Here is a 72,089-nt window from a genome sequence, read left to right on the forward strand (position 1 = left end):
CAACTGTAGTTTGTAAAGCTCTTCAGGTGATGCCAAGGTTCAACCAATGGGAAACAATTGAAAAAATGCTTTTCTCTAAGGTTCATATATTTGCAATTGAGAATCACTGCTTGGTAAGCAAGCCATGGCTAATAAGGAAGTTTGTTACCACACAGAGCAGAAAAGATTTTGTGAATCAATGTTATCAGTCTGTAAAACAGTCATTCATCATAAACCTCATTAAGTAATCTACTGTTTATAACCTAGAAATAGCTACACTAAAATAATATTTTGAAGAATAAAATATAACCTGTCTCTACATTGTGACATTTTAGAAGAAGAATTAAGTACTAATATTTAAACCACTTATTCAAGATCAAATAAAACCCTAGGAATAATATTCAGTTTGCCCAAGGAATTTGATTAGTGTAGCATTCATAATAGTTACCCTCCAAATCTATTTGGACTCTGATATTCCACTTTATAGAGTTTTACTTTTATCTACATACAAACTTCTTTAGTGGAAATTGCCCATATGCCATACAATTCATGGTTGACTTATTTTACATTTGCTTAACAGCCTTATTCCATGATTTAAGGGGACATTTGTAAGGGCAAAACAGTCAAAAATATCTTAATAACATGATGGTTTTCAAAGGGCACTCAAAGGCAAAATGTGAGTATGACATTTCAACATTGATTAGTAACATGAGTATAATGCAGATACTACATCTAAGACTAAATTCAGCACATCAGTTTTGTTTATGACATACACAGATTATTCCTAAGTGAATGGTTAGATTTTATTTTTTATAAGGAAAGTGATTTTTTTTTGACATATGAAGAATAAGGTAACATTTGTTTATATTTGTATGTGTGTTAAGAGTTTGAAAATTCAGGTTGCTTTCAATTCCCATCATGAAAATATTAAAATTAGTATACTTTTAATTTGTAAGAGGTAATAACAGCTGCTTCATTATGCAGCATTGTATTTGCCTGGGGATTTAACTCATATGCCTGGGAGCATATGCTTTTTAGAAAATATTTTTAGTAAACATGTGGATGTTGTCAGACGTAACACTGGAGAGAATGTGCACCCTATTATTTTAATTTTATTTTAGCATGTGGCTGTACGTCACTATATTTCATTTAAGGGCTATATTGATATATGACTACTATATATAAGTAAATATTGAAAGTATATGTGTATATATATATATATATCTACATGCATACATATCATATATATATATATATATACATATCAGAATACCTAGAGGAAATATGGCAATCACTAATGCGATTCACAAATATAAGACACCATTTGTTACATATGAAGATCTAATTGTGTTAATAATATATATGCTGGTGTTATTTTTAGCAATATTCCATACTATAGACTTGGACAATACTTGAAATAGAATTTAAGTACTAGTTGGCATATGTTCAGTTTCTATGAAGTTCACATTTTCTGCAATACATTAACAAGCAGAAATATTGCTAAAATTTCTTTTATCAGGGACATAGGCAAGCTTGACAAGTGAGGATGAATTAAATATATGACAGCACAAGGCTGTAAACAAAACCTCTTACTGGAGCTGAACAAACACCGGGAGTCTCATCCAGAGCACTGAATGAAGATTCAGTGTAGTGGGCAGAACGTCAGAGTATCTGGCAGCAAACTACAAACTGTCACTCGCTGAGCACTTGGCGGCACAGCATGAGATCACTGGTCCTCTCACAGGTGGGTGTTGCAAACAATGAGGATTCCAGGTGAGATTCCCAAGGGAATATCAGCATCACAAAATTTCACCAGCTGATAAAAGGCAACAGCCAGAAATGTTTGGAGCAGGGTTAAGTAATGTGGATTTGGAATGGCAGGAGAATAAAACTAACAAAACCAAAAAAGATCTGAAGGTTAACTATTATAATTGGAACAGTAGGTGAGAATGACATGTCAGGTATAAGAAGTTTAATTAGAGACACGGCCCAGGCTTGGGGTCAGACTCAGTGAAGCATCAATTACTGGTTAGCACCAATGTTCATACATCCTTCCTGACTCAAGACAAGATTGGTTCCTGATACTCTGGGATAGAACTCTGCAGGGTACAAAGGGTGGGATTCAAGTGGTCTGGGATGAAAAAGACTAGAAATACAAAAGTTGTGAACCAGATAGCATTTCATGTGGGTAGCAGAATTCAGGACACAAATGTGATTCCCATGGGATGCAACTTTTAAAATCAGCAAGCATGCTTCTGTGAAGTAAACAGCAGTCAGGATTTGGGTCTGTAGCCTTTCTGAGAGAGCCTATTGTATGATCCAGAGATGTTTATATCAGACCCCTGCCTACAGAAGTAACTTCAAGTGTTTTACTCCAAGCTGTCAAGAAATTCTAGATGCACCAAGTTTCTTAATGGTGTGTTATCACTTACATCTAGATAAGATATAAGGAACTCAAATACTTTCATTTTGTGCAAACAGTCTGGGGATGATGCATTTTCTGCAACTCTACTACACATTACCTATTTTCCAAACATGAATTATCACAAACAATAAGCATTAGAATACATAAAGTTTTTTTCTTCCATTCACATGATGGTGACTTTGAGTTATATCACATCCCCAAAATTTATTTTATTTTCTCCTGTTTTTTACTTCTGAAAATGTGCATTTTGAAGGGCAGTATAGAATGGCACAAACAACTAGGTAACTTATATTTATAACAATAAATTTATACTTTTAAAAAGGATCTTTATTGTTAATACCAAATTTTAAATATATATGTTAATGAAATTGTATGTCTAACCTTCTAGAATTCAAAGAAAAAGCAGTATAATTATGATCAATAAGATTGTTTCCCACATCTAAAAAAATATAAAGCTCAATCATCACAAAATTTTTCAATAGTGATATCACAAATATTATTTTTTTTCCTCAACTGTAGTCATTGGAGTAAAGTTTTATTTATTGCAGAAAAATAGTTTTGCAAACTTTCTCTTTCACAATGTAATTTTTAAATGAAAGTACAAATAAGACTTCATCGCTTTCACCACATACCACAGTTTTCCCAGATTTTAACAGCCTTATCATTCTGTTGTTGTTGTTTCACACAAGGAAGCTTTATTCCATTTGAGCCAGAATGTTTTAAATGCTTGTTTTTCAAAATTAAGTTTTATCTTTAAGAAAAGGTGTGTAGTTTTTATATCATTTAATAACAAGAAAGGAGGTTTTCTTGTAACCTCTTTGTAGTCTACATGTCAACAAATGACAGACTTCTGCTATTTAAACTAGAAAAAAGCTATACATTATCACCTCAATCTGGCCCAAGATAAACTTGTTAATAACTGGGGTTTATGAATATTTATCATGCGACAAGTGGTTAAAGAGACGGTACAGCTTTAATTTTCAGGTAGCATTACTGACAGGCATGCAACTTAGCACTGATTAATCAGACTGACTGAGGTTTTAGAAACACAGTCTTGTCTGAATTTGTCATATATCTTCCGTGAATCAGAGTATTCAAAATACTCTGAGTATTTCAAAATACTCTGATCTCCACTGAAAATTACTCAAAACCCTTTTTGGAGACAGAGATTCAGTCTTGACCAAAGCTTTTGCAGAATGCAAAATTGGAGCTGGAATCAATGAGAACATTTGAAATAACAACTAACTCATCATAATTCTTTAACGGAAAGCACTAGGAGACCCAGAACAGAGACCTTTGAAACATGATACTGTCTTGAAAGATGTGGCAAGCTATTATAAAGCAAAATAAAATTCCACATTCCAGAACCTCAAGTTCCTTCCAGGTTTTGATTTTTCTGCTCCTTCTTTCTCATTCCTAGTGCTTTCCAGTGTGTGATCTATTGATATATTCCTGAGAAAACTTTCCACTGAGTTGAAAGCCTGAGAACTTTAGTTTGGATGAATGATAATGAGCACTGTCAAAGAGGCAGTAAAATTGAGTCCTTGGTCCTGGCTGCTGAGCTGAGAGCTGCAGGAGTTAATTGTGTGAATGGTAATGAGACCAGGGAGGCAGCAGATGCTCGCGTGCCTTTACAATCCAAATCCCACCAACAAATTCCTCCCACAGAAACTTTGAGGGACATCTTGGCACCCTGGAGATGGAGCTAGACCCAGCCACTGCCACATGCCACCTGCTAAACCTATTGTTTAAAAAAAAAAAAAAGAGGCCCATTAAAATAACAAAGTTGTTTGACTTCTTTTGGAATGACTTTATGACATCAGTTTTGCCATAGTAGAGGAATGGAAGGGAAAGGAACATCTGATTCTTTAGAGAGAAACATTTGCGCCCCAAACAGTTGACTTACATGGAAAGATTGATGTTTTGTGTATGATGCATACTCCTCTGATAAACCATGCCTGCCTTCTCGTCTTGTAACTCCCCACAGGCTGTTTATAGAAGATTTACAAGGCCATGTGGTTTTTAATGACATGAAGAGAAAGGGCCATGTCTGTACCTACAGAAAAATCAAAAAAGAAAAAGGTTAGAATGTAGACTTCTTACCAAAAATATTCATTTCTGAATTTAAAAAACAAAACTCTAAATGAAAATAAAAATTCTTGACCTTTTAAACCATCTTAGCCAAATGTTCTGTGAATGATCTATCTTTAACAAATTAGAATTTTACTGAGGATTCAGTAGTTGTATCTTTTTTTAAATATCTGAGATTGGGAAGTCCAGAATGTCCTGTCTTAGAAAAATGAATGGTCAGAGTGGAAGCAAGCAAAATTAGAAGAAACCCTCCGATATTGGGTGTTTAGGCTTGTGGGACAATGTTTTCCATATGGTAGTTTAGGGCTCTCCATGAGGACAGTAAAATGGTATGATGCTGTGGGAAATTCTATTATATACTACTTTTACTTTTGAGGATGTATACACCTGCTTTTCAGAAATGTTGGTGTTATATTCCTTGTATGAAAAAAAAAGTGGCCTATTTCTAGTATTGGAGAAATAGGGTTAGTTTCAATGGCGACTGCAGACATGGTAGATTAGTCACGTTAATCCTCTGTTAGAAGAGAGGCTCAGTGTCTCTGTCCAGGTTAAATAAAAGCTGCCTCATGCCTCAATTTTTGTTCAGATGGTTGACCCTCATTATTATAAAAGCAATTAGTGAGGCTGGAATTTCTGAATTCATTGGACAAATCTTTGATGATAATGCATTAGCAATACAAGTTTGAATTAGAAATATTTGCATGCTTTCTAAATTGCTATCACTATCATCACTGCAGGTTTGGGACTGTATGAACTCTATGGTGCTAGATTATTCTGTCTGTAAAGACCCAAGTTTCTATAGTAAATAAAGAAAAACTGTGTTCTTTTCATAATAATAAAATATGTGCTTCTGACTTACTGAGAAGTCAGATATGGAAGCATGTGGGAGCAATATGTAAATGCCAAGCAAGCTGTTTATACTGGGATCTGCTCCTGCATAATAATCATAATCCAATGCCAGCAGAAACCTTTTGAATTTAAAACACTGTAGAGTTCCAGCAAAACAGAAAGAACCACAGCAAATGTTGTAGATGCTGATTATTTCTGAAAAATCTCAAATGTTTACTTTTTTCTTTTTTTGCATGTCAGGGATTTCTATAACCTTAATACTATTCAGTAAAATCATTTTAAAACAGCTTGATCCCACTTTGGTGAACTGCTCTGCATAAAAATGGGGGGAGGGTGTTGAGATTTGCTTTGCTTTCTGTATTTCTAGTATGAGAATAACACATTAAAACAGAAATGCATAGCCATTTTGTTTAAGAAAAGTTTTATTGGCAACTGTGGAGACGGTGAATTTTATTTTATTATTTCGTTAAATTAATGAGAAATTCAGACCTCTGTGAGACTTAATGTGCAGGCTATATATGCTTCTTAAAATTTAAAGAAATTGTTTTTATTTACTTAGATGGTTAAATTCCATACTTTTGGCTGAGAAAGATGAAACATATTTGCTTGCCTTAAATGATGTTACTTTCTTTGCCAGGAATGTTAGTTTCTTTCATCTAGCCTTGCAACAAAGGGCAGAGTTTCTAGAAAAGTTTGTCAAAATAAATAATATACTCTTGAGTACTCAATGTAAGCAGGATATCCAGGTGCACTTTTATGTCTTCCTTCTGAATTTAGGATTCTATCCTTTGCACAAGAAAATACTTGTGGAGAGTAACTTATCACTGGGAAGACTGGTGATGGTATGAACAATGATGCAACATAAAAGAGTTCTTGAGTGGGAAGTAGGTTCCTTTGATCTCAGGTCAGTTTCTCTTGTACCACATTATGCTACTCCCTTGTGTCAGTCCCCTGGTTGGCTTTTGCTCAAACACTGGAATGTTTCTGATTATAACATAAATAGAAATATGAATGGGTACTCTCCTTTTCTCAGTTTCCCAGACTTTCTAGCTGCATCTTTTAAGCCACAAATGATTGATTTGTGTTTTCTTCTAGATGAACCTGGTCTCAGAGAAACTAGGATACCTGGGAGACTGGGAGATTTAGAATCAGGAGAATATTATCTCTATCTTTCTTTACCTCTTCTATTTTTCCCATCTCTGCCTAAGAATCACTTCAATTACTCTTGCAGCATTGATAATTTTTAAGAATACCATCCAAAGCACAAATCAGTGATAATTTTTTGTTGTTACAAGGCCCGTAATATTTTTCCACGAGATAATGCACTTCAGTGGGTACTGATATCTTTCCCTATAGCTTCATTGTTTTGAAAAAAAAAGGAAGAATTCAAAACTGGGACAGCCTTTTTCATTTAATAACTAAGAAACAAGTAAATATTACTATATCAGAAGTAGATTTTGGATGCCAATACAAATACACAAATCCAATATCAACTATATAACAGCTGTGTAAAAAAAATTACTTAAACTTTGTGAATCTTAGTTTCTTTATAATAAAATGGTTCTAGGATTTATGTGGCAGACAACAGTTGTTCTCCACTCAACAACCACTTTCCTCTACTCTGTTAATTGAATCCCAATATTTTAGCATTTTATATGGACTGAAAGATCTCTTCCTGGACCCCAGGGCTAAAACGCATTCAGTTCATTTCAGTTCAGTTCAGTCACTCAGTCGTGTCCGACTCTTTGCGACCCCATGAATCGCAGCACGCCAAGCCTCCCTGTCCATCACCAACTCCCAGAGTTTACTCAAACTCATGTCCATCGAGTCGGTGATGCCATCCAGCCATCTTATCCTCTGTCGTCCCCTTCTCCTCCTGCCCCCAATCCCTCCCAGCATCAGGGTCTTTTCCAATGAGTCAACTCTTCTCATGAGGTGGCCAAGGTATTAGAGTTTCAGCTTCAGCATCAGTCCTTCCATCAGTTTAGGCCAATTATGACAATCCCCCTCTTCTTGCAAGAGGTTGAAGGATCATCACAAGACATAAATCTGAAAAGAGGTTTCAGAGGATATCAGTGGAAGGCTCCTAGAAGGAAAAACTCTATAAGGGAAATACTACCTTTTTGAACTCTATATTCAGCTGAGTGGGAAGACATTTCCTAGAATTGTAATAGCCATCTTGGGAAGGAGAAAGAACCCATGTTAAGAAGGATACAGCAGCACATTCAAGATGAACAAATAGAACGATGGAGGAAATGTGGTTCATGATGGCATTACTAAGCCACTTAATTACTGAATGTTAGAAGCATCCTATCTCTGTGTATCTTGTGTTTTGACACAATAAACTCCTTTTTGCTGACACTTTGGCTGGGTTTTATACTTTTATCCCACATATTTCTAGCAATTATGAACATCTCATTATTAAGATTACAGTAATAATTAAATGAGGAAATATATACAAAAGCCACTTGGTACATAACAGTGATTAATAAATATTACTTTTATTTTCATTGTGTTTTAAAACCTTGACATTAAACTGCTATGTGAGGTATGACTATTTTAGATAGCACTTTCTATGAGTTGCTGCTGCTGCCAAGAGACTTCAGTCGTGTCCGACTCTGTGCAACACCATAGGCAGCCCACCAGGCTCCCCCGTCCCTGGGATTCTCCAGGCAAGAACACTGGAGTGGGTTGCCATTTCCTTCTCCAGCGCACGAAAGTGAAAAAGTGAAAGTGAAGTCGCTCAGTCATGTCCAACTCTTAGCGACCCCATGGACTGCAGCCTACCAGGCTCCTCCGTCCATGGGATTTTCCAGGCAAGAGTACTGGAGTGGGGTGCCATTGCCTTCTCCACTTTCTATTAGTAAGTCATTATAAATGTAAACTCTTAAATTTGTCCTCTTAATTATTAATACATTTTAGAGTAGATATTTTCTAAAATGGTTTACTGCTTTTAGGCAGATTTTTTTAATGCTTTACTAGTTAAATGAGAATCTTCTTTGGAAATTAAATTCCTGAAGATAAAGAATATTGAGTACAATTGGCTAATTTATTATAATTAACCTATCCAAATTCAAAATAAATACTAATGATAATCAAAAGGCACCATGTTGCCACAGATGATAGCTTGCTATGTACCTTATAGGAAACAGGCATTATTTTCAATGAAGGCCTATCAAATTTCCTCAGTTTTGTTCCAACTGAAACATTTTCTATATAACTAACACACATTCATACTTAAGTAAAAGTATGTACAAATTGTTCATTTCTTTTATAGGTTGAAAAAGGAATAGAACTTACACTTTCAGAGAGCAGCTATATAGCCAAGTATTTGCTGCATGTTCTAAATATATTAATCATTGATTTTCTTTATTATATGAAATTTTAATTATTCTTGACAAAGTTGCTATTTGACAATACCCTGAACTTTTCTCTTTCCCTTATGGAATTCAACATCCCTTAATTTGATAAAAAGATCTTACTGCACTACAAATCCTACATTGCTCCTCTTAAAAATGGTTCAACTGGTGGATGGTAACTGTGAAATAAATAATTTCCCTCAAATTCTAAGTAAATAAGCAATTGGATACTGAAGTTGCAACTAAGTTAGCCATATTTACTAATAGTGGGTTTTCTGTATAATTTTGATGGTAATAGACATTACTTAAGCTTAACATACTATATTTTAAAATGGGCTTCTCTGATAGCTCAGTGATAAAGAATCTGCCTGCCAATGCAGCAGACACAGGTTCGATCCCTGGATCAGAAAGATCCCCTGGAGAAGGAAATGCAACCCACTCTAGTATTCTTGTCTGGGAAATCCCTTGGACAGAGGAACCTAGCAGGCTACAGTCCATGAGTTCACAAACAGTCAGACACGACTTAGCAACTAAACAACAACAACAATATATTAAAGCCTTTCAAAAAGCTTTAACCCAATCTAATATATCCTAAAATATCACTGATTTGATTTTTACTATTTAAGTGAATGCCAGTACTTATAACTGATATTAGTTTTCCTTTATACTTTTAGAAGTGTTTTCTAAAGAGTAGACACTAATATATGTATAGTAGGATGCTCTCAGTTGGAAAAAAAAATGGTTAGATGAATTAGATGAATTTATTGGGAACACTCACAGGTACTACATGTGAAAAGGATTTTAATATGAACACAAAAGATTTAAGCATTGACAATAAATTTTTGTCACACTTCAATTTCTATTTCTTTTTAATTTTGAGCTAGAAATAGTTAAGGATAAATAGTGTACTCAAGATCTGCTTTCCCACACCACTGAGTAAAGAAGGACTATTTGCATGAAGAAAACAATGCAAATGTGCCATTTATATATATTTGAGAAATACAAAACACACAATCAGGAATTCCTAAGCATACACATATGTACAAATAAACATATATGTAATGACACTGGAAATATTTTTGCCTTCAGAAATAGCTCCTCGAAAAGAATTAGATTTCTTTTTTTGAAAAGGATTCCCCTCCCAGATGAAAAGTGTACTTTCTAAATAGATGAGGACAGGGAGAAAACCGGCATAAATCACTGAATCCAGAGGGGAGCTCAATTCCCTTTTCTTTCTATGAATTTAACTAAATAGAGAAGTTTTCTAATATTACTTCTACTTACATTCAGGAATTAATGGAATCTAAGCCTCGGCCCTTCTGTGGTAATCTTCACCATATGCCAATTGTCCCAATTGTCTAAACTCCCTGGAGGAGCAAAATCTCACAGCACATAGGATGTGAGTACCATTATGTTAGGGTTTCAACCACTCCAGACAATAGATTACTCTTTGTAGCATTGTGTCTCAATCTTTAATGTGCATAGGAATCAGCCTAGGATCTTATTAAAATGCAGAATCTGTTTGAGTAGGTCTGGGGTACTGTCTGAAATTCTGCATTTCTAACAAGCTTCCACATAATGCCCAGGCTGCTGCTCTCTGGACCGTACACTGTACAGAGATGCTGTAAACTGAGAACTCAGACTCAACTCACTGAAGGACTTGAGGTCCCCTAGATTTCCTCGAATCTTCTCAGCAGTAACTTTTGGAACGCAGTGTGTAGGATTAGTTTCTGCCTCAGGATATCATCTTGATGAGAAAGAAGTTTAAGAGCCTCTGTGATAGTCCCGATGATTAATCCTAAAACCAACCCTGCTGCCATATAGTTTAAGTTTGTGATCTTTCTCAAATTTTGACTAGGCTCCTGGTAAATGACCATTTCTAGAATACTGGATCTTAGGTCCCCGTACCCATCTTGTTCTCTCCATGTTAAAAACTAATTTCATAACCTGTCTGGCTCAGAAGGCCTGAAATCCTAAAATGAAAAGCTTACCTGTGTGCCTGGTATTCTGGACTCAGTTGATTGCCTGCTGCCAGCCCTTAAGTCATCTGCTGGAGCTTGGCACTCTACCACTGGCAGGACATCCCAAATCCTGATTGCCCACTCAGATAAAACTGGCCTAGCACCTGTCACTGCATCTCAGGGACTCCATTTCTTCCAGGCCATCCACGGATGCTGCCTCCTGGCACCTGCACAGCCCTGCCTGCAGGGGTGTGGTCCTCAAGTGGGCAGTTTTCCCATTGTTTTGATCAGAATTCTCATAAAATCTTATTCTGCATGTCTCAGGATAATTTAGGATCCATTCTCATGTCTCAGTCCTAGATCTTATGCTGATAACTAGGTTCCAATAAAGAGTTCATACTCTTTAGTGATTTTATATTGTTATCTTCTTGCATAGGTTAGAAAATGGAATACAGGGAGAACAACATTAACTTCTTTTACCTCTATTGTGGTATTAAATACATTCCTATGTTTTAGGATCCATGAAGATCTTGAAAACTTGGTGGTTCACTGAAGAAAATTCCACAAAATCCATAAACATATTTAAACTTTAGGGTCTAGGTATACTTAAATATGTTTATGGATTTTGTGGAATTTTCTTCAGTGAACCACCAAGCTTTCAAGATCTTCATGGATCACTACTGTTAGCTTTGTCAATTATGGCTCACAAGTGACCTTCATAAATCAAAAATGGGGAGAGATTCATCTTTCCAGCATAAAATTAAATAAGTATCTAAACCAAAAGCTTGAAAAGCAAGCAGGACTGTGGTTATAATTCACACTCCTTCCTCCACCTCTCCAATGGAATTAGGAAGAAAACAGACACACAGAGGCTAAGAAGAGGAAACCAACCTTTGTTTAACCTGTTCACTCTGTCTGCTGTATGTTTCTTCTACACAATTTTTTTAAATTCTTATAAGAATTCTTTATACCACACAATGCTGAGTCCCACAGGATTAGCCAGATTGGGAGAAGATAAATAAACTGTTCAAGATTATACAACTACCACCTGGGGGTACCTGCATTGGTACATGAGTTGAGCTCATATAAAAAGTCAAGCTTTTTATTTTAAATAGTTCCAGAGTACTGAGATTACTTAACTTTAACAACTTCTGGCTGGTAAAGCTTTTGCTCTTACCTCATTTCCCAAGATATATAATAGAGTAACTATTAGGTTTGTTACAAGCAAGAATATAAGTTCCTCCTACAAGGCATTTCACAACAAATGGTATGAGAAAGGTTATCATAGTATGCCAATTTGCAAAAAGATTGTGAGATCCCATAGAAAGACAAATTAATAACTAAAAAATTTAAACAAAATTGACGTCTGTTTGTAAGAAATTTTAGTGACTATAATTTTGTATTCCGGGACCAAAAATGTCAGTATCGTTGATGTAATGGAGAAGTATACGAGCTTTACAACTGAGTCTTACCCTTCCTCTCTTCTTCAGTAGGAAAAAAGAAAAGTGAAAGTGTTAGTCATTCAGTCATGTCTGACTCTTTGTGACCCCACGGACTATAGCCCATCAGACTCCTCTGTCCATGGAATTCTCCAGGCAGGAATACTAGAGTGGTCTGCCATTTCCTTCCCTTGGGGTCTTCCCAAGCCAGGGGCAACACAGCTCTCCCGCACTCCAGGCAGACTCTTTATCCATTGAGCCATTTATCCTACTGAAGCACCTTCAGTAGGAAAGAAACCATTAAAGATTTAGAATTATAAAGCTTTGTTTTCGCTGGGCTTCCCTGCTGGCTCAGACAGTAAAGAATCTTCCTGCAACGCAGGAGACCCTGGTTTGATCCCTGGATCAGGAAGATCTAGAGGAAGAAATGACTACCCACTCCAGTATTCTTGCCTGGAGAATCCCACGAACAGAAGAGCCAAAAGTTATCACAAGAAATGACGTGGTAAAAGTGACTGGATATATAGCCTATGCCAGCTGGTATCTTTTCTCTAGGTTTAGCAATTTTCAGCCAACTTAGGCTGATGAGGTAAAAGGAGATTTGTGAATAAAATATGCACAACAGGATGGAAGTAGCTGAGATTCTCCTCCAGGAGCTGCAGTGGTATCATCACTCAGAATGCCACCGTCCTCAAGAGAAGAAGCCCTCTTCTTTCTTGTCAACAAAGGCCTCCATGTCAAACGAGTTTGGACACTAAGGAACATTCTATCACTACTTCATCACTAGGATATCTAGGAAGCTGTTTCACGGTCTATCACTTTTCCATGACTTTGTAAAATTCAAGAAGAAGAAAGTTAAATCCAATCATCATTAGACAACAACTAACAGAAGTTTATCAGTTTTCTTCCCCGACACAAATCCTTTCATAAACAGCAAGGAATATGAGGGACAGATTTTTTTTTTAGGATTTTTTATTCAGGGCTACCAAATAAGGACATTTTGAATTGCTGGAACTAACCGAAAGTTCGAAGGAAAGATTTAGTTTCTATTTTGTACTTTTTGAAAACAAGTTTGAAAAAGCAGAGTAATATACACTAAGGAGAAATCAAAAGCAAAATACTATCATGTAGGTATATATAATTCCTCAGGGAGAGACTGATCAGCTGAAAATGAAGCAGTATTTGGTAAGGATGATACAACAAGAGAAAAAAGCCCTCCTGCATGAAAGATTCAACGTTCTTTAACAATTTACTCATGGAAATACATTTCTTATGAGTTTATATTAATTTATAATTGATTTCAAATATTTCAGTAAGTTACCTCTGAAGCTCTTTTTCACAACAGTTAATTCTGTTCAAGCTCACTGTCAGAAATAAGTGAAAGATTTTAAAGATATTTTTACTTTTTAAGCATAGGAAAAATGTCTTTTACATTAAGATAATCAAAACCATTGCTCTTGGGGTATTGGGAGGTGGACTTACCAAATCCAAAAAGAAAACTCTCCTAGAACTAATAGAATTAGATTACCTTTGAATTTTCACCCCAACTTTGAATAGTCACTAATTCCTTTCTTTGCTCTTTTGGTGTCTGCAAAGCGGTTCACTAAAGCCTGAATTGATATAATTATTGGCTCAGATTGTTAGAGATCTAGGACAGATGGCTATGGGTTTCTAAAGTCCCAGTTGCTTGTGGTAGTTTTCCTAGTTTTGCTATAGGGTTTGAGGATCAGCAATTTGAAAAGGCTACAAACTTGTAAAACAGTATTATTCATGGGGGCAGAATGTTCATCAGCGTGACCCAGTACTAAATACATTCATTATAGGCATTTCTATTCTGCACAATTTGCCACACAGCACTGGTTTCTCGAGGGGGGAGAAAAAGACAATGGCTTATAAAATGCTTTTGAATGCCTAAAAAGAAGGAGAATTCATGCTGAGACTCCTCTGCTTTCTTTTTTGGAAAGAATCTTCTTAGTTACTTTAGCTGAGCTCTGCTGAGAGTAAGCAAAGTGGAAAAATCAGAAAATTACTTTTTTTATATGTTTCTGGGGGGCAAAATAGAGAGTGGGAGAAAATAAATGGGAAAAAGTGACAGTGAGATTATGTGAAACAGCAAATATGCAAGTGGATGAAGACAGCTGAGGAATAATGCAAGAGGTATGAAAAAAAAAAAGCATTAAGAATAGAGCCATGATGATAAACTTAAAAGGAATTGCAGAGCAGAAAGAACATCATAAATAATCATATTTTCAAATAAGAATACCATATCAGTTTCTGTGACCTGGATAGGGCACAAACCTCCCATGATATTTCCTTAGCATTTTGATGCACACAAAATACAATTTTCAGCTCAGGCACTTTATTTTTCAATGTAAACAAGCTTTGGGTTTTTAAAATACAAATCCTAAAAGTGTTTTCATAAATAATACATATATTATAAAAATTTGACTTGTAAATTTCTAAGTCCATGTCCCCCCAGTATTCATTGTGAAGATTCACCATGTATAGATAGTCTAGTACCTTTTCGGTAGAAATTGACATGCTAAAGCATGAAATGTCTTTTACCAAAGGTAAATAGGATTTTTTGAAGTACAGGGCAAAGAAATATCATAGCCAATTTTGGCCAAACTCCAGGCAAGAAGTGTTATAAGGTAGAACTATATTGTTAATTAGTTTCAAATCTTAAGGTGTTCCTTTAAATCTTGCTAATTAAGAGAAATCAAGAGTGGAAAACAGCCCTTTTCTTATCTTCAAAGAATAAAGATGAAAGAAAAACAGAAAATGAAACCTCTTTACTAGTTCTGTTCTTTAAAACAGAGAACAAGAAAATCTGCGTGTGCTCACAGGAGAAAGACCCAAGTATTTACAGAGGGGGAGGGGAAGGAGGCGGGCAAACAGGCATAATTAGAAGCAAGTTTTCAAATTTTATTAAATTCCTCCACCAACAAAATGCACTTAGAGGTATTTTAAGTTAAACCAGTACTTAAGGACTATGAAAAGCAAGATGATTACATGTTTGCGGAAGAAGAAAGGGCAATTAAGAAAACCAGGCCAATCTAAAATACCAAATAAATAAAGGCGACCAGAAGTTGATTTAAAGTTTTTCTTCTGTAATTTGTCTCTCCTTTGTCGTGGCACGCTCAGAGAAAGTGAATGCAGTTGATGCAGAGAAGGAAGGGAGAGGGATGGAGGAAGGCGGGAGCAGTCGCGGAGCCTCGCGCCTCCCGCTCCCCCTGCCCCCACCGGCCCTGCTCTCCCAGGCTCGCTCTCTCCCGCGCCCCCAGCCCCCGGCCCCACCCCTCCCCGTCTCCCTCCTCCTCCCACCCTCCTCTCCAGTCTGCCCAGCCCTCGCTTTGGGGACTCCATCAGCGTTTGATTTGGAAGGACGCTGATTGGCTGGAAGCGATTCAACACACGCCGGGCAAGAGAGCTTTGTCTGAGTTGAAGTGAAGTTGTACAGATTTTAGACTGGAGTCAGCAATCACGGGCGTTTAGTCTGCAGCCGAGCCGAGAAAGGAAGAGAGAATCGCTCGGGAAAGATCCATTGCGGACTCCGCCGGCACCCTGCAATAGATGGATTCCGACTACACAAGGGGGAAAACGCGGAGGTGACACTCTCTTTGCCTGCCGAGAGGACGAACGGCCAAACAAATGCAAGGACTGGACTCCATGCCGGTAATATCTGGACGGCGTGACACGGTGTGTATAAAGCAAAAGTTTGCGAGCTGTTAATTGCTGTGCTGTGTTTTTAAGAGACGCTTTCAAGTTTCCGGTACCAAATGTAGCTTAGCTTTAAGTTGCCAAAGGAAGTTGAGGGAATTGGCTTGCTGTTTTAACTTGCTCTGTGAGCGGAATCTCATAAACTGACCTATGTACCAAATGAATGCTAAAATGCACTTTACGTTTGTTTTTGCACTCCTGGTGATGTCTTTCAACTCGGATGTGCTGGGCAAGAATTTGAAATACAGGATTTATGAGGAGCAGAGGGTTGGATCGGTAATTGCAAGACTATCAGAGGATGTGGCTGATGTGTTAGTTAAGCTACCTAATCCTTCTACTGTTCGCTTCCGAGCCATGCAACGAGGAAATTCTCCTCTGCTCGTGGTCAACGAGGATAACGGGGAAATCAGCATAGGAGCAAAAATTGCACCGCGAACAACTATGCCAGAAAAACTTGAACTGTTCCATAGAGTTTGATGTGATCACTCTGCCCACTGAGCATCTGCAGCTTTTCCATATTGAAGTTGAAGTGCTGGATATTAATGACAATTCGCCTCAGTTTTCAAGATCTCTCATACCTATTGAGATTTCAGAAAGCGCGGCAGTGGGAACCCGTATCCCTCTGGACAGTGCATTTGATCCAGATGTTGGGGAAAATTCCCTCCACACGTACTCTCTCTCTGCCAATGATTTTTTTAATATCGAGGTTCGAACCAGGACTGATGGAGCAAAGTATGCAGAACTCATAGTGGTCAGAGAGCTGGATCGGGAGCTGAAATCAAGCTATGAGCTTCAGCTCACCGCCTCAGACATGGGGGTGCCTCAGAGGTCTGGCTCATCCATATTAAAAATCAGCATTTCAGACTCTAATGACAACAGCCCTGCTTTTGAGCAGCAGTCTTACATAATACAACTCTTAGAAAACTCCCCCGTTGGCACTTTGCTCCTCGATCTGAATGCCACTGATCCAGATGAGGGCGCTAATGGGAAAATTGTCTATTCCTTCAGCAGTCATGTGTCTCCCAAAATTATAGAGACTTTTAAGATTGATTCAGAAAGAGGACATTTGACTCTCTTCAAGCAGGTGGATTATGAAATCACCAAATCCTATGAGATTGATGTTCAGGCTCAAGATTTGGGTCCAAATTCAATCCCAGCTCATTGCAAAATTATAATTAAGGTTGTGGATGTTAATGACAATAAACCTGAAATTAGCATAAACCTCATGTCCCCTGGAAAAGAAGAAATTTCTTATATTTTTGAAGGTGATCCTATTGACACATTTGTTGCCTTGGTCAGGGTTCAGGATAAGGATTCTGGGCTGAATGGAGAAATAGTTTGTAAGCTTCATGGGCATGGTCACTTTAAACTTCAGAAGACTTATGAAAACAATTATTTAATCTTGACGAATGCCACGCTGGATAGAGAAAAGAGATCTGAATACAGTTTGACTGTAATCGCTGAGGACAAGGGGACACCCAGTCTCTCTACAGTAAAACATTTTACTGTTCAAATCAATGATATAAATGACAATCCACCCCACTTCCAGAGAAGTCGATATGAATTTGCAATCTCAGAGAATAACTCACCCGGGGCATATATCACCACCGTTATAGCCACAGATCCTGATCTTGGAGAAAATGGGCAAGTGACATATACCATTTTGGAGAGTTTTATCCTGGGAAGTTCCATAACTACATATGTAACCATTGACCCATCTAATGGAGCCATCTACGCCCTCAGAATCTTTGACCATGAGGAGGTGAGTCAGATCACTTTTGTGGTTGAAGCAAGAGATGGTGGAAGTCCAAAGCAACTTGTAAGCAATACCACAGTTGTGCTCACCATCATTGATGAAAATGACAATGTCCCTGTGGTTATAGGGCCTGCACTGCGCAACAACACTGCAGAAATCTCCATCCCCAAAGGGGCTGAAAGTGGCTTTCATGTCACAAGAATTAGGGCAATTGACAGAGACTCTGGTGTGAATGCAGAACTCAGCTGCTCCATAGTAGCAGGTAATGAGGAGAATATCTTTGTAATTGATCCACGATCATGTGACATCCATACCAACATAAGCATGGACTCTGTTCCCTACACAGAATGGGAGCTCTCAGTTGTCATCCAGGACAAAGGCAATCCTCAGCTGCATACCAAAGTCCTTCTGAAGTGTGTGATCTTTGAATATGCAGAGTCGGTGACAAGTACAGCAATGACCTCAGTAAGCCAGGCACCCTTGGATGTCTCCATGATTATAATCATTTCCTTAGGAGCAATTTGTGCAGTGTTGTTGGTTATTATGGTGCTGTTTGCAACTAGGTGTAACCGAGAAAAAAAAGACACTAGATCCTACAACTGCAGGGTAGCAGAATCGACGTACCAGCATCACCCCAAGAGACCCTCCAGGCAGATCCACAAAGGAGACATCACGTTGGTGCCTACTGTTAATGGCACCCTGCCCATCAGATCCCATCACAGGTCATCTCCGTCTTCATCGCCTACCCTAGAAAGAGGGCAGATGGGCAGCCGGCAGAGTCACAACAGTCACCAGTCCCTCAACAGTTTGGTGACCATCTCATCAAACCACGTGCCAGAGAATTTCTCATTAGAACTCACCCATGCCACCCCTGCTGTTGAGGTAAGATCACACCCTGCACCTATTCACTGACATACTCAGTTCTTAGTAGTCAGAAGTTGCCTATGCCTTAGTTCTTAAATGTCTCCATTACTAAGTAACAGTGCTAACAAAATGGAAATTAAATAGGATGCATGTTACATTATGTATATAAAGCAAATATACACACCTCAGCATGCTGGTCTTAAGTTGTTCATAAAGAATCTGCTTGCAAGTACTATGTGTAATGTTGAAAAGTAAATGTGAAGCTAGCAAAGGACTATCTAATTAGAGTCCCCCTATCCTCAGATTACGATACTTCAAGCCAGAAACAAAGGGGCTTGCTCTAATTCTCATAGTTATGGTCTCTAAGAAAAATTTTAAAATGGAGGCATCCAGAATCCCATACATGCATGTATATTTGTTCAACTTTTGAAATTTTTCTGACATTATTTTGACTGCATGTGTTTTACAGCATTTTCCATGTATTTTTACAGCATTTTCCATGTATTTTTATAACTGATCACTTTAACCTGAACAATAAAATAGAGGTAATCAGTCATTTTTAAATAAAGGAATCCTCTTTCAAAAAGAAAATGTCTGCTGTATGATAACATCTAAATCTCTCTGGGACTTATTTCAGTTCTGTTTGGTGGCTTGGCTGCATGGTCTATCAGAGTCTAGCATGTGTAGGTCTTTAAAATGAAGATTACATGTTCAATTAATTAGGATGAAATAATGAGTAGTAACTGTAGTTGCTTGCTTAAAGCTTTTGAGTATTGGGGGATTTGTTTCCAGGAATCAATACAGTCTGTTTGGTTTCCAGCAGGTCTCCCAGCTTCTTTCAATGCTTCACCAGGGACAATATCAGCCAAGGCCAAGTTTTAGAGGAAACAAATATTCCAGGAGCTATAGGTATGAATGACCCTCCTGTTACCTATTATATCTGCAATAACCTAATGCTGAAGAGTAAAATCTATACTTTCCCTGACTTCTCTTTCTAGATATGCCCTTCAGGACATGGACAAATTTAGCTTGAAAGACAGTGGCCGTGGTGACAGTGAAGCAGGAGACAGTGATTATGATCTGGGGCGAGATTCTCCAATAGACAGGCTGCTGGGTGAAGGATTCAGTGATCTGTTTCTTACAGATGGAAGAATTCCAGCAGGTAAGAGTGTGGTGACAGAGAAACCCTTTTCAGGTCTAATGCACCAGTGGAGTGCGTGGTTTCTCCCATGTTTTTATTTTTTCTGTGTACTCAAGTAGCTATATGCACACTATCAACAGTGAACATAAATTGAGACAGGTTTATATTGTTTAATTAAAATCCATAGTAATCAGTTGGTAGAGAAAGGGAATAAACAGGCAAGCTTAAGAGGACAAGAAGGAAGGAGTGGGGAGAGGAGGATAGAAAACCACACCACTTCCCTCCTCTTTCTCCCCCATCCACTACTGCCACAGGGCACTCTTGAGCAATTCTGTCAAATTACTGGGTGGTTGTTTTTTATTCAGGCAGCCTGTTTTGGTGCCTAGTGGTAAGCAGGACTATAATTTGGAGGACACATTTCCTGTGATGGGAACCAACTCACATAATCAGAGATGAAAATACACTAGGGAATGGTACACTTCAATCACTAAAAATAGGCAAAAGAATGCATCTTTGTAGGTGGCAAGCATGGAATATTTTTTGCCACCTTTCATTTTATGTCTCCACTGCAATGAAGGAGGGGCAGGAGTCCAGGAGGGGAATTTATAAGTACACAGCTAGATGGAGGAGACCCTATTAAGTTGTGAGCCACGTTTTCCTTAGAGTCCCTTCTCTCTAATCCTGCAGTAGAAACTCTCAGATCCAGCTGAGTAAATACTGACTGCCTCACTGTAGCAACCCTGTTACTAAAGACTATAATATTAAATCAACCCTTCAGAACCTATTCCTTTGGCTACTTATATTTCTAAATCCCACTGAATGTTGATCAAATATCTGCCACTTGATAAATGAATAAACGAAGTGATAAATGAAAGAAAAGGAGAACAAAATGGTATTACCTATGTGAGTCCATGAACAACTGTTTCCTAAATACAGATAAATAAGACAGTTTAGGAACTAGACCTGAGGGAGCTTCAGAGAGCCACAGAAACTCGGTGGAAATCAGTAACCAGAAACGCTAGCTCTCCTAAACTGCAGTCGTAATGGTGGCAGTAGCCGCAGCAGTGTTAATGTTAATCCAGGCAGTCACAGGCACTGTTACCCAGCGCTTCCTCTGGGCTCATGAGTTCTGTGCCTGCACTGCCTCTCCCAACACTCTGGCATAGCAATTAGTGGTGGTGGTAATAACAGTAGTGTTCTTTTTTTTTTTTTTTAAGATTTAAAAACAGAAACTTATAAAGGTTAAAAAAAAAAGTATCAAAATCAAGCAATTTGTATATTTTAGAGGTGAGATTTGAACCCATGCCTCTACTCACAAACACAAATCTATCAAGAATAATATAAAGTAACAGTTTTTTTTTTTTTTTTTAGTACTTTGAGTGACATATTTGTTTTGCCTTTCTAAAGTCTTACTACCTGTCTGAGAAGCAATGAAATGCTCCCTATTTAATTATGCTATTACTGTGATAGATACTGCATTTCTGACAGGATGATGTATGGGAAGGACTTCTAGTGGCATTAAGGGCTACAATCAATGTACATTGAGCTGATACTTACACAGTCACTCATGGTGGGGATTTTGTTTGCTTTAGTTAAATTCATAAATTCTCTAGACCAATTTAAAGAGAAATTCTTGAAAAATCTAGTGGAATATACATGGCCTCAGACAATTTGCTCATAGAGAAACAGTTTTGTTATTCTTACCCATGAAATGAAAAAGTTGGCTGAATTTCTATGATTCTATAATCCTGGTGGAACTCAAATTTTGAATATTGATCTCTAATTTTCAATAATATAATTTTCTGACTTAAATTATTTCATAAAATGGAAACATATCATGGGTATAGTACCAATATTTCCTAAGTTACTTTTTCAGTTGTAGAAAGTTGACTCATTGACACAATTTTCTTTTCTTTTCTTTTTTAAAAAATTTTTTTTTCCATTTATTTTTATTAGTTGGAGGCTAATTACTTTACATCATTGCAGTGGTTTTTGTCATACATTGAAATGAATTAGCCATGGATTTACATGTATTCCCCATCCCGGTCCCCCCTCCCACCTCCCTCTCTACCCGACCCCTCTGGGTCTTCCCAGTGCACCAGGCCCAAGCACTTGTCTCATGCATGCAACCTGGGCTGGTGATCTGTTTCACCCTAGATAATATACATGTTTCGATGTTGTTCTCTTGAAACATCCCACCCTCGCCTTCTCCCACAAGTCCTCAAGTCTGTTCTATACATCTGAGTCTCTTTTTCTGTTCTGCATATAGGGTTATCATTACCATCTTTCTAAATTCCATATATATGTGTTAGTATACTGTAATGGTCTTTATCTTTCTGGCTTACTTCACTCTGTATAATGGGCTCCAGTTTCATCCATCTCATTAGAACTGATTCAAATGAATTCTTTTTAATGGCTGAGTAATATTCCATGGTGTATATGTCCCACAGCTTCCTCATCCATTCATCTGCTGATGGGCATCTAGGTTGCTTCCATGTCCTGGCTATTATAAACAGTGCTGCGATGAACATTGGGGTGCACGTGTCTCTTTCAGATCTGGTTTCCTCGGTGTGTATGCCCAGAGTGGGATTGCTGGGTCATATGGCAGTTCTATTTCCAGCTTTTTAAGAAATCTCCACACTGTTTTCCATAGTGGCTGTACTAATTTGCATTCCCACCAACAGTGTAAGAGGGTTCCCTTTTCTCCACACCCTCTCCAGCATTTATTGCTTGTAGACTTTTGGATAGCAGCCATCCTGACTGGCGTGTAATGGTACCTCATTGTGGCTCTGATTTGCATTTCTCTGATAATGAGTGATTCTGAGCATCTTTTCATGTGTTTGTTAGCCATCTGTATGTCTTCCTTGGAGAAATGTCTGTTTAGTTCTTTGGCCCATTTTTTGATTGGGTCATTTATTTTTCTGGAGTTGAGCTGCAGGAGTTGCTTATATATTTTTGAGAGTAATCCTTTGTCTGTTGCTTCGTTTGCTATTATTTTCTCCCAATCTGAGGGCTGTCTTTTCACCTTGCTTATAGTTTCCTTTGTTGTGCAAAAGCTTTTAAGTTTCATTAGGTCCCATTATTGACACAATTTTCATTTATCACTATAGTTAAAAGAATAACTGCCACTGCTTAGATAACCTTGCCAGGCCCAAATGATGCCTAAAGTCCTTTTTAACTCTGAAATTCTCTAATTCAATAGCTAATCATGGTCTAATTTTTTTTTAAAAAGGTCACAACTCCTCTTTCATTCTAGCCTGTATTTTCAAAGTTACCACTGCTAGGTATGTTCATGGCAGGAGAGTTGTCTAATGCTTGAATTAAAGTAATTAAAATAAGTGTTAAAGAATAAAGAATAATTGGGGAAATAGTAGGTGGATATTGATAAACTCTAGATACTGGAGTCTTATTTAGTGAGCGACTTTAGACTCCTCCTAAGTCACATTTCTTCTGAAAGTTAGAGGCTCATTTTTATATTACCATTAATAACACCAGTTAATATGTAGACAACTCTTTAAAAGGCAATTCCACAAAATTATACTTAATCCAGGTGTGTGGTGGGAGAGCTCTTTTGCTAGGGCATGTAACTGTATTATAATAGATTGTATTACAATACATACACTTCTGCCTTATTAACTTCTTGTCTCTATGTGGGGTATTGAAGAAACTATTCTAGAGGCACAGAGAACCAGGAAATCACTAATGACCCATAAAATATCTTAAGCTTTTTGTATGCTTGGCTAGTATAGAAATGTGCATAATCAAATATCTATACTTAATTACCACCATCATTCTGATGATACATTACCCATATTCTGGATTATTCTTCACACTAGTAGTTTCTTTCAACACATTAGTGTGTAAAAGTTTTGCTTTGTAAACTTTATATTCCCAGGAAATATTCCAAGTAGAAAAAAAATGTTAAGTCCACATCTGAATGCCATTAACAGAAATCAGCACAATTTTTTTAAAGCATGGATATTTTTAGGATTTCAGTGTCTTATTCCAACTGTTTTTTCTGCATTAGACTGTGATCAAATATAGATTATGTTATGTTGCCTTGCCTGCCAACAGGGTCATTTCTGGTCATTCATTCTGTTAATTCCCACAGGGGGACACTGCATTCTGAACAGTAAAGTCAGCACACATTTTTGTCTGTTGGCTCATGTTAGTCAACATACTTTCTTCCTTACTCATTCAACTTTGAATTACAACTCTACACAAATGCTTGCAAAATCTCCCTTTTCCCAAAGTGTTAGCTACACTAGGATGTCCTTGCGATACTCCTTGACTGAGCTCATTTCATTGTTTTTTATCATTGTAACATCTATGATTAATAAATTCAAACATTCCTCTTTAATTCCACGTCCTCTCCATTCTCATGGCTGGTGTCCTACTTCTGGTTGCTTTTCTGTATCAGCACATGAAGTGATATTCACTTTCCAATAGCTTCTTCCTTTGTCAACCCTTTCTTTCATACAGCTTGAACAACTTTTTCAGAACATTTTTTATTTTTTTAGTTCAAAAACAGTAATTGACTTTTGTTGCCCGGCAACACCTAATTCAGCTGTTTGTCTTGACATTTCAAGGCCAGTGAAATCCAGTCCTAGCTTATTAAATTTATTATTTTTTTTTTATCTTTTGCAATAGGCAGGGTCATTTCTACATAACACAGCAATCCTTTGCTCATGTTCACCTTTCTACCTGAAAAACTAGCTTCTTTTTACTTTGTCTATCTAAATCCTATTCATCTCTCAAAGTTTGTTTCAAGTTGCTCTTTAACTGCTTCAGCATCCACCTATACTCTATTTTTTTATTTTTATTGAAGTATAGTTGCTCTACAGTATTATATATTATAGGTATATAATACAGTGATTCACAATTTTTAAAGGTTATACTTCACTTATAGTTATTATAGAATATTGGCTATGTTCCCTGCGCTGTATATATCCTTGTAGGTTATTTATTTTATACCTAATAGTTTGTACCTCTTAATCCCTTATCCCTATCTTGCCACTCCCCTCTTCCCTCTCTTCACTGGTAACCATTGGTTCTTTCTCTCTATCTGTGAGCCTGTTTCTTTTTTGTTATATTCACCAGTTACAGCTTTTAGATTCCACATGTAAGTGACATCCTACATTTTTTTTTTTACATATTGTCTCAGCATCATATAGTTTGACACTTTAGACATCTATGACCTCATTTGTCACACTTGATAATTATTCCAGTACTGGAAACTATTTGAGGGACGGGAGCTATAACACCATTTTACATATGGCAGGTTCTTAATAGATTGATCACTCAATGACTAATGGTTTGATTATACTCAATGCCTTCTTCCTGTCCTGCCTATAAGGTCTAGTACAGAGACAAAACTCACCATCATGCTGTGAGAAAACAGAGTTTTCTGTTTCCCCATGACCCCCTCCTCAGAGAAAGTTTAATCACCTGACAAGAGCTTTCAAGGAACAAAGGGAGATGAGCCACTTGCACCACTAGCCAACAAGTCCTGATTCATTGGATATGGTGTAGAACATCTGTGACACGAAGCTGTATGTACACTGAGAATGATTTCACACAGTTGAGTCTTGGGGTAAAGGTTGAAATATCAATGAAAAAAGAAATGCCCTCTTCTGTGCCACTGTTCCTCCGTCTCTGTTATTTTAGCCCTCCTTATCTCCATTAATCTTTATTCATTAATTTTTCATATTTTTGAGTTTTAAAAGTTTATGTTAATTTATTATTTTATAACTAAAGCCCAATTTATTTATTGTGAAGTTATAAAATAGTATTTCCTGCCTAAAAATCCCTATGACCAAATTTATTTTTCATATGAACTGTTGTTTTAATTACTCAGATGCTATTGTTTGTGATTTTCATTACATTCAGTTCTCTAGAAAGCTGATCATGCTCAGGATTCTTAGAAGCTTGTGTAATTTTTCCTTTTCTCCCCCATCATTAAATATTAAAACAAAACAAGTTCAATCAAACAATTAAGACCTTCCCACAGAATTAAAGGCCAGAAAACAACTGAAGAGCTGTCATTAGGTCTGTTATTCTTCCTTCTAAAAGGATGTAAGACAATACAGACAGGTCTCCTTTCCACTTTCAGAGACTCAAGGAATTAAGGAAAAAATTAATTACCATTTGACAGTTATTGCAGTGCTTAGAAAACCTCATTGCTATGGAGGTATTCCAGTTACTTTCAACACCTTTTGATTTTGTCCATGTATGATAAACAACAATAGTTGATAAATATCCCCAAATAATAATAATGCTTGAAGTCAGCACATCTAAATATTTTTTATTCTTGCTGATTTAAATGTCACTTTTCTTCATAGCAAAATGACACAAGGATTCTCACTATTGCTCTCACCCCATTGTGATTCCCATGGGATTGGCATTCACACTATCCATCATTTTCCGTACTTTGAATTTCTAGCCTTCCTATCAGACATTTTTTCTCACAGTTCTTGCTCTCATTTTTATTCTTCAGCTGACTCCTTCTCTATTATTAAGAATTGAGGCCCAGAATGGATGAGGTATAAGAACAGAATTATCTTCGAGATGCACATGATGAAGAGCAGTGACTTCCACACCTTTGAACAAAGTCCTTTACATCTCCTTTTCTGAAAGGCGACATTTACTCTTCACTTTCTTGTGCATAAATCTTTTCCAAAATTTTATTTTATTGTATAAGAACACTTAATGTGGGATCTACTCTATTAACAAAATTTTAGCTGTGTGAGATTGTTTACAGTAGGTACAGTGTTCTACAGCACATCTCTTGAACTTAATCTTGCTTAACTGAAAATTTATGTCTGTTAATTAGCAATTTCCCTGTCTGCCTGATGCTTGTTAACCACCATTTCATTCCTGGATTCTCTGAATTGGACTATTTTAGATGCCTCAAATACAGGGAATCATGCAGTATGTGTTTCCCTGTGACTAGCTTATTTCACAAAGCTTAATGTCCTCAAGGTTCATCCACATCAGCACATTTTAGAGAGTTTCCTTCATGTTTAAGGCTGAAAAATATTCCATTGTATGCATATACTACATTTTCTTTATCCATTCAACAGTTGATAGACATTTAGGTTGTTTTCACATCTTGGTTATTGTGAGTAGTGCTTTCATAAACAGGGGGAGTGCTGTATCTCTTTGAGATCTTGATTTCAATTCTTATGGGTAAATCCGAAAGATGGGATTGCTGGATCATATGGTGGTTCTTTCTTAATTTTTTGAGTAACCTCCATATTATTTTCCATAGTACCTGCAACCACTTTACATTCCCAACACCAGTGTACAAAGGTCCAATTTTCCACACTCCCCTCACATGTTATCCTTTGGGTTTTTGTGTTCATGTTTTATTAGTCATTCTGATAGGTTGGAGGTGATTTCTCATCATGTGTTTTGATTTGCATTTCCCTGATGATTAGAAAATATGCAGCGAATGCCTAGTCTATGCAGACACTTCAGACACTTTACCTAGTGCTGGGGATACAGCAAAAAGCACACTTGACAACTTGCTTCCCTTGACAGGGGATTTGGCATTGTTCAAGAGTCATCCTTTTTAGCAATAATTTGGAAGAGAAATCATTCTCAAGCAGCCAAATCTACAGAATTACCTCTGAATGTATAAGTATGGCTGATATCAATCCAGTTTTAATTCAAATCTAAGATAATTAGTTTGCATTTTCTGCATTCTGTCATTTGAGCTAAAATGAAATCATAATATTGAAAGGACCTAACAATCACTGAAAGAGATGGATGGTTTGTGGAGTGTATTTTAGATCTTCACATTTCTTGGTAGTTATGTAGTTAATATACTTGCCAAATTTGGAGATTTTTTTCCCCCTCTTCTTCATTTTTCTGGTTTTCTCATATCACTGATTATTTTCTGAGTGTAGCAACTCACATTCCAATGGGGCATCATAACATCTGGAAGAACTAACCAGTGTTTGGTTTTTTTTTGTTTTTTTCATAGTCTTCATCTTTTGATAACTTTTCCAACTGTTTGAATTTCAAATCTCTACAAGATTTCTTCTTAACAGAGTAACTGCAAGTGGCTGATAGTTGAGGATAATTTGCACTACTGTTTTAAGTAACAAGTCAATAAATAATCCAGTATATTTTTATGAGAGATTGATAAGTATAATTACTTACTAGTTTATTATATTCTCAGTGCCTCCACTAAAGTAGGTCAGATAGATTACATTATAGAAAGTACTCAAAGATGTTACTCAAGGCTTATCTGGTAGCATTCTAAAGTTATGGATTTCACCGTACACCTCTGGGTTTTCATAGAGTTTATGTTTAGCAGACATTTCATCACTCACACCTTAGTTCTCTTCCAGACATTTTCATTCGTAAGTTATCCATCCATTTTCTTATTGCTTGAGGAGCAGATGATATTCCTGAGAAGTACATGAGTCATAATCCTCCCTTCTTATTTGATGGACAAGAAAAATTATATATACCAGGTGAAGGAGACCTGGGTTTGATCCCTGGGTTGGGAAGATCCCCTGGAGAAAGGAAAGGCTACCCACTCCAGTATTCTGGCCTGGAGAATTCCATGGACTGTATAGTCCATGGGGTCACAAAGGGTCGGACACGACTGAGAGACTTTCACACACACACCAGGTCCATAAAATCAGTAGTCAAATTAAAGTCGTAATTATAGTCTATCTAATGTGTAAAGTAATAGGTTAGTATCATGATGATGGTTTAAAATTGTGTGTTTGAAAAAATAAAATTATGATTTTTTCTCTTTTGTTTGAGTCACGCGACATGTAACACTGAATCCTTGTTGCTTTTGTTGCTTTCCTTGAGAGCAGCTATGAGGCTATGCACGGAAGAATGCAGGGTCCTGGGACACTCCGACCAGTGCTGGATGCCGCCGCTGCCCTCACCCTCCTCGGATTACAGAAGCAACATGTTCATCCCCGGGGAGGAGTTCCCAGCACAGCCCCAGCAGCAGCATCCGCATCAGAGTCTCGAGGATGACGTGCAGCCTGTAGACTCTGGCGAGAAGAAGAAGAGTTTTTCCACGTTCGGGAAGGACTCCCCGAGTGAGGAGGACTCTGGGGACACCAGCACGTCCTCTCTGCTCTCGGAGATGAGCAGCGTGTTCCAGCGCCTCTTGCCCCCTTCTCTGGACGCCTATTCTGAGTGCAGTGAGATGGACCGGTCCAACTCGCTGGAACGCCGGAAGGGACCTTTGCCGGCCAAGACTGTGGGTTACCCACAGGGGGTGGCGGCCTGGGCAGCCAGTACGCATTTTCAAAACCCGACCAACAACTCTGGGCCCCCACTTGGAACTCACTCCAGTGTGCAGCCTTCTTCGAAATGGCTGCCGGCCATGGAGGAGATCCCTGAGAATTACGAGGAGGATGATTTTGACAATGTGCTTAACCACCTCAATGACGGCAAACACGAACTCATGGATGCCAGTGAGCTAGTGGCTGAGATTAACAAACTGCTTCAGGATGTCCGCCAGAGCTAGGAGATGTTGGCAGAGCATTTTTGTTTCCATGTAGATGGAAATAGGAGACAGCAAAAACCCTGAAGGAACTGGCATTGCCAAATAGTTGCATTTATCATAAATGTGTCTGTGTATATTGAATATTAAATACTGTATTTTCGTATGTACACAATGCAAGTGTGATTATTTTAATCTGTATTTTAAAAATACATTTGTACCTTATATTTATGTGTAATTTAACAGACAAATTTTATTTTTTTACTCCCATGACAAACATGTCTTTCCTAATCATGTAGAAACTAGCCACTGTTCAAATCTGATATAATATTCAACCACAAAGAATAAACGCACTGCTTAGATTAGTTATGTTGGGGAAGAAATGGTTATCCTGTAGGAATAACCCCACTAAAGCATTATTCAATTCTTAGTTCCATTAAGTGATTCAGCTTTTTTCATTACCTTTTTTTTTTTGAAAAAGTAAACATCAGTAAACTGTTTAACTATTTTATTATTGTTGTTATTGTTTTTACTGCTCTCTGCTAGTTCTAATAGTTCAATTCTTACAGTAAAACTGAAACATGAAGTGAAATTTTATTTCAGGACTGGGAAGTATCTGTCACAGAAGATGATTTAAAGAAATAAGAGTAGAATCAGCTTTTAGCTCCCAGGCTCCTACTATTGCAGGGCATCACACTGGCCTGTTCTTGAGAATACTTCTACAGTATTATCTACTTATAATCAAGGTAAACAATGAATTTTATTCCATCCTTGTAATATGAGAGGTGTCCCAAGGAAATAGAATCTTGTCCTTTAAATGGATAACTGTATTTTAACAGCATAAAGTATTAATGGACAAAGACAATTATGTCGGTGTCCTTCCTAGGGTAATAAATATGATTGATTTATCCTGAAACTCTTCCATTCAAATTTTCCCCTCTCCTCTCACAATACTTGAACATTTTTATTTTTTGCAGTGTTTTTTTTTTGCTATAACTCTTCACTCTTAGCTTTTGTCTCTAGAGCATGATCTCATATTTTTGCTTTTATTTTTAGTATAGGAACATTTATAAAATTACAGTTTTTTACTGCAGCTCTGTTTTAGTTGTTATGTGACAAACGGCAAGTTCTTTATTTATTGTGCTGTTACGTCTCTGTGTGGAATGCCTTGGTAAGGGACGTTGGTGTTATGACTGTTCTCGTTTATGACCAAGCTTCTATTAATGTTATTTCTATGAATACACTATCTTGATTGTAGTATCCAGAAAATTTTACTGTCAATGAAAATAAAAGGAAAATTAAAGTAAAGCTAAAGAACCGTCCATAAATCAGAGTCCTGTTCCTACATATACATTCAAAAGCTTTGCAAGAAGCATACCCTTCATAAGAGGGTATTTCAGTGTTGGGTTTTGAATAGTAGAGTGGGAACATTCAATTGGCTTGGCAAACAAGAAAAACCACAATGGAAAAGGAATGAATTTGAGATCTGTAATGGGAATGAAAGTAGTCTACCATATTTCCAGTCGATTAAAAAATTTAAATGCATTTGAAGTATAAAGAAAAAAACAATAATCAATAGTAACTGCTTGAACATTTTTCAAATTATTTCTCAAAGCATACTGTGTAACACTGTGTCAGGGAAAAAGGTCTATACCCTTACAGTGTTTCCAAGAGGTGAAAATTTTATCTCCCTTGGTTAACTAGTAGGGAAATGAAAGACTGGAAAAGTTAAATAACCTCAAAATGGCAATGGCTGAAACTCAGGTATTTAAATTCTCAAATGAGTACCACATCAAATAGATATGTTATATCTTTCAAAAGACACATCTTCCTTTGTAGAAAGGATTACAATTACAAATGAAATTTCAGTTTATTTTTCAGCAGGTTATATATATAAATGCTAACCACACTGAAATACATTTTGCTTTTCAACTTCACTTCCTTTCAGTACATATTATCATTAAGAAAAAGACTTTTATAACTTCACTGTTCTTAATTTAAATCATCAACAGTAATTTAAGAAGCAAAGCTGGAAATCAATGTTTGGATGATGTAAAATAAATAAAATGCACTATTGTATTAAATAGAAGACCTCTGTCTATTGTCTATACAGTGAGTATTTCATCTCAAATTCCTTGCTTCTCCAGCCTCCCACACTTCTTACTACTTCCCACGCCACAGGTTAAGGATATTAGTGCGAAATTTTCACTTTTCACAGTAATTTCTCAGTGAAGGCTGGAGTGTCTGTTGCATCATAGCAACTTAGCTCATCAAATTTATATTCCCTCTCTTTTGATATCATGCCCTTCCTCTATTTGAAACAACTAAAAAAACACTTAAGGAGATTCCTTTTTCCATTCCTTACTGGATTTCACCTTACTTGATTCCTTTAAATGTTGACTTTACTCGATTCAATGTTCTTCAATCATAATCATTCATCAAGGGAATTTTCTTCCAAAAGTGTAATTTGACAATCTGTTCCTTTTTAAATGCTTATTTATAGGGTGATCAGACAAATCTTCCTTTTAAATGCTTGTTTATAGGGTGATTAACAAATCTTTCTTTTAATAAAATGCCTATTTATAGGGTGGATTAGTACTGACTTTCATCAAATTCTTACAAGTTATTAAAATGGTTATTCATTTATCATTTTATTTCTTTCTTGGTACTTAGCAGATGGGGCTTATAACTTTGTTAATCATTTAAATTCTTGTTCATTCCATCACATATCAAATTTACCACTTACCAATAGATAACAGTTAAGGTAAAAGATGAGTAAGTTACCATCTCTGGAGTCACCAAAGAAGTGTTATTTATGAAAATCAGCTTAGCTTCTTTGTTTCCTCCATTTGATACCAGCTAACATCAGAAAATGTTCAAAACTGAGTTTGAATTACTGACACATTAAAATTCAGGGAAAAGTAGATCTATGTGAAATTTAGTTCTGTGGGTGAAAAATGGATTGCCTGACATAGCAACTTGCAATCCTGCTGGAGCTCACAGAACTGATCCAAAACAATTCAGTCAATTTGCCAAATTACTGAAAAGTTTTGATGTTTCTGTTCCAATTCAATATATCTTGATAACATATCATCAGAGTATTGAAGACTAAGGATACACTGAATAGGCGATAAATATCACCATGTAAAATTAAAGCCAAACCATGCGAAAGTCTTAAAGATTTGTGTTGAATTTTTGAAGGGAAAAAACAGTGCAAGAACTTTTCTTTTAAAAATGCCTGTATATTGACTTCCTTCATTGCAAGTTAAATTGATAAAAAAAAAAGCTATCTTATATTTCTAAGCTGTCTTATATATTGTGAAAGTGTAAGGTGCCAAACTGACTGTGATCATTTTTAACATAGTAAGTGAAGTGTTTATAGCTCAGTCATGTCTCTTTAAGATCCCATGTACTGTATGCCAGGATCCTTTGTCCATGGGATTCTCCAGGCAAGAATGCTGGAGTTGGGTGCCTTTTCCTTCTCCAGGGGATCTTCCCAACCCAGGGATCAAACCTGCATAGGCAGGAAGATTCTTTACCACTGAGCCACCAGGGAAGCCCTTTTACTATATTAGGATGTCTCTAACATGTGAATGTGGAAATAATCCTATGTGGCTACATAATATTTTACTAAATTAGGACCACTGAAGAGTCACCTTACTCTGTTCAGTTTTTAGAACAAGCAGTAAGTTACTTTTTGGAAATAACTGAATGATACCTGAAGTATTACATTGCAATTGAAAAAAAAAAAAAGTGCCCAAATTGTGGTTTCATTCTTCATCTGTGTAACTGTAGTCATAGTCAAGTATATATATTGTGTACCAGAAATAATAAGATCTTTAATGTAATGTAAACCAAAAAAATGATTAACAGGTAGGCAGCATACAGTAGATCTGAAAGTGATAGTCTATACTTCTCATTAATTTGTATTTTTATTATAAGATAGCTTATACAACTTGTGGAGCTGTTAAAATAATTTTATGGGGTGCTGACATTGCAAAAATTGCCACCAAAATTTACATACTTCCTGACTTTTAAAACCACAAAACACATTCTACCCTGGCACTTTAAAATAATAGTTTTCTATTTCCTTTTATGACTTCTGCAAGTTGCTCTTTATTCTTGTTTGCTTTTTCAGATTTTATCTCTTCAATTTATTTATTTTATGCTTCTCCTCCTTGATAATTTATCCTACTGTCCACATTTTATAGCAATCTTCTCCAATTTTTGCATGTATATAGTTCTTTATATAACCACCCAGATTTTATCAATTTTTTATGTCTTTTCTTTGTTATTGATATAATAGGGATCATATTTTTGAGGTATGAAGGTAATACCTTTTCATTCTCAATAAACTTTGCTCCTCTGATTCACTAGTTTAATGGAAGGGTAAATTCATATGATTAAGCACAAAGGGGTCATTTTATTTGCTCTGTGTTTTAAATTAAAAGTTTTTGAGTGCTTACAGACATACTAGTGTAGAAAACTTTACTTTTATTGAGGGAGGAAGTATTTTTTTTCCTAAATATGAAACGCTTCTCTTTATGTACTGAGGGTTAGTCTGGGAAAGGTAAGTTTGGAGTTTTACTAAGTTAAGTGCAAGAAAATGAATATTAAGTAAGAAAGGTCCAAATTGTTGAGAGCATAAAGCCCTAGAGGTGAATAAACTGAGAAGGGTAAAATATCAGATGTTTGTGTCTTTATTCCCACCCGCAGTGATCTTTAGAAAAAACTGTACAACAAAGCAGTACCTTTGGGTCCTGTTTGGGGAAGGTATTTTCCCTTTCCCTGACCCACCCTGTGCAGGAGTGCAGACTCTGAAGGAAGAGGTGTAAGTGTGCCTCTGGGCATCCTTTCTCCTCCTTACTGCCTCTGGATGAACTATAGGAGATTCAGACTTTCTTTCTTATCCAAAATGGGGAAGCAGCTGATGTTATAAACTGTATCTACCTCTTAAAGTACTTTTATCTAAATGAAGGAAACTGTTCTAAAATCCTCAGGTGCATTCTTGTTTTATTAAATGGTACATTCTGCAGTTTAAAATAGCTAACCACAAAATATTCTAGGCAGAAAAAGCACAGATTTTCTCTCTGGAAGAAGAGCTTTGTGTTAGGTTCCAAATCATCTATACAACTTGCAATAAATCTTATTCAATCCAAAAGTGGCACTAAGAATGTTTCAAAAATTCTCACCAGAAAAATATTTTCTAATTTCTGCCTTAGGGATCTATATCTCTTCTGCAAACCTATGCCTGGTGGCTGTCAGTGTGGATTTAGTGAACTTCTGCTAGACATTTTAGTAATTGCCAAAAATGTAGAGTGCCAAATATATGACAAGGCTACATGGCAATGAGCAAAGTACCAAAAATCTACAAAGTCCCAACAACAACAACTGACTCATTCCCTCACTGCTTTTCCTCTCTTCCCTTTCTCCTTATTTTCTCCTTGGGTGGCATCTGACTATACAGGCAGTATGTAAACCATTCTTTAATTCAACAAATGTTTGTTGTGCACTTCACATCAGATACCGATCCAGATATTTGTTGAACAAAACAGACAACAAAGACATGAAAATCACTACACACCTATTAGAGTGGCCAAAATCTGGAACACTGATAATACCAAATGTTGACACAGAGGTAGAGCTACAGAAATTCTCATGCATTGCTGATGAGAATGCAAAGTGGCACTTTGCAAGAGAATATGGAGTTTCTTACAAAACTAAGCATACCCTTACCACAGTGTGTTAGTCACTCAGTTGTGCCCAACTCTTATGCGACCCCATAGACTGCAGCCCACCAGGCTCCTATGTCCATGGAATTCTCCAGGGAATACTAGAGTGTATAGCTATTCCCTTCTCCAGGATATCTTCCCAACCTAGGGACCAAACCCAGGTCTCTGAACTGCAGGCAGAGTCTTACTGCCTGAGCCACCAGGGAAGCCCAGCTGCCAGGGACACCCACGATGTAGCAATTGTGCTCCTCGGTATTTACTCAAAGAAGCTGAAAACTTACGTCCACACAAAAGCCTACACCCAGATGTTTATGGATGTGTTTTATAATTGCCAAAACTTAGAAGCAACCAAAATGCCCCTCAGTATGTGAACATAAAAATAAACTATGGTGCATCCAGGAAATGGAATATTATTCAGTGCTAGAAAGAAATGAGCTACTAAGTCATGAAAAGACATGGAGGATCCTTAAATGTGTATTGTTAAGTGAAAGAAGACAATCTGAAAAGGCCACATACTGTATGACTCCTAACTATATGACATTCTGAAAAAGACAAATCTATGAAGACAGTGAACAATCAGTGGTTGCCAGAGGTCTAGTAGCAGAAATGAATAAGTAGAACACAGAGAATTTTTAGGCAGTAAAAATACTCTGTATAATACTATAAAGATGGATCTATGTCATTATACATTTTTCCAAACCCACAGAATGTACAATACCAAGAGTGATGCATAATGTAAACCTTGGACTTTGGGTGATTATAGTATGTTCATCAATTGTTACAGATGTACCATCTGAGGGATGGTGTTAATGGTGGAGTTTCATGTGTGGGTTCACAGGGTGTACAGAAAGTCTCTGTACCTTCCTCTAAGTTGTGCTGTTGACCTGAAACTGGTCTAAACTAACAAAGTCTATAAAGGCGTGGGGTGGAGGGTTGTAAATGGCAAAGCCAACAGACAGAAAGCCCCAGACTGGAACTGTCATGACAGAACAGACCATTCACAACACCAGAGCAGACAGACACTTCACATCAGGTATAATTTTCAACAGGACAGAGAACTGAATAGAGGCCCTGCGTTGTTAACCAACACACCTCCAGCCCCCAAACAGCAGCTGGTCTCTGATATAGTCTCAACAAATATTTAGGGAATGCAAGGATGACTGTATGCTTCTCTTTGAACCTGAATGCTACTCAGAGAGAAGGACTGAAAAAATATTATTACCATTAAATATTCAGTTATGACCCAAGCATGCTTAAGTTTTAAGCCTCAAGAAACTAAGATAGCAGTAATAAAATAAAATTCAATGTTTTCTCCTAACAGCATGAATTGGAAATCAAGAAAAACTGAGACCACATATAATTGCTTAGGTCTCTGTTTCACTTTTGTAAAGGAACATTTAGGTATTTTGGAATATTTTGTCCTTATATTTGGGCATTTGTGTCTGGACTGGGTGTTACAGTCTATATCTCAAAGCTAATGCTCCAAAGCCACTCCTATCTGGCAGTATGCTTTCAGTAAGTCACCTGATCAGTGAAAAATCTGATCCCCACACTTATACTATAATGTTAATAAGTACAACAGTAATAGCACAATTGCCTCAAGTGAAGAAAATAATAAAACCTTTAAATTAGAAGAGGAAGACACAGGGAATTTATAATAGGAACCATCTGTTTTCTTGTATCAGTTTTCTATAGAAGATCTCATCAGTTTTGGTGCAGAGAGGGGGGATTAAATAATGTTTCTTTGCCATCTGAGATTTCACTAGGCGGCTTGAAAGAAAAAAAATATTTTATATAAAGAAGAGAAACTATGGTTCATAACACTATCAGTGGGGAGGGCTAACAGTTGCAAAATACAAACTCAAAATGAGTAAGTTCTCAAACATAGTAAGTTTCTTCTCACTTAATACAGTCTAAAGTGAAGGTCACTTGAAGACCAGCATCATGAAGACTCTACTATCATTAACCCATCATTTCCAAGTTTACCTTGAGAGGGAGCTCCTTTCCAGACAGGGGAAATGATCATGGAGTAGTACAACTAGGAGATCACCAGAAACCAAGCCTGAAATTGTCCTAATTGTGCGCTGGTAGCGTGCTAGCTAGGAACAGTCACATGACCACATAGGGAGGCTATGAAATGCTGCCTGCTATATTCTGTCAGCAGCACAGTCTCTATCATGCAAACTTCAGGAGTGTCTGCACTCTCAGAATGTCACAAGTCATCCACGTAATTTTTACAGTCATTTTTAGTTCACTATTGTAATTCTCACATTAGAATCTCAGTAACTTGACAAAGAAAGTGTGTATTTTTTTTTTTTCAATCCTTTTTTTGTGTTTCCAGAGACTGGTATAGTCTTTGACCTGTCAAAGGTACTCAATCTATGAATAATTAAAATTAAGAAAAAAAATTTTTAATGTTAAAAAAACATTTAAATCCTTCACAGTAATCTTTTGTGGCTGGTAAGGTTGGCAGAGGACACAGTGGTGATGGGAAGACTGGTAGATACTGTTATCAGAATCAGCCCATTTTATAAACTAAATATGACTATTTTTCCCAAATCCTGATAGATATCAAGAAAGTGCTTTCTAGGGTAGAGAGAAGTGAGGGTGGAGACTGCCTGCAAAGCAGAGAAAGAGAATCCTTTATGGTGAAGAAATGTTCTTTATCTGGATTGGGAGTGGTCCATTACAATTGTCAAAATTCACCAAACTTACACTTAACATCACCAAACTACACTTAACATTTGTGCATTTTAATATTTATAAATTATATATCAATAAAATGAGAAAAATCACAATTCAGTGATGCTGAAAAGCCAAAATGGAGAAGAATATGAAGACTTCTCAATGAATCAAACCAAATCTTTCTAATTCAACAGGAAGTCAGTTCAGAGAAAGTCCTCAGCAGGATATTCTAGACCATATAGCATTAGGAGTGACTCAGTTCTATGACCTAGCTATTTGTCTTTCTGTTACAACTTTAGGGTTCTTAGAGAAGATAACAGCTAATGATATCTAATCATTTTCATTTTACACCATCTTGTGTGACAAGAGAAGCAGTGAAAAAACCACCATAAACCCTGAAGACCAAATTTCAGTTAATGAGCTTTTCATATATAGGGAAAAAAACTTATGATTTTATTTAGTTTTAACAGAAACACAAATTGTGACATAGGAGAACAATCCGTGTGCATTATGAAGATAGCAACAGTATGTGAGAGTAAATATACATCCTCTCCCCTTGCAAATATATTGATTGTACCTGTATTCCTCTCCTCAATGGCCAAAGTAGATGTACAAGGCATGTTTGATAGAACACATAACAGGCCACTCTGCTCAGTAAAGTTTAAGTTAAACCATATATAAACCAGAGTGACTTCCCCATACCTCCATATGTGAAGATTTTCCCATCATTTCCCCTTTTGATTGCAAATCTTTAAAACACCAAAGTATACATCCCTTGAAACCAGCGTGAATGTTGCTAACACAAAAACATTCATAAATACAATTAGCAGAACAAATTCTGCTAATTCTCAATTAGCAGAACTAGAATTTAATATCCACTGAATCAAACTATTTTTCTCTTTAAAATTACCCTCATGTTCCCCAAACAAAGTCAAATCAAAACAATTTGAAAAATAAGTTATTTTTGTTTGTAGGAATTAACCACATCATATCCTCCAAACTAGCTGTGGTGCAACCTCAGACTAAATTCCTCTTAAGGACAGGAACGCCATGCCAAAGGCCTGCCATCAGGCTTCACCTCAGTGGATTTCTCTCTTCTAGAGATCCCCAAAACATTGAAACTCCTGCATTTGCCAGGAGATACCCTTTCCCATTCACCTCATAAGACTGCTCAGAACTCATAGTCTCCAATTCTGGAAGGATCAGGCAAGAGAAAAGAAAAATGTTTTAATTCTACCCACAGGTGTAGAATTGCCAAATTGCTGTACATCATAACTAACTAGAGGGGAAGGGCTTCCGTATATCTTGAAAACACAGATCAAAATTGGTAATAATCTAGACAAAACCATAAAAATTATACCATATTCACTCAATATGAATTGAGTTCACTCAATAACCAATCCTTTGTTAACTTGTTGTACACCCATCAGGTTTCCCTTTATGTGTCTTTAATTTCTTATCCAGTTCAAAAGTAGGCTATGAAATTCATCAGGAACCTGTACTTATCAAAAATCCTTCCTATGGCTATTCTTAAAGATGAAGGACTTTTGCAAAAGCATCAGAGTACAACAATAACTGGCTATAAATAACAAATGACTTTAAAAGCCACAGTTAAACACCTGGTTACAAGGTAATCAATAAAGAAATGATGACAATAACTAGAATTATGGCCGGTTTTAATCATTAAAAACCTTAATCTATGGCAAAAACCAAGAAGCAAGTGATTGTGAACTCTTTGTCATATCAGAATTTCCAGTTTGGAAAACTTATGCTTTAGTCTTCCTCTCTTAAAAAGACAAAGTTAGGTAAACTCAGACCCACCCAGCAATTAATGTTCCAATATTTTATCCTACTTGAATTGTCGGGGAAGTGTTTGATTTCCTTGGTTCTGTCTTGTCACAACAAAAATTTGAAGCAACGCACCAGTGTTACAGCCCTGGGACAGACCAGTGTTACGGCTCTCGGATGGATCAGTGTTACAGCTCCATGTTACAGCTCTATGTTACAGCTCAGTTTTATTTAGGAAATAAAGGAAAATACATCCTTGAAGGGTGAGGGCATGCCAACCCAAAAGATGTGAAGAGAAGAGAGAGAGAGAGAAGAGAGACCCCCAGCACTTTGGCTCCTCTTTTTATTTGTTTTTTCCCCTCCTCCTGGGTCTGCCCTATGTAAATTGGGCTAGCCAGCAGTACTGTTTGTTTTATCTGAGATCCTCACTCTGGTCCTTAGACTCTCCTTTGTTCTATTTTTGAGGGCTTTTCCCTTCCTTGTCTTTTAGCCACCACCATTCTAGCTCCTTTTTCCTATTCGAACTACCTAACATTCTCCCCACACATTTCTGGTGGTCCCTGAGTGTTATTGGGGACTCCCTTATTGGGAAGAGATATACTCACTAAACTGGGGACCACCCTTGTGATGGGAAGCTTTTCAGTCCCTAGAGTCCTACATACAGCTTCTGGTTACTATCGAGGAACCCATTACACCCTCTCCATAAGAGAGGGACCAAACACTATGGGAGGACAAAATTAACCCCCAGGTGTGGGACCAGGGGACTCCTGGACAAGCCCACCAAGCTGAACCAATCATCATTGTCCTCTGAGATCCCACTCGGTTTCCCAACCGGAAACAATATCCCCTCAGAAGAGAGGCTCAGGAGGGACTACAACCTTTAATAAATAAATTCCTTGCTTGTGGGCTATTGGTCTCCACCAGTTCGCCCTGTAACACCCCAGTCGTCTCAGTAAGGAAAAAGGACAGAACCTGGCGAATGGTTCAAGATCTCCAGATCATAAATGAAGCTGTAGTCCCCCTCCATCCCACAGTACCCAATCCCTATGTAATCTTGGGAGAAATCCTACCTAGTACCAAGTGGTTTACAGTCTTGGATCTCAAAGATGATTTTTTTTTTTTGCATACCACTGGCTAAAGAATCCCAATATCTTTTTGCCTTTGAGTGGGAGGCCCCAGGAGAAAAACACCAACAGATTACTTGGACAGTATTACTTAAGGGGTTCAGAGATAGCCCCCACCTGTTTGAACAGGCCCTTAGCTGGGATCTCCTAGATCTGGACCTGGGACCTAATGGGAAAATATTAAAATATGTAGATGACCTATTAATTTGCTCTCCAGATGAGAAAAATGCCCAACAATATGCAACTCAGGTTCTAAGCCTTTTGGCAGAGAGAGAATATAAAGTCTCCCATGCTAAGGCATAGATGGTCAAGACAAAGGTCACTTACCTGGGAGTTCAAATTACACACGGGTCTAGGAGGCTGTCCTCTGATCAGGTACAAGAAATCCTCCAGTTGCCCTCCCAAGCAACTCTAAAACAATTGTGAGATTTCCTGGGGCTAACTGGGTATTGTAGAATCTGGATACTCAACTATGGTCTAATTGCCTAGCTTTAAGGGACAGGATGATTCAATCACACTGATGTGGGGAACTCCTCAAAAGAAGGCAGAGACTACACTAAAACAAGGCTTAACTCAGGCATCTGCCTTGAGATTGCCAGACCCAGAAAAAGCATTCCAACTTTATTTCCATGAAAGAGAGGGAACAGCCTTGGGAGTGTTAACTCAAAGGTTGGGATCTGAGCCCCAGCCTGTAGCTTAATTATCCAAGAGGCTTGACCCAACCACCTGAGGCTGGCCCCCCTGCCTTCGAAATCCTGCAACTATTGCAATCCTGATAGAAGATGCTTCAAAACTCTCTTTTGGGGGCAAGCTAACTATTCTTTTACCAGCCACCAAGTGAAACAACTTCTAAATGGGAGAGGACATTATGGATGTCTGATCAAAGAATCCTCAGACATCAAGTAGTGCTGATGGAAAATCCAGGCCTCACTATATCCCCTTGTGAGGTTCTTAACCAAGCAACCCTCCTGCCTACCCCTGAGGGCTCTCTCCCCTTTCACTCTTGCCTAGGGCAAAACCCTGAGAGGGATTGTCAGAAGATCCTCTGACCAATCCTGAGAAGATCTGGTACACTGATGGAAGCAGATTTATCTTGGATGGAAAAAGAAGAGCCGGATATGCAGTAGTCTCCAATTTTGAGACCAGAGAGGCTAAACCTCTGCCACCAGGTCAACAAGCTATGACATGCAGTGACAGTTCAACAAGCATATATAAAACTACAGCCGACCATGGAAAATATCACTCACCCTTAGATAGACACCACTATAAGGACTCTGAGGCTTGAGACTAGCAAGAGGGGGAGGCCCAATACCCCCTCACCATCCCAGTTCAGCAGGAAGTATCCAGAAAGACCTCGACGTCCTTATTCCCAAAGAATTGGGCCTCCCATCTCTTTAGGGGGGAATGTTAGGGAGTTAGAATAGGGAAAAGGATTCCAGAATGGCAGTGGCTAAAAGACAAGGAAGGGAAAAGCCCATGAAAATAGAACAAAGTAAGGTTTGAAGACTGGAGTGAGGACCTCAGGGAGAACAAACAGCATTCCTGGCTAGCCCAATTTACATAGGGAAGGCCCAGGGGGGAGGAGAAAACATATAAAAAGAGGATCCAAAGGGCCAGGTCTTGCCCTCATGCCTCAAGGATGTATTTCCCTGCTATTTTCTAAATAAAACTGAGCTGTAACACAGAGCTGCAACATTGATCTGCCTAAGAGCTATAACATGGTCTGTTCGAGACCCGAGAACTATAACACGGTCTGTCCAAGAGCTGTGACGCACCGAGGGTTTTAATGTCTTTCGCTTCAAATTTTTGTTGAGATGAGACAGAATTGAGGAGATTACACTCGCCTGACACAACTGAACCTTGATCCCCAATCTGCAAGCTAAATGACACACTCAAGTGGCAGGACAGTTCCAAGGCACTGTCAAAAGACAGAGGAGTGGGTGGTTCCCCAATGGTTGGGATGATCCTCCCACTCATTAGCATATGACTTCACCTAGCTGGAATAAAAAAAAAAACTAGTCCGCAGCACATTCCACGGCCCAAGCACTTGCCCTTTGCAATGGCCCACACTCTGCAGAGTATGCTTCTCTCTATATCAGAACAAATCCCCTTCTTACCTATCACTGTGTCTCTAACTGAATTTTTGCAATGAGACCTCAGAGCCTGAGCTTCACTAGGTCCTGAAGCCAGGCACCATGGGTTTTGGCCAGGCTCAAGTTCCAGGAGAGAGAGCTGAAGGGCAGGAGGAAAAAGCAGTGAGAAGAACATGTCAAGGAATCCCTTTCATAAATTGCCAGAAAATCTGCTAAATACCTGACCTGTGCTAACAGTTTTCATTGGCCTGATCCTTGGCCTGATCCTTTTTCCCTCTTCTAACTGTTAGGTAGTTAGAATAGGGAAAAAGAGTCCAAAATGGCGGTGGCTAAAAGACCTGGAAGGGAAAGCCCTCGAAAATAGAACAAAGGAAGGTCCGAGTACCGGAGTGAGAACCTCAGGTAAAACCAGCAACACTCCAGGCCAGCCCAATTTACATAAAACAGGCCCAGGGACAGAGAAACACATAAAAAGAGGGGCCAAAGCCCTCTTCTCTCCCTTTTTGCCCCCTCCGTCTCCCCCACGCAAAGGGGCGATCTCTTCGCGTCTCTGGATCGACGTGCCCTCAGGCCTCAAAGATGGATTTTCCTGCTGTTATCTAAATAAATAGAGCTGTAACACTGAGCTGTAACACTGATTTATTTAAGAGCTGTAACACGGTCCGTTCGAGACATGAGAGCTATAACGCGGTCTGTCCTCGGAGAGCTGTGACCCGCCAGGGGGCTTTAATGTCCGTCACTCCGAATTTTTGTTGGGACGAGACAAAGAACCGAGGAGCATGCACTCGCGTGACATAACTACCTAACAGAATGACCCAAATGATCAATGAATTCTCTTCATTTAACTTAGTTTAGTCTCAAGCTACCAAAATCTGGAGAGATTATTTTAGATAGACATGTCCCAAATTATTCCTACAGAGTTTTCAAGTCTTTTCTTTTTTTCCCCTTCACTTTTAGAGACACAAAGGATTAAACTTCCTGAAAGCCCAGGTAGACCATTTACATCTCAAAGGCACAGGAAGAGAAATACCAATTCCTTCCTTAAAGCTGACTTCCTCTAAAGGCATATGCAAAATCCAGTCTTAGATTGTCAAAAGAGGACATTTTCAGGGATTCTTTTTCAGTTTTTAAGTTGCCAGTTCAGCTTAAGCAAATAACAGTAATAGACATTCACTCACGTTCAGCTTCTGTGGCCTTTCTTGATATAAAAAGCAAAGGCCAGCCCACAGCTGAGACCGCTTCTTTTTTCCCCATGTAACGGCAGCCAATATCTCTGCAAAAGCCTTAGGGATGTCTATGAGTTCTCTGTACTCCTGAAGCCCCCATTTATCAAGTCAGGCCCCACAGGGCCCCACAGGGTGGACAGGATCCTGGAGCTTCCCCCGCAACTTTTGGACCCCACCTTCGTGACTAGCCACCCCAGGGTTATCCCCACAACTTTCAGGCCCCACATGCTAGTGGACATCCCCCACAACCGTCCATTCCCAATCCGTATTTTCTGACATCGTGGGTCTTAAAAGAGTTTCCTCCATCTCCTGGCTGCCGATTGTTGGGCTGCACTGCAGAGCCCTCCAAGCCCTACATTTCCCCATCCTCGAGACCAGAGAAACAGCCCAGAGCTGGTGACAGAGAGCTTACGTGTTTGAAGCAAGGTCCTGGACAGACATCCCAGCGTGTGCTGCAGTCAGCAGGCAGGACACGGTAGCAGTCTTCACTCTGGAAAGAGAGGGAGGTTACCAATTACACTGAGAATTGACATCAGTTTGGCTCATCAGTTACCAGGGGAACTAGCAGAGGAGCACGTCTCTCACTGCCTATCTAGTAAGGTATCAGGTTTAGTTCAGTTCAGTTCAGTCGCTCACTCCTGTTCGACTCTGCAACTCCATGGGCTTCAGTACGCCAGGCTTCCTTGTCCAGCACCAGCTCCCAGAACTTGCTCAAACTCATGTCCATTGAGTCAGTGATGCCATCCAACCATTTCATCCTCTGTCATCCCCTTCTCCTCCTGCCTTCAATATTTTCCAGCATCAGGGTCTTTTCCAAGGAGTCAATTCTTCGCGTCAGGTGGCCAAAGTATTGGAGTTTCAGCTTCAGCATCAGTTCTTCCTTGAATATTCAGGACTAATTTCTTTAGGATGGACTGGTTTCATCTCCTTGCAGTCCAAGGAACTCTCAAGAGTCTTCTCCAACACCACAGTTCAAAAGCATCAATTCTTCAGCACTTAGCTTTCTTTATAGCCCAACTCTCACATCCATACATGACTACTGGAAAAAAACATAGCTTTGACTAAACAGACCTTTGTCAGTTTATCATCTAGTAAGCTATCAGGTGGAGATGTTCTAATCCAACAAAACAAACACTGGCTGGGGCTGGAGCATGTATGTAGGAAGGTCAGTCCTGTGATTAGGTTGAAGCAGGCGCTGGTCAAAAGATATACAGAGAGCAAGAGAACAGCCCTCTCGGGTGGCCTGAACATACAGCCTGTATGTGTGTGTGTGCGTGTGCGTGTGTGTGTGTGTGTGTGTAGTGAAAGTTGCTCAGTCATGTCTGACTCTTTGCGACCTCATGGACTATACAGTCCCTGGAATTCTCTAGGCCAAAATACTGGAGTGGGTAGTCTTTCCCTTCTCCAGGGGATCTTCCCAACCCAGGGATTGATCCCAGGCATCCCTCTTTGTGGGTGGATTCTTTACCAGCTGAGCCACAAGGAAAGCCCTAGAATACTGGAGTGGGTAGCCTATCCCTTCTCCAGCAGATCTTCCCAACCCAGGAATCCACCTGGGGTCTCCTGCATTGCAGGCAAATTCCTTACCAACTGAGCTATCAGCGAAGCCTGTGTGTGTAGTGTAACATACCTAATATTTGTTAACAGAATTCTCACTAAATTTTCTGAGAGTCCTTTTAGAATATTTCATATCTGCTATAGGAAAAATCTGAGAGTTACCTAAAGATATCACATGAAGATTCTGAGTAGCAATAAGATTGTTACTCCAAAATTATAAACAAACAGCCAGAAAAATATGCCAGAATGAAAATATTCATAATCAAAAGTACCTACTAATTGTTCTTAGTTTTGATGATGACCTGTCAGTTTAGAACTTACACTAAGCCTTAGGTTTCCAAAGTGCCCAAAGAATTTTAGGCAGTGCACATGAAATTAACAATGTGCTACTCACAACTGGGATGGAATGTGAAGTCAAGTGGGCCTTAGAAAGCATCACCGCGAACAAAGCTCGTTGCGGTGATGGAACTCCAGTGGAGCTATTTCAAATCCTAAAAGATGATGCTATGAAAGTGCTACACTCAATATGCCAGCCAATTTGGAAAACTCAGCAGTGGCCACAGGACTGGAAAAGGTCAGTTTTCATTCCAATCCCAAAGAAAGGCAATCCCAAAGAATGCTCAAACTACCACATAATTGCACTCATCTCACATGCTAGTAAAGTAATGCTCAAAATTCTCCAAGCCAGGCTTCAGCAATATGTGAACCGTGAACTTCCAGATGATCAAGCTGGTTTTAGAAAAGACAGAGGAACCAGAGATCAAATTGCCAACATCCACAGGATCATCAAAAAAAGCAAAAGAGTTCCAGAAAAACATCTACTTCTGCTTTATTGACTATGCCAAAGCCTTTGACTGTGTGGATCACAATAAACTGTGGAAAATTCTGCAAGAGATGGGAATACCAGACCACCTGACCTGCCTCTTGAGAAACCTATACACAGGTCAGGAAGCAACAGCTAGAACTGGACATGGAAAAACAGGCTGGTTCCAAATAGGAAAAGGAGTACATCAAGGCTGTATATTGTCACCCTGCTTGTTTAACTTATATACAGAATACATCATGAGTAATGCTGGGCTGGAAGAAGCACAAGCTAGAATCAAGATTGCTGGGAGAAATATCAATAACCTCAGATATGCAGATGACACCACCCTTATGGCAGAAAGTGAAGAGGAACAAAAGGCCTGTTGATGAAAGTGAAAGAAGAGAGTGAAAAAGTTGGCTTAGGGCTCAACATTCAGAAAACAAAGATAATGGCATCTGGTCCCATCACTTCAAGGGAAATAGAAGGGGAAACAGTGGAAGCAGTGTCAGACTTTATTTTTGGGGGCTCCAAAATCACTGCAGATGGTGACTGCAGCCATGAAATTAAAAGATGCTTAATCCTTTGAAGGAAAGTTATGTGACCAACCTAGATAGCATATTAAAAAGCAGAGACATTACTTTGCCAACAAAGGTCCATCTAGTCAAGGCTAATGGTTTTTCCAGTGGTCATGTATGGATGTGAGAGTTGGACTGTGAAGAAAGCTGAGTGCCGAAAAATTGATGCTTTTGAAATGTGGTGCTGGAGAAGACTCTTGAGAATCCCTTGGACTGCAAGGAGATCCAACTAGTCCGTCCTAAAGGAAGATCAGTCCTGGGTTTTCATTGGAAGGACTGATGCTGAAGCTGAAACTCCAATACTTTGGCCACCTCATGCGAAGAGTTGACTCATTGGAGAAGACCCTGATGCTGGGAGGGGTTGGGGGCAGGAGGAGAAGAGCACAACAGAGGATGAGATGGCTGGATGGCATCACCGACTTGATGGACGTGAGTTTGGGTAAATTCCGGGAGTTTGTGATGGACAGGGAGGCCTGGCGTGCTGCAATTCATGGAGTCACAAAGAGTCGGACACGACTGAGTGACTGAACTGGACTGACTGACTCACAACTGGGAAGAGTTTGCAAAAACTTTCTAATTGAGTGAGTCACTGTTGAAGGTTTGTGATTCATATCCTTATCTCTTTTATGAGAACAAATCAGCAAATTAAGAAATAGCCAAAGAAAAAAACATAATCTCCTCCTACATATCCCTCTTTTTTGTTATAATGCATTTATTTTCATAAAAGCAAAGACAGGCCAGATATTAATGTCCCAGTAAAGAAGCACACAAAGCAAGTGATTTACAGACTATCTGACTTTCCATAGAAAGAATCTCTCAACTCCATAATTTCTTTAAATGTGAAGGGATGCTTTCTTCTCATTTGGTATGAAAATTTCCTTTGTATTCAGTTCTCAGTTTCAATGAAAATATCCAAATTCAAAAGCACTCATTAATTACTCATTGTTTTGATGGTGGTTTAGAATGTGACTTGGAATAATCCATTTTAGTCCAGGATAGATCAACTCTTCTGAAAGAAATTAGCTTTTATTCTGAGTGTTTTTCAATTTTCCTTTTTCTGCTAACATGCCCTCAAAAAGTTAACAACTCTTCAGGATATTATATCCTGAATATCAACCTCTTCTATGAGAAAATCTGATTTAATCACATCTTTCCTTGACTCTTCACACTTTTCTCATTTTATTTAACTCTAGTGTAGGCATAAAGCTACTGTTGATAAATGTTCTCCTTCAGCATATATAATGTTGTTTCAATAAAATGCATAAGTGTGCTTTTTTTTGATCTTTTTACTGAAAACATAAAAATGAATTATATAATGTTGACCAATTGATTAGGTTCAAGTTAAAAAATAAAACTAATAATAATATAATAATATCAACCTTGTAATGCTTAAAGCACAATAAATTGCCTTTCTGTTCCATATCATGCTGTTTTAATTATTACAAGTTTAAAATGATAAGGATACAGAATCATAATTCTATCTCCTTTTGTATCTCTATTTTTAGGACATTCTTATTTTATTGTTAGTTTTACACTGGCACCAATTTGTCTAGTTTGCAAATATATACTGTTGGTATTTTTACTAAGATCAAATTTAAATTAAATTAAATTTAAAGTTAATTTGAGGGAGAACCGACATTCTTATGATGCATTTTCTTTTCCAAGAAATGTCTTTCTTTATGCTAAAGTCTTCCTCTGTGTCTCTCAGTGGCATGAACTGTTTTCTACATAAAAAAACTGTACTTGTTTCTTGTTTTGATTTTATCTTTCGGTGTCTTATTTTCATACATTTTTATCACCCATACGAGAAACCCATTTATTCCCTATGCATCAGTTTTGTGCCTAGCCCTGTAACTGCTTTGTCTTATTCTTTATGATAGTCTTACAATTGATCCTTCTAGATTTTGTAAGGAAAAAAATATATATTATTCTCAAGTAGTAATAATTTAAAATTCTGCATTCCAAATTTTGTTTCTAAATTTATTACCCAATGCCTTCCTCAATATCATTGCCTAATGCCTCTGGAGAATTTTATAATCAAAATGTTGATAGCAAATTTTGTTTCATTATTGATTTTAAAGAGAATGTTTCTAATTTTTTCTCAATTTGCATATACAAGCTATTTTTACATAAATATACAGGATCATATAGAAACTACCTTTATTATAATTTTTAAAATAAAGAATTAGATATTCAATTTAATTAAAATAATATCTTTATAGCTAGATGTATATGTCTCTTTTGACTTGCCAAATATGTTGATTTATATTTATAGCTACCCTAATAACATTCCAAGAATAAACTATACTTGCTCTATTATTTACAAAATAAGCAGCTGATTTTTGCTAGGTATTTTTTAAATGCTTTTATATTAATAAATTTTAAAGTTCTGTGGGTTTTTGTGTGTGCATACCTTCAATGAGATTTTGGTATCAATGTGATATATGATAATTTAAAAGGGGTAGAAAGTTTTCTTTTTCTTGTGTTTTTTCTATGTCTTGAACAGTTGAAATGTAATTGCAGTTACCCATTTCTTGAAGTTTTTTAAGACTTCCCTAGTGAAACCATCTGGGCAATAGCTATTAGACACCTTGTCTCTTGAATGGTAAATCACGTGTGTGGTTTTCAGCCCCACTTTGTGGGGTCAGTTTTACCGATTTATATTTTCCAAGGAAAGCATCCATGTTCTCAAACTAAAAGCAAAAATTTGAAATGATTGGTTGTTTAGAATTCTACTAATTTCTACAATGTTTGTCATTATTTCTTTACTGCCATTGATAATAAATAACTTTTCTCTTTATTTATGCTATCAATTTTATTCACTGCAAAAAGGACAATAGGCCTTATTTATCAGCACCAACATTTTTGCTTTTACCTTTATTACTGACTCTTTTCTTACATTTGTCTCTTTACGGACATTTAAAACTTGAATGCACACTGCTTTTGATATATATTACTTTTCTTCTATTTTCATTGTGTTTTTCATACATTTAGAAATATACATATTTTAATTGACATAATTTTCTAACTCATTTTCAATTTTAGTTTGATTTACTGGTTTATGTAAGAGACATATAAGAAAAAATTTACATTACCTTGTAGAAAGATCATTCATGCTATTTTTACTGTATTGCTTTAAAGTTATATTATTTTAACTCTGGAATTTATTATGCAGTTGTTTAGGGCCCAATATAAGCTCAGTTTGTGAATTTTAGCTTGGAATTTGAAAAGAAAGTGCATTCTCTCATCTTTCACACATGCGCATACATATTTACATGTATGTTTAATACAGAATATATTAATATACAATGTTCATATTATTGAGAAGTAAATACAAATTTATACCTACTATGTGTTTCTATTTCTGTTTTTTTCTGTAGATTTAGCTCCATGAATGTTAAAACTTTCTGGGGGGGGTGCATAATTGCATGGTTTGCCTTTGCCCATTTATTAATTTCTAGTTAATATCTTTGTGCTAGGAATGTTTCCTTATTATATCAGCTTGTGCTTTGAGGTCCAACCTGAGAATTTTATTATTTTAACAAATAATAGGTAGGTAGTGCATTTATATTTAGTGGTTTGACATGTTTTTTCCTTGTCTCTTCAAATTCTATGTTTAGGTTAACCTATTTATTGGGGTTTTTTTTGTAATTATGGTATTAATTAGTTTTCTTTTATCTTCTTTTTATTTTTTATACATTTATGACTACAGCTTTATATAAAAAATTTAATCATTTTTCTTTGACAATGTTTGTGAACTTCTTGCTGTGGGCAGGAGCATAATTCAATGTTTTTACTTCCTTTCCCTTTCATTCTCTCTTTTCCTATCTTGTTTAGCCTTATACATTAAAGTATGTGTAAACTTGTAACTTTGTAACAATTGTAACTTTATGTAAAACTTGTAACAGTTACAGCTTTGTCTATATCATTAAATGGCTCATTCAACTTGTATTCATAAAAGATTAGGCAATCATCCCATTTACCACAGTTCCCACTATTTTCCTTCCCGTACACCATTTCTACACTCTCAGAGCATATAGTATTTTCACTATTAGTCTTATTTTTCACATCTGTTTTTATCCTAGTTGTTCATATAAACTAATGGCCACTGTCAGCTCTTTTGTCATAGTTGCCTTGATACTTAATCAACATAGAATATTTATATTGCCTGTTGCTACTTTGAAAGCTTTATAAAAATGCTTTCTTGTTTCTAGGATTAAACGATGCAACAAAGAATAGGGAAACCAGAGTAATTTTATTCCCTTACAAATGTCTTGACTTACTTTGCTTAGATTCCTAATTGTTTTTTCCTTCTATTTGTTTAAAGTACAGTAAAATCTACCAGTCTATATTACAATATTCATGTATTGATTGTTCTGTGTTAGCTTTTCTTATAATAGGTGCTTTTTTGGTTCTCAAATCTATTGATTCACATCTTTAATTTTTAAAAAGTTTATACTATTTTATTTTGGAAAGTTTTGTTTTATCTCAGGATAATTTTATTGTTTTCTTTTCTAGTAATCATTTTCTTTGGGGCCACTAATTTTGCAAAATAGAATACCATTTGCCTGTTTTTCCTACCGTTCATTATTTTTTTTTCGTTTTTGATGGTTTTGAACATGTGTTGGTCTATGTTTGTCCTTCTCTATCTAGCCTTTCTTCCTGTGTTTTGCCTGTTCATATTTTATTTCCTTCTGAATTCTCACCATAATTGCCTGAGCTTTTTGAACTATACTTTATGTTTGTTTTTATAAAGGTGGTCACTTTGCTAAACTTGAGAATTCTTCCTTGCAATTTTGGCATGTGTGTGTGACTCTTTAAGGCTTGTTTTCTTTGCATCATGAGACTTTAATCTAAAGCAGTTCCTCTAAAGACTCACTGTTTGACTAGGTTTCTAAACAATTTTTTGACTGATGAACTGTTCACAGAGTAGGCCCTTATTTGGCAAACGTGTCCTGCTTCTTCTTCTGAATTTTAAAAGCAAGGAGATGTGCATTAGTTTCCTAGGGGTGTCAAAACAAATTACTACAAACCGATGGCTTAAAACAATAGAAATAGATTATCTTGTATAATGTAGGCCTGAAGTCTGGAATCGAGATGGCAGCAGGGTGATGCCTCCTCTGAAAGTTCTTGAGGAGAACACTTTCTTGCCTCTCCCAGGTTCCACTGGCCCCTGGCATTCCTTGGCAGAGGGCAGAATAACCTCAGTCTTAGCCTGTATCTTCATGTGGGCCTTCACATGGCCTCCTCCTCTTTATCTTCTCCCCTCCTTTTAAATGGACAACCATCTTTGGATTTAGAGCCAGCCTTAAACCAGAATCTTGAGATCCTTAATTTAATTGTATCTTTAAAAAACACTTTTTCCAAATAAGGTCACATTCACAGCTTCTGAGGGGTTTCCCTGGTGGCACAGCAGTAAAGAGTCCATTTGCCAATGCAGGAGACAGGGGTTTGATCCCTGGCATGGGAAGATCCCTTGGAGAAGGAAATGGCAACCCACTCCAGCATGTTTGCCTGGGAAATCCCATAGACACAGCCTGACATGCTGCAGTCCATGGGGTTGCAAAGAATCTGACATGACTTAGCATTTCAACAACAGCAGAAACAACAACAAATTCAATCAATTATGGGATCTTAGCAAATTTCTATTGGCCTTTCAAACTTCGGCAAAAATGGTCACTTCTTCATAATTTATCATCTGAGGCTATAAATATCTCTATGTTTTATCAGAACATGAGTTTTATTTTTGCTTTTTTTTATTACCTTTCCCCAAGTTTTATTGAGATGTAATTGACATACAATATTGTTTAAGTTTGAAGTGTATAATGTGTTGCTCTGAATCACTTATATATTGCAAAATGATTACCATCATAGCATTAACTAATACCTTCATCACATCATATCATAACCATTTCCTTTTTGTAGTAAGAACATTTCAGATCTATAGCCAAGACGTGGAAGCAACTTAAGTGTCCATCGACAGATAAATGGATAAAGATTGGTATGTACCTACACTCAAACATTACTCAGCTATAAAAAAGAATGGAGTTGAGTCATTTGTAGAGATGTTAATGGACCTAGAGTCTGTCATACAGAGTGAAGTATGTCAGAAGGAGAAAAACAAATTTTGTCTATTAATCCATATATGTGGAATCTAGAAAAATGGCACAGATAAACCTAGTTGCAGGGCAGGAACATAGAGATGCAGAGAATGGATGTGTGGACATGTGGGGTGGGGGAAGGAGAGGGTGAGTTGAAGTGGGAGATTAGGTTGACGTAAATACATGACCATGTATGAAACAGACAGCTAATGGGAAGTTTGTATACAGCATAGGGAGCTCAGGCCCGTGCTCGGTGATGACCTAGAGGGGTGGGGTGGCAGGAGGCGGGAGGGAGGGATTTTCCCATGGACGGAGGAGCCTGGTAAGCTACAGTCCATGGGGTCGCAAAGAGTCAGACACGACTGAGCGACTTCACTTAAGGACATACAAATGCTATCTTCTTCATTGTTTTCTGGATGTTTAATAGTTTCTCCATTTCTTCCTCTCTTGCTGTCTTCCTTTGTGATGTGATACTTTCCCATAGTGACATTCTTTGATTTCTCTCTCTTTTTTGTATGTCTATGTGGACTTTTTCTGTGTTTATCATCAGGTTTACATAAAACATCTAATAGAAATATAGTCTGTGTTAAGCTGATCACTTAATTTTAATTGCATACAAAATTTCTACCCTTTTAATTCCTCTCTCCTACATTTTATGCTTTTAGTATCACAATTTACATACATTTATATTGTGTATCCACTAAAACTTATTGTTGTTATAGTCATTTTTAATACTTTTGCCCTTTAACTTTTATGCTAGGGCAAAGTGATTAACTCTACCATATTACAGTACTGGACTTTTCTGAATTTGATCTGTACATAGCTTTACCATACATTTTCATTCTATTGGTTTTCATGTTACCAATTTGCTTCCTTTCATTACAGTTTTAAGAACTCCTTTCAGCGTTTCCTGTGAGTCAGGCCTGGTGTGATGAATTACTTTAGCTCTTGTTTCTCTGGTAAAGTCTCTCTCTTCTTCATTTCTGAAGGACAACTTTGCCAAGTGAAGTATTCATGTCTGACATTTTTTTTCAGCACTTTAAATATAGCATCCCAGTTTTTCCTGATCAGCAAGGTTACTGCTGAGAAATCCATGATGGTCTTATGGGGAATTCCCTTGTAAGTGATTTCTTCTTTTCTCTTGCTGATTCTCCTTGTATAACTTTTGACAGTTTTGTTATAACATGTCTTGGGGAGAATCTTTTCCTATAGAATTTGTTTGAGAGGTTTAAGAACTTCATGAACTTGGCTACAAGGGCTGTTGGGGCACTCAGGGGTAACTCAGGTCCAGGGCTATAGGCCAAGGCAGGTGGTATTATTGGCTTGAGCCAATGGCATACACTTGGCTGTGGGGGCCGGCTGCAGCTGCTTGTCTGGTGGCAAGGCCAGCTGCAGAAAGCAGTGCAGTGGCAAGGGACGGGCCAGCAGAAGTGGCTGGGGCCAACTGGGAGTGCATGAGCAGCTGCAGGCGCTCCAGCCATCAGTGTGCACTCGCGTGACTACAGGAGCTAGTCGCAGGTGCACACACTGATGGGGGCCAGTGACGGGAGCCGGCCCTGCCACATACAATATGTGACTTCAGGAGTTTGCTGCTGGCACATGCTGTGGTGCAGGCCAATGGCAGAAGTTGGGGTCAGATGCAAGCCCATGCCGCTGTGAGAGCCTAGACTGTTGGCATGGACTTTGATGACTGCAAATGCTAGGCAAGGCACACGCACGACATGGGGTGAGCTGTTGTCTTGCATGCGTGATCACAAGAACCAGACTCACTGCCGGTGCTGATTTCAGGCTCCAGTGTGGGGTTGGGAGAGGGAACAAGAAAGGTCTCAGGCAGGTAGTACCAGCAACCATGAAAACGTTGGGGGCAAAAACCTCGGTGGTGAAACCTCAGGGGCTCTGGGGAGGCTATGACTTCCTCGGTGGCAAAAGATGCTGGGGTCCTCTGTGGAGCAGCCTGCTATAGTCCATGATGAGGTCCTCTGTGATGAAAGCTGGTGGTTTGGGAGGATGGTCTGCAGCATCAGTGAGGGTGATGGAGGTCCTTGGCAGGGAAGGCTGGGAACTGAGTTCACTCAAGCTACATGGTGGCCAAAACTGCTACTCGCTGCCTTTCTTCCTTGCTCCAAGCATCTCTAGACATCTCAGCTTTGGCTCTCTCTGGGAGGGGTGAAAGTGAACTGGGTCCAGAAAGGTTAGAGCAGCTAGTTGCTCACCTGACTCTCCTTTTCTCAAGTCGGAGAGCTCTCCTACACCGGGAAGTTCCCTCTTGGCTCTGAGCAGTGTCAGCCTGGGGAATGGAACCATGCAGGCGAATTAAAACACATCTTCCTACTCTTTGGTGCAGTTCTTGGAGTTTTCACTTCATTGTGTTCTTAACGTTTAAGTGGACTCTTGAGGTCTTGCAGACCTATATCATTCATGGATAACTGTCTAATTATTGTTCTTTGTGGGAGGATGGAGGCCGTGACTGCCTAGTCTGCCAGCATGGTGACACGACTCCTTCTGTTACTATTTTTTTTATTGATTTTGGTGTGGTATGCAAAAGAGGGGGAAACTTCCATCTTTATGGCACTATTTAAAAATTCCTAGTTTCCATTTCATTTAACACATTGTTTAAAGTTAAGTGCTAAGTTTCAGTGTTAAGTATAAGTTTAAGCTTGCAGAGTCAAATAAACATACCTTAACATTTTGCATGTAAATCTATTTCCACCCGCAACCTTAATTTATACTCCTTTATTATTAAAAATGAATAAAATGTGAAGAGATGTGTCACCACCACCTTACTGTAACCTTCCCCTCACGGGGATATTGCCCCATTTTCCCCCCTGGTATTTTGACCCTCTATACTTATTCTCTCTACAGGTCAAATCCTACACTATTATTATATATAATAATATATTATGTATATTTAATATGCATATATCACAAGAGTCTGATGTTGGGAAAGATTGAGGGCAGGAGAAGGGGACAACAGAGGATGAGATTGCTGGATGGCATCACCAACTCAATGAACATGGGTTTGGGTGGACTCTGGCAGTTGGTGATGGACAGGGAGGCCTGACATGCTGCAGTTCATGGGGTTGCAAAGGGTTGGAGATGACTGAGCAACTGAACTGAATATGTGTATATCATCTTCAATATATATTCATATAAATATATTTCACCTTAAATAACCCTCTCTGGAACACAAGCAGTACTCCAATTAGCACAGCACCCTAACTCTCCCCCATACTCTATAACCACATTTCTTAAGTACACGTTTTTCATACTCACTAGCCACATTTTCCATCTACCTCTTGATGGTCTCTTACCTTCATTCCTAATTTTCCATCTAACTGCTCCACCTAAGGCTATGATGAGCCTTCAAGTTGACAAAGTCTGTGGATGCCTTTCAGTCCTCATTTTACACGACCTTGAACCACAGTTAACATTATCAATCATACCATCTCTCAAAAACCATGTTATTCTCTTTGTTCATACATTAATTATTTAGTGTATGCAATAACTTACCCCCAAACTTAGTGACTTCTCCCAACATTTATTATCTCTCAGTTTCTATGAGAGATATAACATCTATTCTATTCTATCTATCTATTCTACAACATCTATTATCTCTCAAATTCTATTTCTCAGAATTTATTATTCTCTCAGTTAGGAATTTGGCAGTAGCATAGATGATGGTACTGGATCAGGACCTGTCCTGGGGTTACAGTCAGGATGTTGGCTGGGGATACGGTCATCTGAAGGCTTAATTGGATATGGATGATTTGCTTCCACGATGGCTCACTTGCATGGTTATTGGATGGTGGTACTTGCACGGCTGTTTAATGAGTTCCTTACTCTGCAGATTTCTCCTCATAACATGGCAGTGGGCAGTCTTCAGAGTTAGTGACTCAAGAAGTCATAGCACCTTTTGTAAGGTGCTATTATTCTATTCTAGTCATTCCTATCATTAGAAGTGAATCACTTAGTCTATCCAAACTTAAGCAGAGAGAAATTATATTCTACTTCTTGAAGGAAGGAGCTCAAATGATTTGTGGACTTTTTTTTTTCCATTTATTTTTATTAGTTGGAGGCTATTTACTTTACAATATTGTAGTGGTTTTTGCCATACATTGACATGAATCAGCCATGGATTTACATGTGTTCCCCATCCTGAACCCCCCTCCCACATCCCTCTCCATCCCATCCCTCTGGGTCTTCCCAGTGCACCAGCCCTGAGCACTTGTCTCATGCATCCAACCTGGGCTGGTGATCTGTTTCACCCTTGATAGTATACTTGTTTCAATGCTGATCTCTCAGACCATCCCACCTTTGCCTTCTCCCACAGAGTCTAAAAGTCTGTTTTGTATATCTCTGTCTCTTTTTCTGTTTTGCATATAGGGTTAATTGTTACCATCTTTTAAAATTCCATATATATGTGTTAGTATACCGTATTGGTGTTTATCTTTCTGGCTTACTTCACTCTGTATAATGGGCTCCAGTTTCATCCATCTCATTAGAACTGATTCAAATGAATTCTTTTTAATGGCTGAGTAATATTCTATAGTGTATATGTACCACAGCTTCCTTATCCATTCATCTGCTGATGGGCATCTAGGTTGCTTCCATGTCCTGGCTATTATAAACAGTGCTGTGATGAACATTGGAGTGCATGCGTCTCTTTCAGATCTGGTTTCCTCGGTGTGTATGCCCAGGTGTGGGATTGTTGGGTCATATGGCAGTTCTATTTCTAGTTTTTTAAGGAATCTCCACACTGTTCTCCATAGCGGCTGTACTAGTTTGCATTCCCACCAACAGTGTAAGAGGGTTCCCTTTTCTCCACACCCTCTCCAGCATTTATTGCTTGTAGACTTTTGGATAGCAGCCATCCTGACTGGTGTGTAATGGCACCTCACTGAGGTTTTGATTTGCATTTCTCTGATAATGAGTGATGCTGAGCATCTTTTCATGTGTTTGTTAGCCATCTGTATGTCTTCTTTGGAGAAATGTCTGTTTAGATCTTTGGCCCATTTTTTGATTGGGTCATTTATTTTCTGGAATTGAGCTGCAGGAGTTGCTTGTATATTTTTGAGATTAATCCTTTGTTTGTTTCTTGATTTGCTGTTATTTTCTCCCATTCTGAAGGCTGTCTTTTCACGTTGCTTATGGTTTCCTTTGTTGTGCAAAAGCTTTTAAGTTTCATTAGGTCCCATTTGTTTATTTTTGCTTTTATTTCCAATATTCTGGGAGGTGGGTCATAGAGGATCTTGCTGTGATTTATGTCGGAGAGTGTTTTGCCTATGTTCTCCTCTAGGAGTTTTATAGTTTCTGGTCTTACATTTAGATCTTTAATCCATTTTGACTTATTTTAAAACCACCATAGCCATCTAATCACAACTTCTGAAGGTCTCTTCTCTCCATCTTCTTTTTCTTAAGTATATTGTCTACACTTCTCTGCTCATCAGAAGAGTGTTGATGCACCTCAGAGATTTGCTCCAGTTGCTCTTTAACTATCTGCTCATTCCACGCGTTCTATCCTCGTGTTACGATATGTAGACATCTAAACTCAGATCATCTTTGTGGCTTAGATTTGTGTATCTAAAATGACAAGCCCAGGCAAATAGTATTCTCACGGTGATTCTATTCTAGGGGTGCCAGATTGGGACAGACAGGAAGGGTTGGGGGAATATAACAGATTTCTGATTTAACAGAAGGGTCATGCAGAGTTATACAACATAAATTCCAAATTTATTTACTTTTATTTGTTCATAATCTCAATATTTACATATTAATTAAACATTCCAAAGTATTATAAGAGAGCACTCAATTTTACTTTTTAGCTTTTGTTGTCTGTTTTTCAAATAAGACATGATCTAGAGCAGCTTGGAAAGCACTGACTTAAAGAATGTTGCTTGCAAGGCTAATTGCTTTCTGAGAACACTACATAGCAGCAATATCTAAGTAGCAATATTTTGAAAGAAATAACTAAATATTATCCATATTCCTATTTTTTGCTTAAATAAAATGTGTAGAGCATAAAGAATTCAGCCTTTAGTATGGAACAGGAAATGTCTGAAGAATACAAATTGTCTAACAGCAGAGAAAAGGGTAGTTAGCAATTACTGTTTAAAGCTTTGTCTCTCTGCTCCAATATTTTAATGCTGAGGCATCTGGAAAATTTAACCTTTTCCCCTTGGGCAATATTTTGTCTTGATATTTTGGATTCCTGAAACTTTGTGAAAAGAGCACTATCCATTTATCTCCTTTCAATGAATTTTCAAAGAACACAAGTTTTAAATTTATACTCCAAACCAGCCCCGGGTCATCAGTTCTCTGTTTTATACTTCTAAACTGATGCGTTCATCACTCAAACCATAAGCTCCGTATTACCTATTTGAACATTTCTTTCTTTTCCAAGTGGGTTTCTTTTCCTATGACACAAATACCAGGGCAAAAATGTTGACTCTGTGCACTGATGGTTAATTTTAACTTTCCCCAGTTAAAAGAAATAGTCAAGATATATGTCAAGTAGCTCTAGCAAAAAAAAAAAAAAAAAAAACAAAAACAAAAAACAAAACCCAAAAACCTCCCTTTAGCCAGTTTAGCAATATATGTTTAATGTACTTTCTTTCCACTCGCAAGATCCACCATGGGGATTTTAGTACTTTTCTTTTTTCCAGGTGTAGGATAAAAAAGGCAAGAGGTTATTTCAGGGCAGATTTCTGGAGAATAATTTGAATTAGCATAAAGTTAACATTTCCTAAATGAGTATTTCAGAAACTAGAGCATTAACCTTTAGAAAAGACAAAAAAAAAAAAAATATATTGGAACTTTGTTCTAGTATTACTGGTTTCCAACAGAACTTGGAATAAGTAGTATATCTCCTGGACCAAGTAAAAACAGCACTATTCATCAGAAACTAATAGAACTTCATAATAAAGCACTCCTGCCTAGAAGGTAACCCCATTCAGTAAAATGTATTAAAAAGTATTATCCAGAGTTATGAAATAAAATGACATGAAAAATGGAAGATACAAATCTTCCTTGACTTACACTGGAGTTACTTGTCAATAAGCCTATTATAGATTGAAAATACTGGAAGTCAAAAATGCATTTAATTCACCTAACGCACTAAACAACATAGCTTAGCCTGGCCTACCTTAAACGTGCTCCTAACTACTTATATCCCCTGGAGGAGGGCATGGCAACCCACTCTAGTATTCTTGCCTGGAGGATGCCATGGACAGAGGAGGAGCCTGGCAGGCTACAATCCATGGGGTCATAAAGGGTCGGACGTGCCTGAAGCAGCTGACATGAAGGCAGAACTTATATCAGCTTACAGTTAGACAAAAGCATCTAACACAAAGACCACTGCACAATAAAGTTTTGAGTAACTCATGTAATATTTTGAATATTATTCTGAAAGTAAAAAAACAGAATGGATGTCTAGGCAGAGAATGTTTGTAAACGTATGGATCACATGTGGCTGACTGGGAGCTGTGGCTACCACTGCCCAGCATCATGAGAGGGTACTGTATACTGCATATCACTAGCCAGAGAAAGAACAAAACTCAAAATTTAAATATGGTTCCTATAGAATGCATATCGCTTTGCACCATCATAAAGTTAACTAATCATAAGTTGAGTCAGGAACCATCTGTATATATTTTTCAAGTTAAATTAGAACATTTCTTCTAGAAGAAATTGTGGAGTCTAATAAAAGGGGCATAATATAAATGGAAAATAAAATACTTAGGTGATTATAACTTTATAGAGGAATGATAAAAATTTATAAAAGTAAAATATTCTTCCATAAAAGAATTATATAGAAGAAATGTAAATCATAGGGAGCCTTCAAAACATGAACAGAATAACCTGCTTTTGAGTGGAACTCAGATTCGTGTATATCATTGAGAATGCTGCATCACTGCAATATTAGCAAATAACTCATGTGGGTTGAAACAGCAGGGATTGCTGATGGGGTTGCTGATTCCTTTGGAATCTGGGGTGTTGACTCAGAGTTAAGGATTAACTTATCCAAGAGGGAATCGGCCTCTTGCAGCATATTTGGGAACTGAAATACACTCCATCAAAACCAGCTGTATGCTTCAGTGCTAAGACAATCCATTCTAGCAAAGTGCTGAGATGATGGATTGGGTCTGGCAGTCACTTGTACAACACATCACACAGCTGCAGGCTCAAGTCTTGAACTTCACTCTTGGTCAAGCCGGTGGAGGTGACTGTGCTTCTTCTGATATGAAGCTTATATAAGCTCCCAGCCCAGAACACTGGACCTGTCTTCCAGTCCCACCGCTTCACTACGTGCCGCCTTAGAGTAGGGCAAGCAAGAGGGAACAACATAACTGTTGCTCTTATCTCTTTATGTTCCCCAGTAATACTGTGTCAGGTCTCATGTGCCTATTTGTTAATCTGCCTTCTTTGCCTAATAGCCATTTTGGATAAGTAAGGTGATAAACTTGTGCTGCTCATTTCCTCAGAAATTATACCCATTATACACGTGTTGCGAATGAAATAAGAACATGTAAGATTTTACTAAGAGGTTGCAATGGTTACTGTTCACTGTCATATATTCATTACTAGATTTTAAACTCTTAGAACAAAGAACTGTTTTATACATTGAATGAAATTATTCATTTTTGTCACCATGCTAAGATGTTGTGGTAGACAGACTCCAAGACGGCCCCTGATTTTCCCTGCTTTCTGTTGCTCATGACTCTGTACAATTCCCTCCCTTTGAGGGTAGGTGGAATCTGTGATTTGTTGCCAATCAACAGATTATGATACAGACCATGGATATTATTTTCATGATTACACTGCCTAAGATACTATGCTGCATCTTGCTAGAAGACCCTTTCTATCATGAGAAACACTGGGCTAGAAGAAGTACAAGCTGGACATGAGTTTGGGTAAACTCCGAGAGTTTGCTGGGAGAAATATCAATAACCTCAGATATATAGATATGAAAGAAATTGAAGATTAACTAAACAGCCTCTTGATGAAAGTGAAAGAGGAAAGTGAAAAAGTTGGCTTAAAGCTCAACATTCAGAAAACTAAAATCATGGCATCTAGTCCCATCACTTCATGGGAAATAGATGGGGAAACAGTGGAAACAGTGTCAGACTTTATTTTGGGGGGCTTCAAAATCACTGCAGATGATGACTGCAGCCATGAAATTAAAAGACGCTTACTCCTTGGAAGGAAAGTTATGACCAACCTAGACAGCATATTAAAAAGCAGAGACATTACTTTGCCAACAAAGGTCTGTCTAGTCAAGGCTATGATTTTTCCAGTGGTCATGTATCGATGTGAGAGTTGGACTGTGAAGAAAGCTGAGTGCCGAAAAATTGATGCTTTTGAACTGTGGTGTTGGAGAAGATTCTTGAGAATCCCTTGGACGGCAAGGAGATCCAACTAGTCCATCCTAAAGGAGATCAGTCCTGGGTGTTCATTGGAAGGACTGATGCTGAAGCTGAAACTCCAATACTTTGGCCACCTCATGCGAAGAGTTGACTCATTGGAAAAGACCCTGAGGCTGGGAGGGATTGGGGGCAGGAGGAGAAGGGGACGACAGAGGATGAGATGGCTGGATGGCATCACCGACTCGATGGACATGAGTTTGGGTAAACTCCGAGAGTTTGTGATGGACAGGGTGGCCTGGATCCTGTGATTCATGGGGTTGCAAAGAGTCGGACACAACTGAGCGACTGAACTGACTGACTGACTGATTGGCTTTGGCTGGATTTGATGGAATAAGCTGCCAAATAGAGAAGCCAAAGTGGCAGGGAACTAAGGGGAGTTCTAGGTGACAGCAAAGAAAGACTGAGGTCCTAAACTGGACAGAACAGAAAGATGGAATCCTGTCAAAGAACATGTAGGCTTAGAAATGAGCTCTTCCTCACCTGAACTTCAGATAAGACCCCAGCCCAGAACTGATTTGGATTGCAGCTTTGTGAGAAAAACAAAGGACCCAGGCAAGCCATACCTAGATCACTGGCCCACAAAAACTGTGTTAATTTATTATGTAGCAACAGAAACTAATACAATGTTATATACATTTAGTCACAGTAAGCTCTATCTACTGTGCTTTATTTTATGAAATGACTGATTTGTACTAAGACCAACTTTTTAACTTAATGGATACAAATGAAGAGTCAGACAAGAACATCTGTTATTCAGCAAAGTCAGACATGGAAACTTTTTCATTCATTTAACTGTGAAGAGTAAAGAACATGAGTTCAGGCCTTGTTAGAAAAATCAAATGAATTTTCTAACATTAGCGCCAAGCCTGGTTCTTTTTACCATACTATAGGAACAGTTAGAAATCAACACACAGAGCTGCACGGCCCTTCTAAATATCCTATGTTCAATCACTACTTCTCAATTTAAACGTGTCTTGACATTGAAAAATTTGTTCTGATTAAAATAACTAAATAAATGCATAAAACACACATTCAGAGCTCCCTCTTCTCTATCCAGGGAGGCAAACTCAAAAATGGGAGTCACTGGGACTTCCTTGGCAGTCCAGTGGTTAAAACACCATGCTTCCACTGCAGGGGGCACAAGTTCAATCCCTGATTGGGGAAGTAAGATCCCATAAGTCCCTCCCCCCTCAAAAAGAGAGTCATTGGTGAGATAAATAATTTCCAGTTGGTGGAAAGCAGTCAAAGGGTAGCAGAAGCAAAAGTGACACTAATTATAATCAGTAGACTTATCCACATCTAGTTCAAATTGGAAAGGGAACAAGTAATATCTGTATAGAGTGCATCCCCTGGAGAAGAAAATGGCAATCCACTTCAGTAGTTGTGTCTGGGAGATCCCAAGGACAGAGGAGCCTGACAGACTACAGTCTATAGGTCACAGAGTCAGAATGAGCACACAAAATACAAAGCATTGAAAGAATTCAAAAAGTGATTAGAAATTACTTAAATTTTACTTAACTTGAGAAATAGAATTTAAGACAGTCTGAATATTTTCTGCAAATGTATTTTTTTCTAGAGTCGGACATGACTTAGTGACCAAACCCCCAGACTGCATATACACATGGATGCCCCCTTTGCCCCATCCCTTCATCTATCTATATTATTCTTGATTCTCCCTGAAAATTATATTATATCATATTATTAAATAGCTATCATATGACATCACACAACAGCATATTACTAAATAACTTCAAAGAATAAAGGAACAGAACAATCTATGCAATAATAAATACATATGGATTGAGAAACTATGATTCTATTTTGGGGTTGCAAAATATCTTACTTTCGGAAAATCTACACCAGTCCTTACCTTCTTGGTTCTTAATTTTCATTCTGCGCATTTTATGTTTCAATTATTTTACTTTTTTTGTATCCTAAATTATTTATCCTCAATAAGTTAAGAGATAGTATTCATGCTCATCCCAGATCTCTTAACATCATTTTTATTATTTCTTTGTATCTTTCCCCTTTCTTATGATGGTCTTTTCCCAAAACCTCCCTTGCATATCTGGAATTATATTACTCTAAATCAGAAAGAACAGAGTGCCTGGCAATTTACATCCCTTTAAGATGACTAACTGATCAGAGAGTGTAAAGGCCCAGCTCTGCCATATCTGATGGAGATAAACTCTTCATGCAAGGTACCCACAGAGCTACTCTGCGGAATCAGTCAAGTTGAGTCTGGGACATCGCCTGGAGGTTTAACTTGTACCACGGCTTCTTCTTCTGCCTCTGCTTTTTCCTCTCCTTTTGTGGTTTTTCCTGGGACTCTTTCCTTAATAAAGTACTACTTGTAAACAAGTGTACATCTCAGGCTCTGCTCCGAGGGAACTTGAGCTAGGACACAAAAGGTGACTAGAATTATCTTCTTTGTCAGAGGCTGTCCCACGTCTCTGGGATTAGATATGAAGTACTATGGGGTCAACGGAGGAACTGTTTTTCTACCAGGTTAGAACATAAGCTCTGTAACAGCAGACTTTGTCTCCTATATCATCATACTACTAGGGCCTACCACAGGCCTGGTACATAGAAGGTATTAAATAGATATTTATTTAACACACTAAAGGCTAAACAATGGAAAGCTGACCAGTTAAAAAAAATAAACTGGTCAGTTAAATGGCAAACTAATATGTAAGGTAGAGGGTAGGTCATGATGGCATTTCCCCTATATAAATTACCTAATGCTGGGTAACAAATCACTCTAAAACACAGCAGCATAAAACAATAATAATCTTTTATTATTTCCTATAGTTCTGTGCTAAGCAACTCATAATATAATAGGAAAGGCTTGTCTGTCTGCAGCTTTAGTGAGAAACTCAAAGACTTGGGGCTGCTATTATCGGAACTCTTACTCCTTCACAGGTCTGACAGCTGATGTGGGCTATCAGCTGAGGACCTATCAGGGGCTGCTGATCTGAGCAATCACACATGGCCTCTATATGTGGCTGGGACTTCCTCAAAGTATAATGTCTGCAACCCAAGAGCAAATATCACTAGGGAGAGAGAGAAAAAGATGAGAGGGAGAGAGGGAGAAAGGCTGCTGATGGAATCTACACTCCCATCTCAGCTTCCAGGCACTTCTCTGGTGTTCCAGTGGCTAAGACTCCATGCTCCCAATGGAGGGGGCCAGGGTTAGATCCCCAGTCAGGGAACCAGATCCCACAGGTTGCAACTAAGAGCTTGCATGCCACAACTAAAAATCCCACATGCCTTAATGAAGATCAAAGATCCCATGTGCAGCAACTAAGACTCAATGCACTTGAATAAATGAACAAACAAAAAACATTTAGCTTCCAAATTCCCATAGCATCACTTCTGCCACATTTGTCAAGCAGTTACAAACAAGTTCTACCCAGGCTCTAGTATAATAGACACTACTTCTTAATGAACCATGTTAAAGTTTAAGGGTAAGAAATAAGATATATTATTAGTGAAGCCATTTTTGGAGCAAAAAGGTCTACCACACTCCCTTTAACTTTATTTTAAATTTGTTTTATTTTATTTTAGCAAGTATAAAGAGAAAATAAAAACAGTCTCGTAAGTCAGGCAGGAGACTGACTTCTCTCTCTAGAATTCCTAATTTATTCAGTTAACTTCATTAACTTAGGAGTCTGCTTTTGAGAAATTTTATTTCTCCATCTGTGATAAAATAACTTTTCAAGTATTTTTCACTATTATTCATAGTTGAAATGTAGTAGTTAATTCTCAAGGTTAAAATTATTGTGGCCCCAAATATTTTATGGGTTCTGGAAATATGAGCAAGCAATTTTCTCAAAGAGGAATAAGATTTTTTCCTATATAATCTTCAAATTATATTACATGAAAGGCTGCAAAATATAGATGTCAATTTAAGAGCAAGGGTTCTAAAATCAGCTCCTTCACCTGTGTAAATCAGACAACCCACTTTACATTTCTGTGTCTTTGTGCACTGATCTGTAAAATTGGCATAATGATATGTCTGCTTTGTGGAGTTGCTGTTTATAGAGTAAATAAGTTAAAAAAAATTGTCATTCACATAATGAAATTGAATATATATTAACTATCACAGTTATTATTATTTTCATTAAATAGTTTTGTTGTGTGTGTGCCACTGTATTGGAGAAGACAGACAGGGAGCTGTTACAGAATAAAATGTAATTTAATGACCATTAAATTTATATATAGCACAACACATAAGTAGTGATAACAGTTGCTTGGGTCGCAATGTTCACTGCAGCACTATTTACTGTAGGTAGGATATGGAAGTACCCTAAATGTCCATTGACAGATGAATGGATAAAGAAGTTGTGGCACATATAAACAAGGGGATATTACTCAGCCATAAAAAGGAATGCATTTGAGTCAGTTCTAATGAGGAAGATGAACTTAGAGCCTATTATACAGAGTGAAGTGAGTCAGAAAGATAAAAAGAAATATCATATATTAACACATATACATGGAATCTAGAAAGATGGTACTGATGAGTCTACTTGCGGGGCAGCAATGCAGACACAGAGAATAGACTTGTGGACACATGCAGGGGGAAGAGGGTGGGACAAGTTGAGACAGTAGCATTGAAACATATACATTACTCTATGTAAAATAGATAGCCAGTGGAAATTTGCTGTATGATGCAAGGAGCTCAAACCTGGTGCTCTGTGACAACCAGAGACGGGTGGGACGTGGTTCAAGAGGGAGGGGCATATGTATACCTATGGCTGACTCATGTTGATGTATGGCAGAAACCAATACAATATTGTAAAGTAATTATCCTTCAATTAAAAATAAATAAAAGCAATAGTTGCTTGGGTTGAATTATGGCCACCTGAAAACATATGGCCATGTCCTAGCCCCTGGAAACTGTGAAGGTGAGCTTACTGAAGGGTCTTTGCAGATGTAATTGAGTATTTTGACACAAGATCATCTGGATTATTTGGGTGGGACTCAGATTGAATGACAAGTATCATAAGAGACAGAGAGAAAAGATGAAGACCATGTGGAGACAGTGGTGGAGATTGAAGCTCTTCTGCTAGAATAAAAGCCTGGAGTCACCAAAAGCTGGAAGATGCAAGATAAGATTTTCCCCTGAGAGTTTTTGGAAGGGAGCATAGTCCCACCTATACCTTAATTCTGGACTTACATTTTCCAAAAGTATCAGTGGATAAAGTTTGTGGATGTAAGCCACCAAGTCTGTGGTGATTTGTTACAGCTACCGTAGGAAATGCTTATAGTAGCAGATCTGAGGGTTCCTCTGTTTAGTACACAGGGCATGTTCTCTGTTTTCTTGCCCAAGTGGAAACTGAGGCAGGCAACAGCTACATTCAGTTTCACAGATTAGTAGCTGTATCTGCTAAATGTTTCTGATTAAAGTGCCATGTGTGGGCTATCATTGGACCCAATTCAAAAACTAAAGTTGGATTGTTTGGCCCATATCACAGCCTCTAAATTGTTCTGGGATCAACAGGTCCACAATAAAAGGCCACGGAGCAGGTATAGGGCAGTGAGGGATACAGGTTGTTATGAATATGATCTACTTAAGATGTTTTAATACCCCAAGAGAAATTCTGCTTTTATTAAATGAGTTTTATTTTCCCATAAGTAAGTCAAACATTTGTATATATGTTTGTAAACCATTCTTGATAATTTTCTCCTTCCCCAAATAAATGGCTCTGCTAAGAATATATGACTGTTTTACTTTGAAATTGGCTATAAAAGTTGCTAGAAATATTTCAAAAATCCAGTTGAATGGATTAGGCTTTTAAACTCATTGTTGTTCATATTAATATCTAAAGACATGTATATTACTCTCTGGATGTTCAGATTTAGAAGAAAAATCAATGTGTGTCTCTTCTATACTTAAACAACCTGTAGTTGAATTTACCTAGGTGCATTATTTACAGAGGTTATTTGTAGAGTTAGGAACTCTGTTTCCCACAGCCTTGATCAATTTGCCTATAAAAATAAGTTAGGAAGTCAGAGTGGGTAAAGAAAGCCTATCTGTAAAAATGAATGCATTACACTTGTTTTTTTTATGCCAACTTATATCTTAAAAGTTACTCTCTGGAACAGGCTCTAGAAGAGCAAAATTTTCAAATCTTGTTCGTGATCAACTTTAAGTGTGAAAAGTGTCAATATGCAATCCTGTGAAAACATTCTAAATCAGGTGGCTCAAACAGTAAAGAATCTGCCTGCAATGCAGGAGACCCAGGTTCAAACCCTGGGTTGGGAAGATCCCCTGGAGAAGGGAATGGCTGCCCATTCCACTCTTCTTGCCTGAAGAATCCCATGGGCAGAGGAGCCTGGCAGGCTTCAGTCCATGCGGTTGCAGAGTCAGACTTGACTGAGGGAGTAACACTTTCACTTTCAGGCTGCCATAAAGTTCTCAGAGTTGCTTTCAATTCATTGCAAGTTGAAAACAAATGCTTGGTCTCTTGTCTTTATACCTATATTTCATGTGTTTATGAACAATAAAGAGTGAATTTTTTTCTGCAGTAATTACAATATAAAGATATGATATGTGTTTAAATAAATATTTGTTAAATAAACGACAAAAAATAACCCAGGTGTCCACAGTACACTTCAAAATAATTTAACATTAAAAAGTTTTCAACATAAATACACAACATGAATTTTAATTTTTCACATAAAACATGAAGTTACCAGAAAAGTTGATACAGTTTTTATACAAACATTTTTTAATTGTTACATCACCTTAAAGCATAATTTGAGATGCTGTGGATAAGCTTATGTTTTTTCCCTTTCTTTCCACTTTTAGTCATACTTTTACATTTTCTATACTAATTGTCATCAGTGAAAAAAAGAACTTCTTTTGTTTTTAAATTAGGATCCAGTCTATAATTCAATTAGATTGGTTATTAACATAGTACAAAATTTTACAAAAGTAAAGAAACAGGGTAACATGTCTTTCAATAATACAAATTAAAGTTTTATGTTAATCTCTTAGACTTTTAAAATTAACATACTCTCACCTTTGGTTTTCAATTAAGGGATTGATTTCTGTTAAAATCATAGTCACACTGCTGACTTACTAAACATTATTTGAAAAATATCTACTTTTGATTTATATTGTTTTAATCTGAGCTCAAATTAAAAAATTTTAAATGATATATGTTCACGTTGAGGCATCTAATAACAATCTCAGAAGTAATTCAGATAGAGGTATAATATACTTGGAGGGAGAATGGGCACTAAAATCAATTGGGAAATCATAGTCTTAAAATAATAAAGTTAATTTCTTCCATACTTAGAATTGGAAATGCTATTGATGTTTTTAAAAAACAACAATCTCTGGGGGTATGAAACAGTTTTGAAGATGGATAGTAGTGATGGTTACGAAACAATGTGAATGTACTTAACGTCACTGAACTGTACACTTAACAATGGTTAAAACAGTAAAATGCCACATATATGTTATCACAGTAAACAAAACAGCATACCTTTTATTCATCAGTAAGGAAAAAAATCAATGTTAAAAACAACTGCAGTCTCTTCTTAAAGCATCATGTTTGTTGGCAACACAGAATGAATAAGAGCAGAATTTTACAAAATCACTGCATTAGGCTTTCTTAGTTTTTTGGGAAACATACATTCTCTGAAAATATAATGCAATTAATAGATCATGTTCTCAGAAAAATGCACAAGTTCATAAGCTCTTAACTTGATATTCAAATTCAATATTTAATTTTAATTAGTATGCAATTTCAACAGAGAGCCTTTAAGATCTAACCTTGAATGTTCATATTAAGAATTCTTTCCAAAGGAGACAAATGTGATCAGGCCAATAAGCTATAATTGTGCTAAGATTTTATATACTGTATTTACAACTCTAAAAATAATGTGACAATCAAAGAGAGTTACCCTCAGATTGTAAAGAAAGGTGTATAACCCAGGAAATGCTATCACTAAAATAAATCACTCTTACTGAAGAATTCTATCTCCCTTTTGTGGTGATGGATGTAGGGGGTATTCTTAACCTGCTGTCACAAAGCATTCGTGTTAGGCCACTCCACTCTTGCTCTGGGAATCTACAGTGAACAAACAAATCCTGGCTTTGGGCAGATCTCATGCAGATTGTCTGTATGGCGCTAATGCACTTGCCAGATGACGTCACCAATTTCACTCCCTTGGAAACATAGTTCTAGAAGTCTGCAAATAAATTTCCAGTTCTTTCTGGAGATAGCAAGAAGATAGTTCTTGCTAGTTTCATAACATAGAAATCAAACAAGCTTTATATCAGATTGTAGGCTGAGATAACATTTTCTCCAAGCCACCTTTCAGCTTCTCTGTCACCAACAGCCGTTTCCTGTTCCTAAATCCTAGGTTCTAGAGTACTCAGGAAAATTAAGAAATTATTGTTCTTTCTTCAGAGTTATTAGAAAAGATAGTATGAACTCTCCAGTAAGATTTTATTCTATACTATGAACTAAAAGTTCTGTGTAAAATCATGTGGGAAACATAATTTGACTTAAGAAATTCACTGTTTATTTAAATTAAAAATCTGAATTGCAAAAGATCTACATATGCAATGTAACAATCCAAAATATTAGTATTGAGAACAAGGAATCTTATGAGTTATTTTCTAGAGGCAGAAGAATGTTATGAAGGAGCATCAGGGCTCTGGAGATGGACTATGTTTAAATTCCAGTCTCGAAGCTATAGGACCTAGGACAAAATTACTAATCCTCTCTGTGTTTATGTTTTCTTATGGAGATAATATTATTTTCCACATACACTTATGAGTAATGCACATATAAAGTACTTAATATAATCCCTAGGACATACATAATAACTACTCAATACTTGCCTATTAATAAGTTGACATGTAATTTTGAGATTTATCCAAAAGTATATTACTCTATGGGCTTCCCTCATGGCTCAGCTCTTAAGGAATCGCCTGCAATAAGGGAGACCTGGATTCAATCCCTGGGTTGGGAAGACCCCCTGGAGAAGGGACTAGCTATCCACTCCAGGATTCTGGCCTAGAAAATTCCATGGACTATGAAGTCAGAGTTAGATACAACTGAGAGACTTTCATTTCACATACAACTCTATGAAGCTTCCCAGTCTTCACACATACTACTCTACAGAATAAAAACGATGAAACCTACCAGAGAAATTATAAATGTAATTTTAATTATGTTTTTCAACTGATATTCTACTACATCAATAACTGGTCACTTAAATCTAGCAAAATCCCAAAATGTTAAACCAAAATTGCCTTCCTATAAGATGCCAGACTGACCATAAATGTACTTGAAATTTTCTAAGTTTTAAATTATTTTTCCAAATTTAGCCATAGTTTAAGATACATGATTTCTAATGAGCTCATATATTGAGAGTTGTCTATGTTCCTGGATCTTTTAGTTAATATACTTTTTTTAATCAATGAATTTTGAAGTGGGAGAGCAGATTTGCCTCTCCTCCTCCCCCTCTTCCCCTTCCATCTTGGAACCAGATTACACAGTTTGTATATCCTGTCTTGAAATTTTTTAAGAACAAAAATCTTTTGTCAAGTCATGTGCACCCTGATTCTCTAACATTCTAAACCTGCTATGCCTGCTGGAATGGTTTATCATGAAAAGAAAAGAAAGGTTTTTGGCATATGATTAAAAAAAAAAAAAGAAAGAAAAAAGAAGAAAAGACAAGAAAAAGAAAGAGAAGGAAAATCCTGAGCTCACAAATAGGCTCCTGAAGAATTGGAGCTTCAGGAGGCACTGCTATTAGGTGTATTTCATAATATGAAAAGACAGGCTGGTTTGGGCCCCCTCGTCTGGTGGGATCAATCCTGTCAGTGCCATTTATTTGCAATCCCCTGTGATTTCTGTATCTCACAACCCTTTTGCATGAAAATGAACCA

General features: G+C 37.7%; 1 protein-coding gene across 1 annotated transcript; it reads left to right on the top strand.

The window, feature by feature from the left end:
* The first annotated feature begins 15,485 nt into the window (after nt 1–15,485).
* PCDH18 (protocadherin 18) lies at nt 15,486–30,393 on the top strand. Its single transcript, XM_020894625.2, is given in 5 exon segments — nt 15,486–16,249; nt 16,251–18,461; nt 19,264–19,352; nt 19,442–19,605; nt 28,422–30,393. Coding segments are annotated over 5 exon segments (3,408 nt in total). The 5' UTR covers nt 15,486–15,973; the 3' UTR covers nt 29,090–30,393.
* The last annotated feature ends 41,696 nt before the right edge of the window (nt 30,394–72,089 follow it).

This window comes from Odocoileus virginianus, chromosome 12 (assembly GCF_023699985.2).
Source record: "Odocoileus virginianus isolate 20LAN1187 ecotype Illinois chromosome 12, Ovbor_1.2, whole genome shotgun sequence".
NCBI classification, from domain to species: Eukaryota; Metazoa; Chordata; class Mammalia; order Artiodactyla; family Cervidae; genus Odocoileus; species Odocoileus virginianus.